Genomic DNA, 72089 nt, shown 5'->3' with positions numbered 1-72089 from the left:
CCCCACACGCCGGAGATGAAGGTCCTGTTTTGCCCCCTTCCATAGCCGTGATGGACTTCAAGCGTGCACGTCGCGGGTTTTTCCCGCCAACTCCCTCAGGCCACCGAAGGGGACAGACTGCGACAAGGCATCCATACGAGGCGGTGAGGAACGCAGATTGTCTACCCAGAGCCCACCTGCGAGAGAGCTGCGTCCGAGGTATACAGAGGCCCACCAGGTTTTCAAAGTTCCGATGTCCAGAGGGTCCGATGTCCGCAGTCGTCGAGTCCAGTCCATTCTCTGAGGCCTTCCGTTTCAAGGAGCTACTCGGTGAGTACCATCGCCGGGGAGGCGTGTTGACGCGCACATAGGTTGTGCCGGTCAAGACGGATTTGGGTACACAAATCCGGTCTGCACTGTTTAGCAGTGTATATGTACTGTTTAGCAGTATATCAAGTATTCCGAAGTATTCAGTTATTGTCAAGAATTCAGCGTGGTGATTAGTTAGGCAGACTGTCATCATTGTCGGTCGTTGTTAAAATGTTTAATGTTTAATGTTTAAAGTGTTCAAATATTGTGGTATGAATGATTGTTCATTGTTCACTGTTCATTATTGTGTTTTTTTCGTATTAAGTGAGTTCAAGAGTAAGTATCAGATCAGTTGTCAATATGCCGCTCTTCTCGAAGTTAAGACAGATTACTACCAGAAAAGGGGTGCTTGAAGAAGCAGTTCCTATTCCTCCTAGGGACACTACAGGACATTTTATTTTTCACAAGCATGGCTTAGACGCCATATTATTCCTTGATCTATGGGTGGACTACACCAAAGAGTTACCAGAAAGTCAGAGATGGCCCGTAGCTGGGACCTGGGATGCCGAATGTATCATGAAAGTCGAAGAAGAGTTGTGGAAGAGGAAAGCTAGACAGTCACAGAAAGACGCTGTTGAATTATGGCGTAAAGAATAGCATAGACGCACAGAGTAAGCGCTCAGAAAAGAAGAGAAAAGTATAGAGGATTCAGACAAAGCCCGAGAAAACGTGTTAGTTGAGGAAGGTATCTGAGTAAAAGCAGAACAAGTAGATGGACAACGAAACACTCTTATGAAAGAGAAAATGTAGACCAGCTTGGAAGGATGCCATTGAGTTTTTGGCGCAAGGCGTCACATAGAAGGTCAGAGTAAGTGTTTCACGAAGCAGAGAGGAGTGGACTGGAGTCTGGAAAAGCCAAGGATGAGATGTTACAGGAGGAATTTGAGCTGGTAAAATGAGCGCAGGCTGACAGAAAAAGAAATACTGACGTTGCTGGTATTTATCCCGTCCTTTCAGAGGACCTAGCAAGAGTGGCCCCAGTAAAAAGACCAGTTATAATACATATATTAATTACATAGTAGCCCAAAGGTTCTTGAGCCCCCCACCAAATGAACAGCGCATAGCTGGTGTTTGCATGGTCCAACATTTGACTACATTGTCAATAGGAAATTGAGAGGGGTGCAGCTAGAGAAGGAGCAACTCCTGTGATTTGATGACACCCCTAATGTACAAAGTGTTAACGAAAAATAATTAGTGACAAGTTTAGCTTGGAAAAAGAATTGTGGGTATTTCGAATTTGCAAATTTTTCATGAATACAGGTTTGTGTTCTTGATGGTCCAGTGAGCCAATGTGCTGGGTCAAGTCGGTAAGATTATGACCCCCTGAGTGCAAATTGTATGTAAAAATAATTTTTCAATTGAGCGAATTATTGCAGTTTTTATGGAATTGAGTAGTCTTTTTGTCTTTGACAGCTTCAGAGTGAGGAGAAGGTGGGGGCCGTGTAGAGCAGAATGTGATACAGAAATCGGAGACAGATTCTGACCTTGTAGCCAGTGTAGGTGGGGGCCGATGAGAGGAGCAGAACAGGGCACTGCTTAGAAGGCTTCTCTGACATCGCATCTGTGTAATGCCTGCAGCTGGAGAGCCTTGGGGCCAGGAGTAGGAAAAACAAACAAAAGATGGCTGGCAGCCCAGGCTCAGGCCGCGCTGAGGGGCTATTTTTAACTTCTCTGATAAGACAGGGCAGCTGAGAAATGTAAGTCGAGAAAGATTCCCTTGTTCTATTCTGTGCAAAACAAGTGCCCCGAGGAAATGTCTATGGAGAAGATTTGTTTTATTTTTTAGCAATTGTTATATTGCTTCTGGTCAGAAAGTAAAATGTTGCTCTTGTTTGGAATTTTAAGGGCTATGTGCCTATATAAAAACGATTTTCAAATTCAGACATTTTTGAATTGTGGCCACAAGCTGCCACCAGTTGCATTGGATAAATGATCCAGTGGTTACGGGTCTGTGAGGAAAGATGTGAGATGCATCTTCGACTAGGACATGAGGGTACATTGTGTACAAAGAAGCATAGCACATTTTTATGAAAAAAAAAAAAAAAATAAAAAAAAAAAAAAAGAGACAGGTTCGTGTGTTCGTCATTTTTTGATTATTGTTGCTGATCCTGTGTGTCAGACTTGACGCGGTCATCATTGGGATGACCCACTGCCAGATGGGGTTGTATAGGGCAGGTAAATAAGTTATTGATTATAAGCCTGACAAATTAAGCAGGCCAGAATGTTCGCATCTGAGCTGTAGGTACTGTAATTACGCATCGCTGCTCATTTATATATGTTAGTGTAATTATCTATGCTTTCTGTGCCCGGTATACTGATGGCTTGGCACAATTACTAAATTTCACAGACATGATATTACCATTATCATGCTGTCAAAATAGCAGACAACACGTTATCAGTGTATGTCTAATTGGTGTTGGAGATGAATGAAACAAAAGAAAAAGGCTATGCAAGACTAAAATATTTTTCACATAACTGCCTTTCTCTTATAGACAGGCAGCCTCGGTCATATGTTTCCAGATTGGACATTAAGGAACAATTATGATCTGTGCACTCGCATTTTAACTCTTGAAAGGCCTGTTTTAAATAGGGACTGCCACCACAGAGGGACATATGAGGCCCGGTATTTAGGGTAATGAGAAAATATCTGACAGGATTTCCTTTTTAAAGTTTGCTTTAGTAAGCTCATTCTTGTGAGTGGTGGCCCCAAAAGTTGACTTGTTTTTGAATTAGGCTATTTATTGTATAGGTGGAAATTATTGCACATTGACTGATTTCTTTAGCAGGCCCCTGAGGAGGTTCGCTTCCCGCTAGCCCCTTAAGAAATTAAGCCCCTTAGAAATTAGCCCCCTTAGAAATTAAGCCAAGGAAATAGGTATGGTGTTTTCCCCTTTTTCTCATGTTTTATTGTGATCTTTCAGGGGAATTAGTCCAAGCCCCTAATACAGCTTCTACTAAAGTCCTCCCTTGGACACAAGAACACACTGTGGCATTTGAAGAATTAAAGAGAGCTTTATGTCAAGCACCAGTTTTAGCAAACCCTGATTACAACAAATCGTTTATGTTTTTGTGACAGAGCGGGATGGAACAGCACTATCTGTCCTAACACAAGATCATGCAGGAAAACACGAGCCCTGTGCTTATTTTTCTAGTACATTAGACCCAGTAGCACAGGCTGTGCCTGCGTGCCAAAAATCAGTTGCAGCAATGGCCTTAGCCATAAGACAAAGTGACTCGATAGTGCTGGGCCACCCTCTGACAGTACAAGTACCACACGCAGTAGAGGTTCTCTTGAACCGGACACAAACACAACACCTGACTGTAGCTAGACTGACGGATTATGAGCTGACGTTATTTCAACCACACATAGAGATCAGACGATGCAACATACTGAATCCTGCTACCCTTTTGCCCTCCAGTACAGAAAGCGTTTCACCACACAACTGTGTTGAAGTAATACATACCGTGACTAAACCAAGACAAGACTTGACAGATGTTGCACTCCCAGACCCCGAGCTAACACTATATGTTGACGGCTCATGCATGAGGACAGGGGCGGGAGAATTAGTGGCAGCATATGCAGTGACTGCTGATACTGTAATAATAGAGACTAAAAGAATAGACATATTGTCAGCACAAGCAGCAGAGCTCATCGCCCTGACACAAGCGTGCATAAGAGCTAAGCACCTGAGAGTAAACATTTACACCGATTTTCTGGCGAGAAAGAGGTTTCTTGACCTCTCATGGGGCCAAGATACAGCATGGCCCCCTTATTCAAGCCCTACTGGAAGCAATACATTTACCAACAGCCATAGCTATCCTAAAATGTAAAGCACATACTAGAGCCACAGATACCATTTCCCAAGGCAATGATCTGGCAGACCGAACTGCTAAACAGACAGCTCAGACCCCACTAGACATGACAAAATCACAGATACTATCACTGTCCAAAGCCATGACAGTTAGGGATCCTTCCAGGGATGTACAAGACATTCAGACACATGCTACTGTGGACGAATTAAAGAAATGGTCGGAACAAGGAGGGGTACTGACTGATCAGGGTTGGATGAATAAGGGCAAATTCGATGGTACAAGTGATTATAAATACCGCACATAGTCCTGCACACTTAGGAGAGAAAGCAATGATAGATAGCTTACAGAATATATGGTTCAACAAGCACCTGCGTGCAGCAGCGAAACAAAAGGTCAGAACATGTATGATCTGTTGCCAATTCAATGCAGGTAAAGGCATTCCGATGGAACAAGGTGGATTCCATCCACCTGACCACCCTTTTGAAGTGCTCCAAATGGATGATATCCAAATAAACAGATGTAGAGGTTACAAATATGTCCTGGTACTAATGAAGCAGGTGTCCCTTCTGTTAGGGTATACCTGGAAATTCCATTGTGTGCGACATCCTGAAGCAGCAGGCCTTGTAGAAAGACATAATCAGACATTAAAAATTTGCGCAGACAAAGGTATAGACTGGATGGTAACCCTGCCGGTTGCCCTCTTTTACATGCGAATTGTAGCTCATTCTAGAACAGGCTTATCTCCCTATGAAGTGGTCTTTGGTAGACCACCAAAATATGTGGGCACTACAATGCCTAAAAGATTACTTATGTTGACAGTAACATGCTGACAGATTACCTGGCTTCCTTGATGTCTGCACTACTCTCTTGTTGTTCGCAGGTTGCTGCCGCCTTCCCTGACAACACCCAGGTCAAAGAATACTCCATCGCTCCTGGATGACAGGCGCCGAAGTCAGTGCTCTGGACCACGGGGACAGCCGTTAAAGTCAAAGTGCACCTTCACCACTCTTTTACAAAGGAAAAAAAACTTTGAACTTGGATTTTGAACAACATTTTCTAGAGGAGAATGCCCAGAAGTTTCCACAAAGCTAAACCTTGATTCAAAAAGTCAGAACCCGTTTGATCAATTAAGTCCACTAGGTGGTGAAGCGGTTGAACATGTATTCTGGCTCGCATAAGATCTTGGACAATAACATAAAGCAGAAATAAGAGAGTTAGATAAGAAGCAAATAGATGTATAGTGACTGTAATTTTTCAATATCTTAAGAGCATCACGATAATATGTATCAGCTTAATACTACATGCTATTTTTCCTCCTATTGCCTCACTCTTATACTCCTCCACTAATGATACCATAAAGCACACATTTAGTGATCTGCCATCCTATGAGCTATCATATCGACTTGCCTTACGCAACAATACCTTTATTCAGATGCTGCACCATTCACATCAGACTAGCAATGCTACAGACTGCTGGGTCTGTGGCCGACTCCCCCCCTATCAGAACTATAAGGGAGTTTTGCCCCTTTATTCTCTATCCGTTCACACACAATGGCTCCTGTGGAGCATGGTTTAGTTTGATTAATTCCCTAGATTCGAATTCCGCAGTTTATCAAGACAACTGGGTATGGGGAAACCTGAACTTAGTTTTGCTTAAAGTCTGCTACCCTAACAAGGAGGGACTTCCCAAAAGAACAGGAACTGATCTAAGAAATGAAGTATATGGATTAGGTAATTTTACACTTAACCTCATGATCCTGAACGTTGAATCTGAAACTACACCAATCTTGCCCGCCATGTCCGTATTCCCAGTAAAAGAGGAATTATGTATAAGAAAGAATGGCTCCATACACATGGGCCATAGTAAATGCACCACTGTAATAAAATTCAGTGATCAAGGCAAGTCTACATTTAGAGCTTCTCGTCATTCCTACTTTATATGTGGCCAGACCGCATATATACGCTTACCTCTAGATTGGGACGGTACCTGTTACATAGCATTCCTCCTACCACCTGTTTTCCTAGCTCCTCCTGATTCTCATAGAAATACTCATTTAGTACACAATAGACAGCAGAGAGATCTCCCAATTGTCAATTACACTGAAACAGCATGGGAAAAATACACAGATTTCAATAAAGGTTTCTTTCCCTATATAGGTACAGTTACCAATAGTAAGCTGATACGTAGATTAACCAGAACCCTTGAAGCAGTAGTGAACGAAACTATTTCCGCCTTAGGCAATTTAACAGAAGAGCAGTCTGCTATGCGGATTGTTGTGCTTCAAAATATTCTTGTCCTTGACGTTATCCTGGCCGATAGGGGCGGAGCTTGTAGGGTCATCGGATCAAGCCATTGCATTTTTCATACCAGAAAATTCGCCATCTGTATATAAAGCCATAACTCGCCTTCATAAGATTGTAAGCCAGATACACCAGAATCCAGGCACCTGGACTTGGTCCGGTTGGTTTTGGAGTGTATTATCTACCTTTGGATGGAGGGTCCTATCCTTCCTAGGTATTGGCCTTCTCATACTATTCAGTTGCTGTCTATGCCTGCAATGTGGACCAGCGATTTGTGGTCTGTGTGCCACATCGTGTATTCCACATCAAGGTTTTCGCTCAAGATCCCGGAAGAAGAAAGAAGAAGAAATGATGCTCCATGAGCAAATCGATGGATTAATGAAGATTGATGTTTCTTGACGGGCAAGTAGGGGACAAGGAGGGAATGTGGAAATGTGGATTTCCCTGATCAGTTATGTCCCCTATCTTGGACCCCAACGGTTCTATGTGCATGTTACAAATACATGTATGTTCCCTTCAGTTCCAGTTTCGAAGACGCAAACACATGTGCGTCCACCGTTAACATGTCCTCTGTCAGATCCGCCATGAATGGGCTGGATATTCGATTCCTAAGTATGAAAGGCCACCGACTTTATATGGCTAAGTTACTCCATTTTTACAGTCCAGGCAAGTAGGCCCTGATTCTGCCATCGAAACTCCTCTTGCCTTCTGCCTCTGAAAGCTCCAGTCTGAGCCTGCATCTGTGACCATGAACTTTGTCTCATTCTCTGCGCGGCCCACGAAGCCTGACATCAGCCTATTCTCTGCCAAGAGCTGTATTTCACCTTCGAATTATCTGCTTCCCCCTCAGCCGATGCATTCCTGCCTAGTAGCTTAAGTAAACATTCCTCCAGTTACCAAGCAAAAGGCCCGGTTTCTCTGCCCTCATGCAAGTAATTCATAGCCCTGTCATCATGGAATATTCCCATCCCCTCGCATTCAGTGTAGACACTTAGACGCTTGTACACACACACACAGTCAGTATAGAATAGATTCTGTCCGAGAGCCCTTCCCTTGTGGATAACATAGTTCTTTAAACATAGGATATTAGATATGATTTGGGATTAGGTTGACATAACCCCAGACTTTTGTCTCCACATGTAGAGCTAAATGTCAAGTCCCCTTCACCCCCTAGTTGCACGTCAATTACACGTCATGCTGCTGAGCGCGCATCTCTGCCAAGTATTTCTGCTGACATTGCGAAATCATCTCCAGGTATCCACCCACACATGACAATTTACCCCTTATCATCAAGTGGACGCCCACATGGACGCCCACCTTCACGCCTACTTACACGCCCACATGCTCTTATCTCATTCTCTCTTGCTCTCTTGCTTACGTACAATTGAGAAATGTATATATACTGTACTCTGTGAATAATGTTTTGAGAATATTGAGAATACTTTTCAGCCCCGTCCAGATCCTTTTTGGTGATGGAGATATTCTCCCTTTGACTCGAGTTATTGGAATAAAGCCCTTTATGAATCTGATACCACAGACTCAGCCTCTTGCTTTATGCATGATCCTATTGTTAATATTTAAAAGTCTGAGAGCGTAATATTTTATTTACCACATCCTCCATCGGCCACACCGGGCCCGCGTGCCCACTTCATGCACCAAGATGGCCGCCCGGCCCCAGCGCAACCCTGGCCCAGAGGCACCACTCCGGCTGGGGGACATCGCGCTCCTATTGGGATGAGAGAGGGAGGTGCAGTTTCCATCGCACCTCTGAGCTCCCCTGGGAAGGTGGGTTTCGATCGGCCCGCCGGCCTCCCCGAGGGCTTGCTCCACGCCTGCTGGGTGTCTGGGACTCCTCCCGACCCGGCCCTGAAAGGATCAAAAGACAATTGCAGGAAACCCCGATAAGCGGCCCCAGGTGACAAGACCCCTGCCTGCACAGACTCCGGACATCAAAGAGGAGTCGTCCTATAACAAGGGGTGCTCTGGGACTGTCCGGCAGATTCGCCTTTGGAACACCTGAGCCCTGCTGAGTGACTCGCGGCTCCCTGAAGATCGTAAGACCCCGAACGTGTCCTTGAGCCCAGCTCGAGGATTGTGAGCTGTGCGCCGGGTACGCTCCTGCATTTGATCCATATCCCCAAAGACTGTCCCGCTACCTCCTACCCCCTCCAAGACTCTGTGAGCCCGCGCTCCACTTGTATATATTTGCCTTGCTGATCATAAAGATCCTACACTACGATCTGATAAAGATTTCTTCTTAAGAACTCCCAGTGTGGTGTCTCTTTGTCGTGTGGTGCCGAGTGTACGATCCTAGATACGAGATTCCTCCCCTGAGGAGTCTCCCGCCAGTGCCCGGCTACGATACCTCGAGGGTTGGTCTCAGGATAGTCAGGTCCCCCTCCGGGCTCCTCTGAGGTCGCCTTCTAACATTGGTGGCAAGCGACGGGATTCGGGCCCATAATCTAGAGATCATACCGTGAACGGCTGACGCACTACCGACAAAGATGGCAGAAGGAAACGCTGTGGTTCTCACAGAAAACGACGCCAGTACCGTGTTCCAGGCGGAACAACTGGAGGAGTACACGCACAGAGAACTGAAGCAATTCTGCAAAGAACTCAAAATCGCTACCACTGGTCTCAACACCAAAGAAGATATGCAGAAGGCACTAAAAGCTTGGGTGGATTCTGGAGCCCCCTGCCCAGAAGGAGCGGTGGAGCCCCACGACGAAGCTGGACCCTCTCAAGGAGAACGCAGCAGCAACCAGGTGCGAGGCTTCGTACCAGACGGGGGCCTATCCCCGGAGGAACTTGCAGACAGAGAAAGAAGTCGCCATCACGAACTCGAATTAGCCAAACTCAAAATCGAGGGCGAGTTGAAATTAGCCGAGGAAAAGCTAGCAGTGGAACAGATGCGGGTGCAAGGAGAACTAGAAGAGAAGAAACTCCAACGGGAACACGAAGGAAGGAGACTGCAACTGGAGCACGAACGCAGCTTGAAGGAAATGGAGCTAAAAGCAAAAAGCAAAGAAGCGCGGCCCACGGGGAACCGAGAGGCGGCCTCCCCGGTGGAACAGAAGGTCCACATCCCCAAGGATGTGGTCAAAGAATATTACAAAAACGATGACATTCAACAGTGGTTCAGGGCCTACGAGGTCGCCATGACCTCCCATCGGGTCCCGCAGAAGGATTGGGGGGCCGGGTTGTGGGGACGATTCCTGAGCGAAGGGAGAGACACCCTGCTCGACCTACCAACCTCCATGCAGACCTCCTACGACCACATGAAAGAGGCCCTCCTCACAAGGTACGGCCTCACCCCGGAGATGTACCGCCAGCGGTTCCGGGACTGCAGGAAGATCCCGGGCACCACCTGGGTGGAGTATGTGAACTTCTTCAGCCGCGCATTCGATGGGTGGATCAAGGGCAGCAAGGTAACCACCCTAGAAGAACTAACAGACCTTATGTTGTGGGAACACCTGGCTGCGAACTGCTTTGTAGAACTGCGCCAGCATCTGCTCGACAGCAAGCTCACGGATCCGAGGAAGCTGGCTGTCGAGGCGGACCGCTGGACCAACACCCGGGTCTCCCGGGGCCCTGTAGGAGAGTACCCCCGAGCCAGTCAGGAACCACCCCGCCAGAGAGGAGGGTGGAACCAGGGAGGGCAGAGAGAGTCCCAGTCCAGTCCCCCGAAGACCCAACCTCCGCCTTTCCTGGCACCCCCACCAGCTGTATCTGGCCCCCCCCTGAGACGGGGGCACCGGGTGACCATCACTTGTTTCCGTTGTCAGAAGCCCGGGCATTACGCCAACGAACCTGAATGCCCCATGGCCCCACACACCACCCAGGCAGCACCCCCCGCTAGACAGATAGCCAATGTAGCCCTGGGGGAGGAGGTTGAGGAGACCGTAGAATGGGAACCCGCAGCCATGGCCCTAGTATCCTTAGGAGATAGAGAAATGGTCCCTGGAAGCCTCCTGCCCTCCAACACGAAGAAATATGGGCAGCTCATAACGATCAATGGCCACCAAGTAGAAGCCCTTCGTGACACCGGGGCCAGCATCACCGGTGTCCTCAGTCATTTGGTCAACGAAGACCAGGTCCTCCCCAACGTCTTTTGCCCGGTCATTTCCGCTGACAACACGGAAAGTCTGTGTAAAGTAGCCCTGGTGCCTTTTGAATGGGGAGGGGTGGTCGGTAAACTGAAAGTCGCAGTGAGAACCTCCCAGCCAGTCGACTGTCTCCTGGGGAACGACCTGGAGAGTTCCCCCTGGAGACAAGTTGAGCGCAAGACCCACCTAGGGATGATGGGTCTCCCGGAGTGGGTGTGCGCCACCACCCGATCCATGGCGGTCCGACTGACCCCCCCTGGGGGAAGTCGACGACGCCCCGACTACTGAAGATAGGATGGTCCCCACTGGGGGTCCCCACATCCCCCCGCAAGAAGGGTCGGTCGCCGGTGACGAACCCCCACCTTCCAATTCTGCACAGGTCACCGAGTTAGACGCTCTACCCGAATTTGCCCAGTGGCGCCACGAGGGGGGCCCCTCCCGAGAGGAGTTCTGCCGAGAGCAGGCTACCTGTCCTTCCCTGGTCGGGCCCCGGCAACAAGCAGAGGCCCAGGCCGCGGGCGACCAAACTGGAACGCACCGGGTGTATTGGGAGAATGACCTTTTGTACAGTGAACAGAAGTCGGTGGAACTAGGATCCGCCCGGGTGCTGGTGGTACCCCTACGTTTCCGAGACCTCCTCCTGGGCTTGGCCCACGACGTTCCCCTCGCAGACCACTTGGGCCAGGACAAAACATACAGTCGCCTCGTGAGTCACTTCTACTGGCCCAGAATGAAAGCAGATGTAGAAGCCTACTGCAAGTCCTGTCCCACGTGCCAGGCCAGTGGGAAGAGCGGAGGAAAGCGCAAGGCTCCCCTCCAACCCTTCCCTGTCATCAGTACCCCTTTTGAGCGGGTCGGGATCGACATCGTGGGGCCTCTGGACCCCCCAACCTCCCAAGGGCACCGCTTTATCCTCGTCCTGGTGGATCATGCCACCCGATACCCTGAAGCCATACCCCTGCGCACCGTCACAGCCCCCGTGGTGGGCCGGGCGTTGATGGGGATCTTCTCCCGCGTGGGCTTTCCCCGCGAGGTCGTGAGCGATCGCGGTACGAACTTCATCTCCAGATACATGACGTCCTTGTGGCAACAATGCGGAGTGTCCTATAAATTTACCACCCCGTACCACCCCCAAGGAAACGGCCTGGTAGAGCGGTTTAACCGGACTCTGAAGGGGATGATCGCGGGCCTGGAGGAGCCCCTCCGGCGTAAGTGGGACGTCCTGCTCCCCTGTCTCCTGTTCGCCTACCGAGAAGTCCCCCAGAAATTCTTAGGGTTCAGCCCCTTTGAGTTACTCTACGGGCACCCCGTCCGGGGACCCCTCAGCCTGGTCAAGGAAGGATGGGAGGCGGCGCCCCGAGGCCACCCCCGAGATGTGTTCCGATACGTCCTGACCCTCCGAAACCAGACTAGGAAGTTCCGAGAGATGGCCGAGGCCAACCTGGAGGCGAGCCAGGAAGAGATGAAGCACTGGTACGACCAGAATGCCACTCTGGTCGAGTTTCAGCCGGGCCAGCAGGTATGGGTCATGGCCCCCGTGAAACCCTGCGCCCTCCAGGATAAATGGACCGGGCCCTTCAAAGTAGTTGAGTGGAAGAGCCAGGTCACGTACTTGGTGGACGTCCAGTCACCACGGAACCCCCTCCGGGTCCTCCACATGAACCGCCGCAAGCCCCACTTTGTGCGGACGGAGCTGAGCCTCCTGCTGGCCACTGATGACGGGTCAGAGGAGGAGTCGGATCCCCTCCCTGATCTCCTGTGCACCAAGGAGACGGACGGCTCCGTAGAAGGAGTGAACCTCTCCCCATCCCTCACTTCCCAGCAGCGTGAGGATTGCCGCCAGCTCCTAGGACAGTTTTCCGACCTCTTCTCCCTGGTCCCCAAAGTCACCGACTGGTGTGTCCATGACGTGGATACCGGAGACAGCCCGCGGGTGAGACACCGAGCCTACCGAGTCCCTGATCGGGTCCGGTCCTGCATTCAAGCCGAGGTCTCGAAGATGTTGACCTTAGGAGTGATCGAACCCTCAGACAGCCCCTGGGCCAGCCCCGTGGTCCTGGTCCCGAAAGCAGCTGCCCCCGGTGTCGCCCCAGAACTCCGCTTCTGCGTGGACTACCGAGGACTCAATGAAGTCACCCGAGCCGATGCCCACCCCATTCCCCGAGCCGACGAGCTCATTGACCGACTCGGGGCTGCTCGGTTCCTCTGCACCTTCGATCTCACCTGCGGCTACTGGCAAATTGCGCTCACAGAAGGAGCCAAGGAGCGGTCCACCTTCTCCACCCCGGATGGGCACTATCGCTTTCGCGTGATGCCCTTCGGGATGAAAAATGCCCCGGCCACCTTCCAGCGACTGGTAAATAGAGTCCTGGCCGGGCTGGAAAAATTCAGCGCTGCCTATCTAGACGATATCGCAGTTTTAGTTCCGAATGGAGTGAGCACCTCCAGCACCTCTGGAGGGTGCTAACCGCCCTGCGCCAGGCAGGCCTTACCGTGAAAGCCAGCAAGTGCCAGATTGGGCAAGGTTCGGTAACCTACCTGGGGCACCAGGTCGGGAGCGGCCAGGTCGCCCCTCTACAACCCGAAATAGACGCCATCCTAGCCTGGGAACCCCCCACCACCCAAACGGAGGTCCGAGCCTTTCTGGGCCTCACGGGCTACTACCGAAGATTCATCCGGGGGTACGGCAGCCTCGTCGGTCCCCTCACGGGACTCACGTCCAAGAAACAGCCCAAGAAAGTGCAGTGGACCCCTGCCTGCCAAGAGGCGTTCGAGGCCCTGAAAGCGGCCATGTGCACTGCCCCATCCTCCAGGCCCCCGACTACTCCAAGGAGTTTGTGGTCCAAACGGACGCCTCCGAGCATGGAATTGGGGCCGTCCTGTCCCAGGTGAATGACCAAGGCCTGGACCAGCCCGTAGCCTTCCTCAGCCGAAGGCTGTTGCCCAGAGAACAGAGATGGAGCACCATCGAGCGCGAGGCGTTCGCCGTAGTCTGGGCCCTCAAGAAGTTACGCCCTTACCTGTTCGGCACCCATTTCAAGGTCCAAACCGACCATCGCCCCTTGCGATGGCTCATGCAGATGCGAGGAGAAAACCCCAAGCTACTGCGGTGGTCAATCTCCCTCCAGGGGATGGATTTCACCATGGAGCATCGCCCTGGTACTGACCACGCCAACGCCGATGGCCTCTCCCGGTTCTTCCGCCTCAGCGAAAAGAACCCCCACGAGGATGGGTAGTTCTCTCCGGCTTTCAGCTGGGGGGGACGCGTGTTAGACCCGGCCCTCGGAACATAGCCATCCCTGTCACCGCACCACACAACCTGACCCCTGCACCTCATGCAGCCCCCGAGCCCACGGCCTAGCCGATCCTTCCCACCAGAACACACACACACCCGACCCGGACTCCCCCGTCCGTGGCCTTCCTCCATCGGCCACACCGGGCCCGCGTGCCCACTTCATGCACCAAGATGGCCGCCCGGCCCCAGCGCAACCCTGGCCCAGAGGCGCCACTCCGGCTGGGGGACATCGCGCTCCCATTGGGATGAGAGAGGGAGGAGCAGTTTCCATCGCACCTCTGAGCTCCCCTAGGAAGGTGGGTTTCGATCGGCCCGCCGGCCTCCCCGAGGGCTGGCTCCACGCCTGCTGGGTGTCTGGGACTCCTCCCGACCCGGCCCTGAAAGGATCAAAAGACAATGGCAGGAAACCCCGACAAGCGGCCTCCAGGTGACAAGACCCCTGCCTGCACAGACTCCGGACATCAAAGAGGAGTCGTCCTATAACAAGGGGTGCTCTGGGACTGTCCGGCAGATTCGCCTTTGGAACACCTGAGCCCTGCTGAGTGACTCGCGGCTCCTTGAAGATCGTAAGACCTCCGAACTTGTGCTTGAGCCCTGCTGAGTGACTCGCGGCTCCCTGAAGATCGTAAGACCTCCGAACTCGTGCTTGAGCCCTGCTGAGTGACTCGCGGCTCCCTGAAGATCGTAAGACCCCGAACGTGTCCTTGAGCCCTGCTGAGTGACTCGCGGCTCCCACCGACTCTCTTGGTCCCGCCGGACCCCAACGACGACAGGCGTATCCCCCAGCTCGAGGATTGTGAGCTGTGCGCCGGGTACGCTCCTGCATTTGATCCATATCCCCAAAGACTGTCCCGCTACCTCCTACCCCCTCCAAGACTCTGTGAGCCTGCGCTCCACTTGTATATATTTGCCTTGCTGATCATAAAGATCCTACACTACGATCTGATAAAGATTTCTCCTTAAGAACTCCCGGTGTGGTGTCTCTTTGTCGTGTGGTGCCGAGTGTACGATCCTAGATACGAGATTCCTCCCCTGAGGAGTCTCCCGCCAGTGCCCGGCTACGATACCTCGAGGGTTGGTCTCTGGATAGTCAGGGCCCCCTCCGGGCTCCTCTGAGGTCGCCTTCTAACACCCGTCATCCCTGCTCCTGTCCATCTCTCCTTCCCCTGCCTCTGCCCCTGCCCCCCCACTTCGGGCTGTGAAGTAATATGTTTTTCTGCTGCACAAAACCTTTTTGGAAGGAACCACCTCCCAAGGAATGAGTGCCTGTTGCCAGAGCCATCAGTGCAGCCTCCTGGTCGGGCTGTTTGCAGCCTCGGGGAGCCGGCGCTTGATGCATGTCTGATCCTTGACATGTGCTAGGTGGGGGCTTCTGGGGCTGGGGCTGTTCCTGGTACTGCCGACACGTTCCCCAGCTCCCTGAAGTTCATTGTAGTGGGCAAGTGGAGGCAGAGAGGGAAGGAGCGGGAAGGTAGAGAGAAGGCAATCAGAGCGGGATGAGAGAGAAGGAGAGACTGGATGGGTGGATTGAACTAAAGAGACGGTCCAAGGAGACGCAGGGAGTCAGGTTGGTTGAATGTTTGCCGGGGCTGCTTCTCGTTCCCCATTCTGTCCGAGCAGCATGGCTAAAGAAATCAAACAAAACAAGCATTTGCAATGCAATTGATCTCGTATTTGCGAGATTTTAAGCTACTGGCATTGTAAATGACAATGCCTTGTATTTATGTTTTAAAAATCAGCACATAAATAAAAGGAATTGTCATTTACAATGCCAATAGCTCAAACTCTCGTAAATGCGAAACCTATTGCATTGCAAATGCTTGTTATATAAAGCGCTCCAATGCCCTTGGGACGAGTTTGTGCTACATAAAAGCGCATAAAAGACACTGTTAGTGAAACATGTAGTACCCCTGGTGAGGCTTGTGTAATCAGCCTGTTTGGCTCGAGCTAACAGCTCACAGGAAAATCAACAAGCATTGGCATAGCCAATAGGTCTCGCATTTGGGACCTTGTAAGTGCTTAGCCATGCAACAGGTAATGTTGTTGCACCAAGGATATTCTGCTGTATAACTAAATACTTATACAGTCCAAAAAGCGAGACCTATTGGCTATGCCAATGCTTGTTTTTTCAAGGCTCGGCTCGTACTTGCGCTGATAGAGCCAAGCCGGGCCCTGGCTCGGTTCTTCTCATGAATTGTCAGGCTCCCCACTTCTATTTTCTCGCCCCCATTTACCCTGCGTTTCTGCTTTTCAGTCCTCCTAGGTGGCAACTCTATGGTATTCTCGTTATGATGGCTGTTTCGGTTGAAGCGTAAAGTGCTCCGAGGCCCCCAAGCCACGTCGGCGCTACATAAGAGCAGAACAATGAATGAATGTGTTTGATGCCTGCAGGGCCCCGGCGCAGGCCCTCTTGAGGCTCCATCTGGACATGTTCTGTGCTCAGCAGCGCATCTTATGAGCATGCGCAGTGGGACCAGGAGGGCCCTTCAGAGGAAGAAACGCAAGAACAGGGGAAGGGCAACACATGACGATCCGGCCCCACAGAGGTAGGGCACATATGAAACCCACGAGACTGAACACTTCTCAGACTCCTCTCACCCCACGCTTGACCCATCAGTAAATGGGAGGGATGCGCAATGTGGCGGAACGGCCAGAGCGGCCGACTTTGGACTTCGGAGCCGGGCTCGAGTCTCTGCGTCGCCGCAGCATCCTGTGATCCTGGGCCAATCACCTAGTGTCCCTGCGCCTACCAAAAATAAACGAGTCCTTGTGTAAGGTGGCCGGTGCTCCTGGGAAGCCTCTAGATCCTTCCGGTCGAGTTCGCGGTATATAAAACTGAAGATATGCTGAAGCCGTCCTGCCACTCCGCACCATGTGACCTTGGGCAGAGAGGGTATCTGGTACCTATGGTTCCACACTACACACGGGGCACCTGGGGTTCCACTAGGCGCCCCAACATTACTAGTACCAATCATCCCGGGTACTGACTCTTGTCTTTTTTAACCCCTTCCCTGCGGGTGATGGACCCTTCGCTCCTGGTCGAATCTCTGGACCTTGCTCTCTGCTCGTGATTGTCATCTGTACCCATCCCTCCTAGATGGGGGTCCCCGTTTTCTTTTCATTTGTGACTTGTTCTCCGTCACTTCGGCTCCTTACCTCTCGTTATACTTTTTTGAATCACTTTTCCTTTTCTTCGTTTAGCTCTTATTTGTCTCTCCCATTTTAGCATTTTGTCTGACTTTTCATCTTTCTTATGCGCATTGTCTGCACATTAGGCCTGGGCGGCAAATTCCGTTCCGCTCGCGGAATTTGCGAAATTTGCGTAATTTCGCGTTCCGCGGAGAACGCGAAATTGCTCAAAAGTCTGCTTTCCGCGATTTCGCGAAATTTTTGCTTGTTCGCGTTCTCAAAATGCGTGTTCGCGAGATATTTCTCCCCGAGCACGCAAACAGCAATTGTGAACAGGAAAAAAGCATCGCGAACAAGCAATTCCGCGTGCTCGCGAAATTTCTGCGTGTTCGCGGAGATTTTTTACCGTTTCGCGGAGATTTGCGTAACGCAATTACGCAAATTCCGCCCACCCCTACTGCACATTCCTGTGACAAACGTATGCTGTGAGCTGACCTCAGTTTGTCTTTCTTTCTTCTTTCCAGGGTCATAGATTGATTGCACAGGGTTCTGAAGACCTGGTGAAACCAAAACCTTCTCAGCCGTGGCAGAAGCAATGTGTGGAACCCGGGACCCCCCAAGACGGCAGGTAATGCCTGAAGCAGCGATCTTTCTCCTTGTCGGTGCCCACCAGGCGCGCAACACCCATTGACTCACAGGGCTTCAGCCCCCCTCCCGTTGTGTGTGCCAGCCCGGCATGAGACACCTTCCCGGGCAAAAAATCAGCCGCACCCGAGTACTTCACAGGTCTTTAATAGACCATTTGCATGTTAATGAGGCCTCACTGTTGTTTCACCCCTTCTAAGAGCCCCTGCAGCTCCACTCTGCCTATTGCTTAAAGTTCAGCCCCCCCGAAATTTTTGCTCAGCCCCCCCCCCGCCCCCGAAATTTGGCTCTAGTTGCGCCTCTGGTGCCCACCATCACAGTGCGGAGAGCTGCAAGTGGGCGGGGTTTGGTTAAAGTTAGCTCCTTCTGTGTCTGAGGTGATAGCAAAGTGTTCTGAGCCTTAACCAGTCCCCACGGCTGGGCAGCTTGCTGTGAGGCAAGGGGGCTGGTAGATGGGCCTACCTGTGTGTTTTTTACGTAAGCCGGTTGGCTGAGCTGGACTGTTCTGCAGGCCAGGCTAATGCTGATGAGGCCAAGCTTATGTCCTCGGTTAAAGCAGAGTCGAAAGGCTAAAATGACCCCCTGTCTGGTGACGCTCTCCTGGGCCCGACTGGCCTAAGGCTGACAAAGGCTGACTGTGAAGTGGTTCGCGCAGTTCAGCTGGGCTAGTTGGCTGCCGGGTGGAGAGACAGGCTGGACAGGTTGGAATGTGGTGATGAGTCCCCGAGCCAAGTTGCTGAGGTCAACGGCAGGGCTATAAGCTAGCGTGGCAGGCTGACTTGACCGGCTGGCTGAGATAAGGGCTTGACGGATACTCCGTGTGATCGAGATACTGTGTCAAATGTTTGGAGGAATCCTGCGGGGATCCGATAAGTAGCTCGCGCGCTGCCTTCTGTTTAAAGCTGGGCCACAGCAATTCGGGAAAAGAGCATGTCATCGCGTGCGCGCAGTTCTCATTCGAGCGCGCGCTCCCCTTTTAATATTGTTGTTTGGAAACGTGAGGTTTGTGGTAGGGTCGCACCACCCGCGAAGAAACAAATGAATGGATATAATGTTCAACAACTGGAGGATTGCGCTTAAAACTATGGAGTGCTCCTGCTCTTTCAATGTGTCCTGGCAAGCTGTGTGGAGCCTGACTATACAGGGACATCTAGTAATCACCTGAGATACTGCACCCTCATATATGTAACGGGGAAATGACGTCTGCAGGAGGCACAATACTCGTGGAAAATTTGCATTCCCACAATGCTTTGCTACAGAGCAGCCACGTATTCGTTCTCGCATGATTACATTCTTCAAGAGCATATCGTGTGATCATTTTGATTTTAGCTTTGTTTATTATTTATACTTGAGAACGTTTGATGTGCATTTACACCCCGTAACATTGGTGTGATTTAAGTTTCTTGTACTATGAAAGACAACTCTTTATCTTCATCCACAGTATTCCTTGTGATAAGAATGGGGAGATACTGTTAAATTTATGGAGTATTTCTGTGGTAATCCGAGCGAGCATGTGTAAAAGCAGCAGCCGTTCGTGTTGAACTATAAAAAAAAAAAGAGATCAACAAAAAATGTATAAACAGTAGTAAAGGGGCCAAAACCCATAGGCGTGCCCAACAGGGAAAAAGGAGGGACATAAAATACACTAACCCAATAGCAATAAGACATTATGAAAGACACACTCAAAAACAAATAGGAAAACTGAGGCGAGGTAGGGTCTAAGAAGCAGCACAGGAGAGCACAGTCTATCGCGCAGGGAGTTCACATTATACAATACATACTAGACATAAGGGGGAGGTTACGTGATAACTATCAGATACACTTTCAAAGCAAAGTGATAAATCGAGCAAGGTATGCAGAGTTGGACAAAATCTATGATGTATTTTAATGACTTGTAGGATCGCTACTATTAATATCTGTGGACTCAACGACCCGGGTAAAAGACTTAGGGTGGCGGCATTACTTAGGACACTTAAGTTGGATTTGGTTTGCCTCCAAGAAACACACGTTGAAGCTTCTAAGGGCTATATTATGGACCACCTAGGGTTTGCCGTGTTAGCAAATACTAAGCAAGGGACGAAGCATAGGGGGGTGGCTGTACTAGGGAGATCCACTGACGTGGAGGTGATAAGGAAAATGGAAGATCAATGGGGAAGGTGGGTAATAGTGGAAATAAATTTTAAGGGGGAAAAATGTACCATAGTTTCTGTGTATGGTTCGACAGAAGACGATCCTGAACTTTTCCAATTTCTAGACACTGAGTTGGCACTATGGCCCGAACCAATTATATGCTGTGGGGACTTTAATATTCATGATCCCAGTAGTTCATTTGTACAGCCGGGGAGGATCTACGCAGGGAGAAAAAAGAGAACCCATAGGGCACTGTCAGATATGGCGTCAAATAATTCTTTAGTGGATCCGTGGATTAAGTTGAACCCAGGTATCGATGGTAGTACCTTCTATTCGGCCCCCCCATAAGGTACTTGTCAGATTGGACTACTTTTTGATTTCAACTCCCCTGATGTCAGAGGTACAAATAGAAAAACAACCTCGAATTGTTTCGGACCATAGCCCTCTGATTTTAACTATTAGAATGGGTCAGACATGGTGAAAGGATATGCAGTGGACATTTGATAGAGCCCTTTTGAAGGATGAAGGATACAGGGTCTACATGACTGATTGGATCAGGGCCTATTGGGAAATTAATAAAGGTACGGCTCCCCTGGGAGTAGTATGGAATGCCTTTAAGGCCGGGGTAAGGGGCGAGACGATGAGCTATGTGTTTTCATCCCAGAAAAAGACAAGACTTAAAATTAAGGAGGTTTACCAAAAGCTGTTAAGGATAGAGGAGGAACTGGTCCGGGATATAAGAGATAAGGCACCAATAGAAGATCATTTATTAAAAATAGTGGCTCTTAGGGCGGAGGCGGCAGAGAGCATCTAAAAAAAAGCAGCAGAGAATTACTTAACTAAGAGGGAAGTTTCTTACGAACTAAGCGAGAAGGTAGGCCACTTATTAGCAGTACGCACCAGACAGAGACTAGCAGCTTCAGATATTGAGGAGATTACGGACGGGAATGGAATTAGGGTCACTGAAACGACTGAAGTAAGGGAAGTGTTCAGGCAGTTTTATGAAGAGTTATATACCAGGGGTAGGGGAGGATCTATAAGTGAGGTTCAAAGCTATCTTAGTGATATCATTCCTCCGGGTATATCTATGGAAGAAAAGGATAGGTTGGATTCCCCCTTTAGTCTGGAGGAATTTCTCACGGCATTAAGTATGTTACCATCAGGTAAAGCAGCCGGTCCAGACCAGCTCCCGGTGGAGTTTTATAAAGTGTTTTATCAAGCCATGGGAATGGACATGTTTTATGTCATGCTGGAAGTGCAGAAGGGGGACAAGATCCCTGAATCATGGGGGGAAGCGGATATTATTGTTATCTAAAAAAAAGGAAAAAATTCGACACTCCCAGGGTCATATAGGCCTATTACACTGATGAACGCAGATACTAAGGTGTACTCCAAGATACTAGCAATAAGACTTGCATAGGTAATAGAGGGATTAGTAAGTCATACTCAGCATGGGTTTATTCCAGGCAAAGGCACCACACAACATATTAGACAGGTGATTACAGCCTTTGATGCGGCGGGTGTCCTGGGGGACCCTATCGCGGCACTCTTCTTGGACACCGAAAAGGCGTTCGATAGAGTCTCCTGGGAATACTTATGGCAAACGCTAAAGTGGAATGGATTGGGGAATAGTTTTATAACCGCAATGCAGACTCTGTATAAGAATCCGTCAGGAAGGATTAGAGTTAATAGGGGTAAATCGGCAGCAGTTAGCATTGGGAGAGGGACTAGACAGGGCTGCCCATCTTCTCCATTACTATTTGCTCTTTACCTGGATCCATTGATAAGGAAAATAGAGGGCAATGTAAGGATTCCTCCAATAAGGTTGAATGGATGTGAGGTAAAGTCCTTAGCCTATGCCGACGACGTGGCCATTTTGACACCCAACCCCAGCATGGCCATAGGAGAAATTGAGTCCGAAGCACAAAGATTTGGGCAAATATCGGGGTACAGCCTAAATAGCTCCAAAACGCAAATAATATGTAACCATCATATTGTTTTCAATGATCAAAGAGTCATCGATTCAGCGGTATATCTGGGGGTTGCAATTACAGCGGATTTAGACTCACTGATACAGAAGAACCTGGCGCCCCTGATGCTAAAAGTTAAGACGGATCTGGATCGAATGAATAATATGCATTTGTCACTAGTGGGCTGCACCAATGTTATAAAAATGCTAATATTGCCAAAATGTTTATATTTCTATAGGACAATACCGCTATGGTTTGAGGTGAAATGGTTTAAAGATCTTGACAATATGTTAAATAGATTTATTTGGGCCCATGGCAAGACCCGCAGGGCATATCGTTTCATGTCTCTGCCTAGAGAGAGAGGAGGCTGGGGAGCCCCGGATTTCAGACTATATTACTGGGCATCTGCACTGCAATATATGCGTGGGCTGCTAGGCGGGGGCGGTTTGGATGTTAGAACACTAAATGATTCGTCTAGGATATACTCCATAGTGTTGGGACCAGAGGTGGAGAATTCTTCTCTTAAATGTATTGACTTTGCATATTACAAAAGAACCAGGTTTAAGACAGTCCAAGCCGCAATTAAGATCTGGAATGCAGTGAGGAAAAAAATTGGTCTGGGCCGATATAACAGATACACCAGGTTGTATAAAAATGTCTCCCTCCCAAAGCAGATTTTCTGGGATACCACAATGGCGGGCTGGATGGAGAAGGGGGTAGTACAGATTGGGGATCTGAGGAATACGGAGGAGGTGTTTCAATTTATGGATTTAGTGAACAGTTTTGGATTAGACAGGAGGGATTTTTTAAAATTTTTGCAGTTAAGAAGTTTTCTGGGGAATAAGCAGGGTGGGAGGATTGGGTTTGGTAAGGTAGAAATATTGGAGAAAATAAGGTTAGGGGGGACTGTTCTATTAGGAGTTTCTACGCGAATCTGTTAGCAGGAAAACCAGATGATATGGATAAGTATAGTGAAAAGTGGGCAGACAAGCTGGCAGGTGAGGCTAGCTGGTTTAAAGAGTCACTGGACCTAGGGCGTACTCTGCTCTGCTCAGCGCCGCTGCAATCACAGCAGTATAAAACCCTCTACTCGCTATATTTCACCCCAGCAAAGATAGCAAAATGGGGGGGTACCGCAGGCACCACATGCCCAAGATGTAGTTCCCCTGATGCAGACCTAATCCATATATTTGCTGTTTGCCCGCAAATACAAACAGTGTTAAAAGATATAGAGAAGTTTCTTGATGCCTCCCTGGATATCCAGATTACCTTAAATCCCCCAGAAATATTGTTAGGGATAGTCACAGATACCAATATTATTCAGAGGGAGTTTATTTTTGTCGCAATGGCAGTCTTTAGGCTCTGCATAGCCAGGGCCTGGCTGGATAAAAAAACCCCCGTAATGCAAGTCTGGCTCGCTAACCTGTTATCTACTTATAATCTGGAAAAAAATATATATGCCCGGAAAGGCAGAACAGGGAGAAAATTGGGGTTAAGGATATGGGACCCCATTATAAAATGGAAAGAGGGCCTGGGTTTGAGAGGTTAATTCAGGAGAGCTGGGATGAATTTGAGGCATCTGGTGTTGAAACTTGTGATGATATTAATCCATTGAAATAAGTAGGATGCTTTGATGAATATTATTTTTTTTCTTTTTTTTTTTGGAAACGTTCTGATATGTAACATCTTATAAGAATCTAAATGTACTATTGGAGATTGTGCGATGACATGTGCTAACTGTGCAATGGTGAAATTAATAAATATATATTAAAAAAAAAAAAAAGGAAAACTGAGGCGTAGACTCCCTAACTAAAGTATATTCTGCATGTCTCAACGAGACAGCGCATGCGCTGCCTAGGCGAGACCTAAAAAGGATGTTGTGAGATGACACATATTATTTCAGTGAAATCGTAATTGACGCGTTTGATAAAGTGTTCCATGATATATTGGTCCCAAACCTGGCAGAGGTGAGTATCAAAGGGAAAGCACAAAAGTGTTGTAAATCTTAGTTGTATGATCAGCACGAGGCGACAGAGCTTCCACCTTTTCAGTCTGCCTTCAAAAAGCTGAGTAGTCCCTATGGGGGAAGTGTAGCCCTTGACTTCCAAGCAGTAGTATTACACCAGGGATAGTTCAAAACCTCTCAAATTAGCGAGTTTCAGTTATGCGTTTGGTGCATTTAGTTATACATATGCCATTTCAGAATATACAAATACATTTTGAAAGTATAATGCAGCATTTATGTTATGTTATGTTATGTTATGTTATGTTAAATGGGACTTTTATAGCGCAACGGCTACTCCAAAGGAGTGTCCCGGCGCTTTTGTGCTCCAGACCAAAGAAAGAGCTGGAAAACATAACAGTAGAAAGAGCAGGGGCCTAAAGAGGGGGCAGATTATCCAGTGAACAGCCAGGTTTTTAAGTCTTTTCTGAAGGCAAGCAGGTTAGCGGTGTTTCGCAAGGACACCGGTAAGGAATTCCATAGCTGCGGAGCAAGAAAGCTAAAGGACGGGCCGCCTAGCCGAGCCCTTTTGATGCGTGGCACCCGAGCCAAAGCCAAAGCTTCTGACCTGAGGGATCGTACAGGTCGATAGAAGTCCAGCCTCCTCTGAAGATATTTGGCACCATTGCCATGCAAGGCCTTATGGGCGAGAGTCATGGCCTTGAAAAGTATCCTCTTCCGCACCGGAAGCCAGTGAAGGGATACGAGGAGATTGGAGGCACTGGTGCGGCGGTGCAGGCCAAAAATTGCACGAGCAGCAGCGTTCTGAGTAACCTGCAAACGCTGGAGGAGGTATTCAGGCAGACCCAGATATAGGACATTTGCATAGTCCAATCTGGACCCTATGAGTGCCTGAACAGTGATCCTCCGATGTTCCTCCGAGAGAAGGGGAAAGAACTTGCGCAACATTCTGAGTATCCCAAAGCATGTTCCCGTAAGAGTGGAAACCTGGGATTTGAGCGAGAGCTCGTTGTCAATTTTAACCCCCAGGTTCTTAGCCCACTTAGAGGACTGAGTGGGAGGGAACATGTCAGCAGGCCACCATCCCTGCCAATCTGGTTCTGATGGGCATCCGAAGAATAGTATTTCGGATTTGTCCGAGTTGCATTTGAGGCTGTTGTGTGAAAACCAGCTAAAGACAGCCTCAAGGCACTCGCAGATCCTTTCTCCATCGAACTCTTCGCTCTTACGACAGGTGAATAGAAGCTGGGTGTCGTCAGCATAAGACTTTATACTTTTCTAGAAACAAGGTGGTCCTAAATGGCGATGGTGCAGTGAAATAAAAAGTCCCATAGTGACCACTTTATTGTTAATAATAGTCCGGCTCAGGTCCCTGGGTTACTGAGTTGCCCCTTTAGTTCTAGTAAACTTTAAAAAGCTGAGGACTTGTGCCCCCCAAGGATCTTTCCTGGGCCCAACGTTGTTCAGTCTATATTTACGCCCACCTAATGCTGTTAAATACATCTCATGGAGTAAATATCACAAACTGTGCGGATGGAAAGTAATTGATCGTATCCTTCGATCGCATTACACCTGATCCAGTGACAATTCTCCTTAGCTGTATGAGGGACGGTTCATCTTGGCTGCTTGCAAATTCCCTGAAATTCAATGGGGATAAAACAAATGTAAGGTTGCTCGAGTGACAGACCTTTAAGAGTGCTTCCATCTGATGTTTGGCCTTTATCAGGGGATCCCTTGCCCACGACATCAGCGGTAATTAGGAATGTATTGTTATTTATTCTTAGAGGGGGTACTCTTGCATCTCAGTTTCCTCCTTTCTCTCCCCCTCAGTAATTTGCTTCTTCTACTGATAGCATTTTCTTATTTTTGCAAATATCATTGACAATTCGTAACATGCAGTCTTTGTGGAAAACAAATCTCTGTCTTCTCCACTTTACCAACAAAGGCCCGTAGTCAGAGGTTTCCCAAAGTAACTTGTGTTAAATATTATTTGCGCAGATGCACATAATCACAGCGCTAGGATGACTGCGACAAGAGTGGACATCGTACAGAGACCTGCAAGGTTAATTATACATGTTGCATTACCTGGGGATATGCAAGATATATACAGACGGAACAATCCCTGATTAGGCAACAAGGATGTGGCTTGTTCCTGACAGACAATCGAACAAACGTAAATAACCATTACAAGTGGGCATTCTTTGTTCCTTTGCATACATTGACAGACAATCGAACAAACTCGTATAAACATTACACGTGGACATTGATTGTCCTTTTTCATACGTTGACAGACAATCGAGCAGTTGGAATATAAACATTACAAGTGAACATTGCTAAGTCCTAGACGGGTAAAGAGCAGGTAGTTCAACATCAAATGTGGCGAAGACACGAACAAAACAAGTCTGTTTGTGCTGACTTGAAACAAATAGAAAGCCACCAAAGTTTGTGATTCATCATCAGAGGGAATACAAAATGGAAGAACTGATGCTCAGGTTAATATATGTTTTCCCCATCTTTTCTGGGAGAATGTATGGGAAGCTCACCCATTCACCACCACTTGTGCCAAGGGTCTCTCACAGAGGAGCCGAAGCCACGCAAGAAACTTGGGGCCAAAACCCATTCGCTATAGTACCGCAAATAGATACGGCCAAACGACTGTGTTGAAGGCCACTTGCATGACACTTCCCCCTTTCTCTCCCCCCCATTAGTTTGGTTCTTCTGCTGATCACATTTTCTTACTTTTGCAAATATCATTAACCATTCATAACATGCAGTCTTTTCATGTCTGTGAAGTCTTAAAAGGGCCTATTTAGCATGGCTGCGCATAGGCGCTGAATAAGACACGGGAGCCGATCTTTAGTTAACACACACGCGGCTCCGACTGCCGCGCCGAGGCCACGCCTCTTTATTTAAACGAGCTAGCGTCTGACGTCGCGCTTCAGCGCTAGCGCACCTCGGCAGCGCGGAAGGCTAGAACGCCTCGCGCGCGCCGAATACTACAATGTCTTTGCCTTACTGGAATGGTAGCTAGAGTGTACGTTGACGATAAGTGGGCCTAAGAAAAGAAACATTCACAGAAAAACAAATAGAGTTGAGTAGACATAGTAAAAACTATTGAATGCCACTCGTCTATTGTCCAGTTACTAAACTGTCCAGTGCGATGAGACAACAGTTGGAAATCATCATTAAACCTGTGTATTCCGTGCCATAGTCTCACCTAACCACCCTCTCTTCTTCCTTCTCTACTGCGCCCCATTCCTCATATCACTGAGGTCACACTCATGTGACACCACTTCCTTGTATCAAGGTACTTATCGGGCACATTGCTTTGGAGGCTGCGATTAGAACAAACAGCAGTGCAACCATGATCACCGTCTCTACCGTACCAGAACACTGCCATGACTAGGTTGCTATTGTCCTGAAAGCCCACTAAAGGCGATCGGAGGAATGCTTGCAGATCGCATAACTGCTGCCTACCGCTCCCAGCCCGTTGTTTTTTGCCCACCATTCTACTCTGGACAGAGGCTTGCCTTATGTAAATCAGTGCTGACCCTGCTCCTCATTGGAACAGTCAATCCCGAGCTGCCTGGCGAGGCACCCTGCACACGGGTCCACAAGCAGCCCCAGAGCGGTTTCAGCTTTATTAGGCCTCGTCAGTGAGGTATAGCTTAGATGCTGTTGCACAGCGATCAGGATTAGCACTGATTGCTGGCTCACGCATGATCAAAATTAAATGCCCCAGCATACATGCAATATACAAATACACTGTCGATGGGACAGCCATTTTTCATCTTGTTTGAGCCAACCCAAATGTGTGAAGCCACAACTGAGGCTTTTCCTTCTCCTACCTCTACCCCAAGTCCTGGAACTGCATTCCCTCCCACCCCCAGCTCTCGACATCACTCTTGCTAGAGGATTTCAGAAAGAGACCCAAGACCTGGCTTCTCGACTGAGCCCTGCTACCGAGCGCCTGGATACCCTCACGTGTGATTAGTCGCGCTATACATATACTGATTGATTGATTGTAACTTTTCTCTGTATTATTTGCTAAACTTTCATGTGATCAATTTCTCTACATTCTGTCGTTTGACACTGAAGATCCTTACGATGCCAGTTTCGTTGTCACTCTGGCACCACAATGAGAAACTATTACAATGTGGCCTGACCCCTCCCATTCTTTTATCTTTTCTTTTCCTTTTTGTAAATTCTCAGTCATGCTTGGCGTTTGTTCCTGTGTCCAGGCTTCCTTTTAAACAAAGGCGGCCCAGATAGTTCATTCTACCTTTCCTTCATCTGTAGTCACTTTAAAACCGTTTTTAATGCTGTTTTCATATTGTGATTTCTATTTTTTTCTGTAAGCGCGTTTGGCGGTCCTCTTTTGTCTAGTGCTACTATTTCTTTTTCAGTAATTACCTCTCTTTTTGTTAATTGATCATTTTATGTTGTCATCAACAATTATTTTAAATACTCTTCTTTTTTGAGCTTTTGTGGATCTGTACTGGGTACTTCTTCACCTGTTGTCAGGAGGACCCTCCATCTTCTGCTCCCTGATCAGGACAGTGACAGTTACATTGCTGGCTTGGTGTGGTTGTATTTACGTGTCCACACTGGTCAATGATTGATGCTTTACCTCCCCACACCGAGTGCCATCCTGGCAATTTTGGGCACATCATTATCTAGTAAAGGCAGATACGTCACAAATGAATTGGGAATGATTATTCAGTGTTTTCGGTGAGTCGACGTAGATTTTTCTGCAACTATGCATTCCTTGGTCACTTGGGGTGTTTTTGTTATGTTTGGAATATCCACCTATCTTTTTCCCACTGCACATGTCATTGTGCCTCTATGTTACCTGATTGCACCCTGAGTACTTTCCTTTTTTTTCTCCTTACTCACTTGCAGGTTCTGTATAAAAATCCTTACCCAGGCCTTAAGAACATAGTTTTCAGGATATTGACTCTAAGACTAGTCCATAAGGCTTCTCTTAATGTTCCAATGGCCCGCAGAGTGCTTTTGATTTATTCTGGACCCAACTTCTATTCTCTAGCTATACCTAATCATTTCTGTCCTGATGATGACCCCTGTTCAAGCAACCGCCACAATCCATGTCAGGGTGAACCAAACAAATTCAATAAATTAACCTGTGCTTAACCCTTTGATAGATACATACAAAAGCAGTCAGGATTGACTCAGAAGCAATGTGTAAGGAATTTATGCAGCACACAAGCAGTAATTGGGTGCAAAGACAACGCAAGAAAAACCCCACACCAATTTAGAAAAGTAGAGTACATTTTAATTAATGATTTGACAACAAAATCCAATAAGTAGAACTGGGATTATTAATATTTCAAGTTAAAGGTAAAAACTATTGCCTAAAAGATCAAAGTGCCAACCGCGTTTGTCTAGTTGCGCAAGACCGGGTCAAAGTCGAAAAATATGTCCAACTATGATGGAGCGCAGGTCGGATACAAATAGTGAAATGGACTCAGTCGGGGCTTCCCTATGGACTTGGAAGAAATTCAGAAGAAAATGTTCTGAGAAGGTAAAGATCAGCAGGGCAAGGCGGCAGGCGGTGTCTGAGGAGGAAGAGTCTTTGTTGGCGAGCAGTTGGACGAAGCTGTGCTGAAGACTTCTACATTCGGACTTAGTCACTGCTTTGGATGTCATAAATATGCAGCATTCTGCAGCACACATGGAAAGAGGAATATGCCTCTCAGGATTATTTTGGAGCAGGAAGGTGCCCCTTCCTGCACAATCCAGTCCTGCATGTAACGGAGACACCCTTGCTGGCTGCCAAAAGGGCGCTAGTGCAGGTGAATTTATTGACTTAAATACGCTGCCTTCCTGCCCTTACCCTGTCACGCTGTGCAGCAGGGTGACTTGCTGCGCGGCAAATTAAAAAATCTACCCCCAAGTATTGTAAGCAGCCTTGAGTTATTAGACAGAATCATCTCACCAGGACAGTTTCTAAATAACATAGAAGTCTGGGTGCAGCAGGTGGTAACATATGTGCATGTGCTTGTGTTACCTCAGAGATGGATTATTTGTAAAGTTTTTAACTCAGTATGAAGGTTGCAGGTAGTACGATCTTTAGCACCTTATTGTAAGTGAATATTCTCTCTTTGGGAAATGTTTTGCACAGAGTGTACACTGTTCTTAGTAGATACTTTTAAAATACTTTGTGGTACATTTTTCATGAAAGTTTCACTGTCTGCAACAAGTGTGGTACAGAATAAACTCCCTCCATAGAGTAAACAGTGTTTATAATACACACTTTTCAGCTAATGTCCACTTCATTTATGAATGTAGGCTCCATGAATGTGAAAAGATTTGATGCAGGTAAGGACTGTCCGTAGGAAGGCATTAATTATGTAACAGGGCTTGAGTATCTGGAGAAACTTTGTTTCCTCCGAACACATAGCTGCCAAGGTTTCAGATTACTATGTGTGACATTTCCATAATTTCAGAGTAATTATGAGTGACATTTCACCGACTATGAGTGACACTTTCTCACGGGAAAAATCAAGCAGATAAGATGAGGGAAACAAATATCTGAAACTACACCCATTTGAGCAACGTGACTGCGTCAGCAAAAATACATTTTCATAGCATAGCAAGTCAGTGCAACAGTAGTTCTTGACTTATACACTCTTCCTGCACGGGACAACGTAGGTCTGAGACTGGCCTGATTCACCATAGCACAGTCACTAACTGTATGTGTTATAATCTGACACACTGTACAACCAGCACCCACTGACTGGAGGCAGCTGCCTGGTCGCATTCTGCCAAAAAGGAATTTGCTAATTAACACACACACACGCCCCCCTCCCCCGCTGGGGCTGAATATACTGAAGCACTATATTTAGGCCTTAACCAGAAATATTTTAATATTTCCTGCCAGGTAACTCCGTGTAACCAGCACTGCTCGACTCACTTTAATTAACTACGTAATGTATTCCAGGAGCTGTATGCAGTGCTGACCGGTCCGGATTAGCTGGTCCAACTGAACAAAGCGACAGTGCTGATTATTAAAAGAAAAGTCCAGGGCAGGCACATGTGTGAGAGAGAGGAAGGATGGAGAAGGCAGCCCGGCAGGGTGCAACTGCAGCATAAGGGAGTCTGGAGGGCTCACAGGCGCTTTCCAAATTAATGTAATTTGAACAACCTGCTGAACTCAAGAGCCATAGAGTTTGCTGGGAACTTTATACTAGGGTGTTTGGACGTTCGTTCCGAGCTTCTCTCCCCTCACCCACATCAGGGGGGTAAAACTGTGAGTTTTCATTAGTGATGGAGAGTCTGGAGCGACAGTCTGCGACTAAGTTTTCATTGCCAGGTACATAACTCATGGAGTAGTTATACCCTTGTAGGCCTAAAATCCATTTGGAGATACGGGGGTGGTGTTTTCAATGCATTTAGTTGAGAACAAAGGAAGCAAAGGTTTATGATCCGTTTTTAGGATGAATGGAATTCCCCATAGAAAGAATATAAAATGGTTTATCGCCCAATAGTAAACGAGAGCCTCCTTTTCAATTGTGAAATAATTACATTCTGGTTCTTTCAAAGTTCTTGACGCAAAAGCTATCACTCTTTCTTGTCCTTTTACATTTTGTGTAAGTGAGGCTCCTAATCCTTTCATGCTGGCGTCGGTTGTCAAGGTGGTTCTAGCATTAGGGTCAAACATACTTAAAATGGGTGCTTCTTCTATGGCTTGTTTAATTTGTGTGAAGTCATTCTGACACTGTGAGTTTCATTCAAACATGGTACCTTTTTGAGTAACTGGTCCTTTTGAGGATGTGCACTTATTCTGCAAACTGTTTTACAAACTTGGACATGTACTCGACCACGCCCAGAAAAGATTTTAGTTCTTCTTTATTTGTAGGTGCAGGAGCTAGTATGACTGAATCCACTAAACTAGATTTACGTTTGATTCCTTCACCTGATATGGTGTGACCTAGATAAACAACATATTCTACACCTATTTTGCATTTGTCTTTTTGTGTAGTGAACCCAGCTTTATTCAGTTTGGTTTGAACTCCCGCTAGAACCTTATTATGTTCTGCCTCTGATTCTCAGTAAATTAAGATGTCGACCTGAAAACACAGTACTTTGTCTGTCCCTTGAAGAACGTGTTGCATTATGCGTTGAAACACTGCTGCAGCAGATGCTAGGCTGAACGACATCCTAGGAAACTGATATTCCGCAAACGGAGTTATGAAGGAGGTGAGAAAGTTGGAGTCAGGACGGAGGGCCACTTGGCGGTAAGCTTAAGAGAGATCGAGAACACTGAAAAACTTTGCCCCTTGACTGACACTGAGCATCTCGTGGATATTTAGGAGGGGATGTCTATCCACCCAAATGTTAGAATTCATGTCTCTGAGGTCGACACATAGACAAATGCTCTTTCCTCCCTCCTTAAATGCTACCACTATGGGAGTCAACCATTCAGAGCTCTCAATACGTTCTCTCACACTGCTGGCTTCCAATCTGTAAAGTTCTTTTTTGAGTTGGTCCCGTATAAGTAAAGGAACAGATCTGGCCTTGTGGACAACCCATTTCCTCTGAACCTTTTTGCTTGATTTTGTGTAGGAATCCTTTCAACAGTCTTAATTTATCGGAAAATACTTTGGGGAATTGCTCGTATATATCTTTACCAACATTAGATCTTTCCACGAGATAAACTGGTTCAGGATCATTTGGGTAAGCTTGATCCCCAAGTCTTTTTGGTGTATCCACCCTAATAAATTTGAGCCATTTTTCATGATATATACCTTCCCTAAAGTGGATCTGTCCTTGAAATCGATGTGCATTAGAAGCATGCCCACAAGAGGTAGGGAATCATGGTTGTATCCTCCCGGTTTGATGTCAAGAGGCAATAGAGTATAGTCTTTGTTCCCTGAGTTTTCTTGAAATGAGGATTCATTGATGAGAGTGTATGGGGAACAAGAGTCAGCAAACACTATATGCGGGACATGATCTAGCATGATCTCACATTTGGGGTAGTTGTTGCAAGAGGGTTCCATATTGTTTGATACTTGAAAAACAATCTCCTCACTGGGAACAGGTTCATTACTGACCATATGGGTAACATTTCTTGTAATTTCTTTGCAGACCGTAGCAAAGTGTCCTCTTTCATTGCATTTTCTACATGTAACACTTCTGGCAGGGCATTTAATGTTATTGGCTAAATGGTGGGGATTACCACATCTGTAGCACTTAAATTTGCTACCTTCAGTTTTTTGTTTCACTACCTCAGTAGAAAATGATCTGTTCTTATCATCTTTTGTAGTTGTTTTTATATACCCCTTGGTCCATCACTTGCTTGACATCAACTGCATCTCTCATCTCACTCATGGAAAATGCAGTATGTGCTATACTTTTCGCAATATCAATAGAATGTTTTAAATCTGGAGCATCAGCTAACAGTTTCTCTTGTATCTTTTTCTCACTGGTGCATCTAACCAGTTGGTCTCTGATAAGAGATTCGGTCAAAGTTTCAAAGTCACAAGTTGATGCTAACCCCCTCAAAATTGCAATATAATTAAACACTTTTAAATTTTTACCTTCCGATCGTTAATAAGAATTTGTGCCGTTCTAAAACAACATTAATCTTCTCCCCAAATTGTGCTTCTAATTTCTTAAGAGTGTTTTCATAAACATCATGCAGTACATCACCATGCGCATTCTCATTAACATCTTTATTTTCAATTATAGATCTGGAAGATCATCAAAAATCTCTCTAGCATGTTTTCCTAAATTATGCAGCAGTATATGTTGTTTACGTACATATGAAAACCTATTATCCCCATGGCAATTAAATAATACTCGAAAAGGTTTACCCATTTTTTCCATGGTAAAAGAGGTTCCCCTGCTTCATTGAGAAATGAAGGAGGTTGGGACACTGTAAATGCTGCGATAGGGAAAGGGGAGAGATGGATGAGAGAAGTAAGGAAGGAAAAGAGAATGTATAAGAATGCAAGGAGTTTTGAAAAAGGACAAATTCAGATGAAAAAACTGAGTTTAAAGAAAAGTGAGGGTAGAGAAGCAGATGTAAACTGCGAGACTAGCTAGCAGGACAAAACATACCTACAGCTTGAAATTCTGATAGCAATACAGTTATATTCATAAATAACAGTGAGAGTACCAAATTACATTAGTATCAAAATGTTCAGGGAGTTGTGCCAGAAGGAATAGTAAAGGCAGCTTACAGGAATAATAGGACCTTAGACAAGAAAAATCCTCAGAACTAATAACTGCGCTCTATCAATGAATCAAAGCACTTTGCAGGAAGGTAGAACATAAATTACGAGTTCAGCAACAGCCTCCTTGGAACGCAATGTTTGACTGGAAACTGTCACATGTGAAGGCAATTGGACAGAAAATTGCACCCTTGTGTACTAATGACAAGCTGTGCCTGTCAGCGATGTAACTGCTGGCAGGCTGTGGAGATTAATGGTAGCCCGAGCTTGGTAAATGTGCCAAACAGCTGTAAAATATTTGTATTGCACGTAGGGTGAACACTTGACATGCACTCTGGTGTACCAATAACGTGCTGTGCCTGTCAGCTATGTAAATGCTGGCAGGCTGTGGAGAATAATGGTAGCACGATCTTGGTAACTTGGCAAACAGCTGTAAAATATTTGTAGTGCATGTAGGGTGAACACTAAGCCAGCTGTGCCTGTCAGTGATGAAAATTGCTGGCAGACTGAGGTGATTGATGGCAGCCCCTTTTTCTGTTGATATGAACGTAGCGCCAAGGCTCTAAGGGAAAGAGCGGAGGAGTGATGTAATGTACAAAGAATAGGCTGTCCCTGTCAGCAATGTAAATTGCTGGCAGGCTGAAGAAATTTACGTTGGCGACTCCCTCTGTGAAATCGAGGCAGCGCCTGAGGCACTGAAGGAGAGAGCAGTACGACAAACTGCGTGACTGAGAGAAAGCTGAGGAAATCGGACTAGCGAACCGATGCTTACCGCCCCTCCCTCGGTGAAATTGACACAGCGCTCGACGCTCTGAGGAAATAGAGTGGAGCGGCATGATGGGCCATCCGAAACAGCTGGTGGAAAGGGGAGGGTACCAGGAAGTAAGCGGTGCCAGGAGCTATAGCAGCAGGGACAGCCGGCGGGCTGAAAAATGAGGCACAAAGTCAGACGATCCTCTCCCGCGGTGAAGTGAACACAGCTCTCAAAGAATCCAAAGAGGTGAGAGCTCCGCTCGCGCTGCCACCAGCCGAGGGGAATAAACGTCGTCTAAGTACAGCTGAGGGGGATTTGAAACTGCGAAATGTAGTGCAGCAGGCTGCCTTGAGAGCGGGTAACCCTCACCACAGCAGTAAAGGCTTGTAGGAAGGCAAACTGCTCACGGAGGAAGAATCCTTCTATAAGTAGGTACACAATACGACAGCTGAAGCTAGCAGGCAAGAAAGCTGCACATGGAGGAAGAATTCTTCTTTCAGCAGGCTCGTAGGAACGGCGCTCTCCGCCTCGCAGAAGACCACACAGAGGAGGATGTGAGGTGGTAGACACGCTGCAGCAGGTGGAAGAAACTGGGGAGAGGATCTAGGGCTGCCCCCAGCACAGCATAAATTGTCGCCAAAATGTTAAATAAACCCCTCACACAAGTTGAGGAAGAGAAAGATGTTGGCTCTAACACTTTCTTGTCTAAGCAATGCTCATTTGATGGCTTCAATTCCTTCAGAGTGAGGAATAGATGTGTACAAAGACACAACATGTATCGTGCATAACGAGATTTCTCCTGTATCAGGAATGTCGATAGATTGAAGAATGTTCAATAAATGTGTCGTGTCCTGCACATATGACGGACTGTTTTGGACAATCGGTTGAAGAAAGACATCTATGTAGTGCCCCAATGAATCATGAATGGACCCACATCCGGAGACAATGGGTCTCAACGGAGGGTCCTTCAGATTTTTGTGTATTTTTGGAAGAATATATAACTCCGGTCTTCTGGGGAAACGAGTAAATAAATACTCCCTTGTTTTAATGCTAATCCATTTCATCTCAACTGCATGTCCAAGAATAGAATCCAATATCAATGAAAACTCATCAGTGGGATCATTTGGTAATGGTAAATAAGTGGAAGAATCTTGTAGCATCTGATTGATTTTACTCTCATAATGTGTACGGTCCATAACCACTAATGCTCCACCCTTATCTGCTTTGGTGAAGTGTAAAGTGTCATTCATTTGCAAAGATTTTAATGCAAATCTCTCTTTTCTAGATAAATTGGGGGTGCCTGCCATTGCAGGTGGTAATTTTGCAATATCTTGTTTAATCAAAGTCTCAAACAAGTCAATGGCCTAATTTGAAATAGGGGATACAAAAGTACTGCGAGGCTTGAATTCAAGATATTCATCTTCAGTGAAAGATTCAGATTCAGTGACAATGGTCGAAAAAAAGTACCGTAATCTTAATTTTCTGGTGAATTTGTACAAGGCAATCAAGGAATCTAAACCTCTAGACTGAAAAGTGGGGACAAATGAACACCCCTTATTCAACACTGCAAGTTGGCTATCCGTGAGTTTCTTGGAAGAAATGTTGACAACTAGTGTTTCTTTGGGCGACGTGATGTCCCTGTTTTTACTGAATCGGTGACCTCTACGAGGTTTAGGTTTATTTTTAACAGTGGCTACATTCTCATTCGCTTTTTTGTTGGTTTTAGGTGCCGTCTACCAACACCTGTTACACTACTCAGGGTGTATTTGTCAGTTAGGCTTGTGGAAAGCGGTGCATGCGCGTTTTTTGTACATTTTTGTACACACACTGGCACTTGGGAGGATTTGTCACTGTCATCTCCTATTTCGTTTTTCAGACGCGACGAATAGTAATCATGTGCAACCTTGATGGTGCACTTGCTTCAAACGCATTTTGGTAAGCGGGTTTTGTGCATTGTTATGAGTTTTTTTACCCTCATACTCCTTGCCACTCTCCAGTAGTAATCATGTCATTTGTCATTTTTTAGATTTCGTTTGTGTTTGATTTTATTTTTACGCAGTTAAGAATGCGTTTTTTCACGTAATACCATAGGTAAGAGCATGACATTACCTTTTGGTCATTCCTGTCGGGTTGGCTGTCAGTGTTGGAATCTTCTGGAACTTCTATGGTGCACAATAATTCGGGATGGTGATGGTTCGATTTTCACTTCAGTAAATTTCTGTTGGTGCACATGTCATTTGGATATCGTTGGTGTTTTTTTTGGTAGTGATGGGTCTTCTCATCATTGTCAACTTTAGTTAATTCCTTTTCTTTCTCTTTCTTTACAATTTTGGATGAGACTGTAAGAGTTTGTTGTTCCTGCCCCCACATGACCCATAATGTTTTAATAGTCGACACCTCGTGATTGACATGTTTATAATTGGAATATTGTCACTTTTTGATTCCCTGATGAAGGGCTTATTTGGAAGGCCCGAAATGCATTGGGAAATGTGAAAAACCCTGATGTTTTTGCTGATCAAAAGCTGTTTCATTTGTCATCCTTTCATCACTTTTATCTGGAATCTTTTTGATTCACAGATTTCAATTTGATTCATGGACAATTTGCTGATTACGGTTGTTTACAATAAGTAGAACTATAAACTGTTGTTGATTTATTGTTTCTAAAAAAGTAGTATACACTTTACAGTGTATAGATTTGTAGTGCACTGGGTATTCCCAGATACATTCCTGGGTTGTTTTCTTAATCTTTTAGGAAGCTGGCATTTTATTGCCCTAAAGTCAAAAGAAGAGAAGTCCCTCTTACGGCAATGATAGACACCGAAACAATAACTCACATCAAATCCATTCACTCACCAGACACCAACACCCTCAATAGGCCAAGTATAACAGTTTAAAAATATTTATTTTCATTAAAACAAGTTCATTTCAGTTCATCATACCATCATCATTTACAATGAAAAGTCCTATGATTAAACAGAAGATAAAAACTATGATCAAATGTTTAAAAAACAACACAAAAGGATTAAGAAACAATTCCACAGTAGATGCACATATTATAAACTGGGGAAAACATGCAAGAAAAATATTTTCTTGTCGATAGAGAAGGCACAGACATTAGATCCAGATCCTTCGTTCTCCTTAAAACAATTATTTAAGATACTTGATTTGTTCGAATGACAAATGTCTCCACAATCTACAGTCTGCCTTCTTAATCATGCGTTGACGCGTTTCGGTGGATATAACTGATTAAAGGCCACCTTCTTCAGGACAAGAATTAACTCCTCTCATACACAATCTTTTTTTTTATCTATATCTGTATCCGAGATACTGTGCAACGTCAGATAGGATGCAGGTAGGGAACCTTGCAAAATCTTGAACAGGGGACTAATGTCACTCCCTGGAGCCGTGCTTAAAAGCTGGCTTCTAAATCTGCCAACCATAAGTCAAGAACTTCTCTGGGACAGGACAGTTCAAAGATGTATATATATCTTAAATGCAATAGAGCACAAATCCTCTGGGGTGCATATTCCTCCTTCCCAATGTTAAAAACTCATTTCTCAAATGGGCAGTTTCTTTAATTCCTCAAATGCGAGCTTTCTGGCCTCACATCAGACACCAGCTCCTTGGTTATTGCCCTAACCATATGTGCCTTTCTGCCTTCACAGGACGGTGACTGACTGCTGGGCAGGGGTTTGTGTATTGCTTCAAGGCAGTAAAGCCCAGAGAACTTGGGTGTGGGTGGGAAGCCTCCTCTTGGTAGGATGATGGGAGATGCTGTAGCCAGCCTTCCCTTGCACTTCAGAGGACTGATACCACCTGTACACAGAGTCCTGACACCAAGCCTGGCCTGGTTGTTGCTGTACCTGACAGGAGGGAGCCAAACCCAGGAAGGAAAGAAGAACTGACTGGTTTAGGTGTCGGCAGAAAGTCCCCTATTTCAAAGGCAAGCATCAGCATGAGGATTGGGCCCTCAGAACACATTTTCAGAACACTCCTGGGCATGCAGAAGACTTCAGAAAGATCACCTTGCTCTCCTGGAAGACTCTCCTACTACTTGAGGCCTGCCTACCTGAAAGGGTAACAAACCTGCCTCCTGGCACCCAGAACTCTCCAGAGTGACTCCAAGGGCCAGTCCGCTGGTCTCCTTTGTGAACTGATAGGGACACAAGAGAGTATTCGGCAAAGTTGACATAGCCCGACGCACCACAACGCCAGACTTCACATCGCAGGGCCTGATTGGCAAATTCTTCGCCAATGCAGTGCAACATATCTCGATGCCAGACTCCGCAATAGTGCATCTCCTGGATGACGAATCCCTTGGCATCAAAGCAGCCCGAAACACTGCGGGGCTGGAGTTTGCATCACAGCACCTGATTGGCCATTCAACACTGCCATAGTGCGATACATCTTGACACCAGATTCCACCTTGCATAGCCTGGTCATTGAACCCTCAGCATCGATGCAGCCCACAACCCGCGACACCAGATGCCACATCGCAGCTTCTGATCGGCAACCAACTAGCACCGATGCAGCAGGGGCATCTTAACTTAAGGCTTTGCATTTCGATCCCCAAAGACACAAAGGTATATTTCTCAACAGACCGGACATGGTTCCGTCCCCGGCCGGCGCTCCATCACGATCGGCTAGAACTTGTGACTTGGTCCTGTGTGACTAGATGGCTGCAGTGCTTTGTGCTTCCTGGTGCTATTTTTACTTAAAACTTTGAACTTTCATAACTGTGGATTTACTGATTGGATATCTGTGCTTGAGTCATTATATTTATTAAAGGATGATATATTAACTCGGTTTGGGATTTTCCTTGTGTTGTGTTTTCACTATATTACTGTGTGCACACTGCATTATTAATTTACACTTTGCCTCTCAGTTAAGTCTGACTGCTTGTACCAAGGTACCAGAGCTGAGCACAGGTTTATTTAGTGACTGTTATGGTTTACCCTGACGAGGATTGTGGCTGTGGTCAAGACTGATTTGCATATGCTCGGGTCCAAAATGAGGTGGCATAGTGTGGAAGCGTGCTCAAAACCAAATAGAATGTGTGCTTTCCTAGTTTGAATTTTTCTTGAAACGTGAGGCCTTGTGCAGTTACTTCCAAGCGTGGGCCCTTTCCAAGCTTTGAGAGGGGCGGGGCTCTGGAGGTAGTTCAGCTCTGGTCTTGGTAATCTTGTGTTCTTCTACCACTAACGTTCTACCACAGGCACAGAGTAAGCACCAGAGGTCTCCCCCAGCAGCTCTTCCCTTAACTCTCATGAATGCATGCACCCCGTATTGAGCTCCTCGTGTTCCATCACTGTCTCCATTACTCCTGGATGTAGAATGTCTTTGCGCCGAAGGTCTCTGGATGAACAGGGTATCTCTGCCTCCAGATAGGATTCACTTTGTGCAGTATCATCCTTGCTGGATTACAAACCATCTTTGTGAGAATTGACAGCAGCATGGCAAGCGTAGACAGATTACATCTCAAGGTGCTGTATGGGGGTGTTTTGCCTTTTAAAAGCAGGTAAATGAAGATTTGCCTCTGGACTTGGTGGTGCCACCCCAGCCCCTCTATCTGCAGGTACTAAGACCTGAACAATGTTTAATTAACAACAATAAATGCTCAAGCCGATTACCTGAAAAGTCCGAACTTACTGTGAAACCCGTAAAAAATATTTTAACAAGCATTACTTAGGGGCTCACAATTTCTCTGAATTCGTTTTATCCATTTGAAAAAAGGTTTACAGTATCAACACACAGTGCACTGTTTTGCCAGTAAGAGGTGCTGTATGCCGACCACTCCATTAATTTGAAGTTCTATATACAATTGTTTTGAAAGGCAAAACAGTTTGCATGAAAGTAAAAGGATTTTCACAGTACTGACTTTGAAGGACACTACAGTAGTTTCTGACGTATGATTATATAAGTATAAAATACATATTCTGGGGATAGGGTATGTGTAGGAAAGTGCCCCTTTTTGCATGGTTACCCCCCACTTTTTACCTGACACTTAATGCACTTTGACTTGATGTGCCCTGGGTCCCTGCCAATCAGGTTCCCAGGGCCTTTGTTCTTTCCCAAAAACTGTACCTTTGTATCCACAATTGGCATCTCTGGCCACAGGTAAGTGCCTTGTAAAAGGTACCATGGGTACCAAGAGCACTGTGACCAGAGGAGGCCTCTAAGGGCTGCAGCACCTGTTGTGCTACCCTTAGAGACCCTGCACCAGTGCAGGCTGCATGTTTTGGTGCAGAGAAAAGAGAAGAGTCTACATGGCACACTGTCCTGTGTACCATGCCAGCAATCCACTGCCTGTGGCCTAGTAAGTCACCCCTCTATCACGGTGCACTAGCCTCCACTCTTTGGGTCCAGAAACAAAGCCCATCCTGGGCAGAGGTGTCATGCCTCCTCCCCCAGGATGGGCCGGGACCACGAAGGGGAAGCTTTAAAGGTCTGCTGCCTTTGTTAGCTGACCCTGCCTTTTACTACCCCCAGCAACTGGCTGCCACTGGTTCTAACCCCCACTTTGTGTGGGAGAAATGGAAGAAAAACCAAATTAGGAAGAGAGGTGTGCCCACCATTTCCAACCCCACTTCTCAGGTGGGTGAGGCGAGTGAAGCACAAATTTCAGTCCCCTCAGCCAATCAGAAAAAGGCTCATGCCCTCTTTTCACTGGAGGTTGGCATATTAGGAGATGTACTCACCCCAAGGAGAGACCCATTGATCCCAACCTGCACACCCCTGAAACCACCCTAAATTTAGCATTAAGGGTCTAACCCGAACCTTGCCTCCTGAGATTCGCTGAAGAAAGAAGGACTGAAGAGTTGTGCCAAACCAGGAAGAAGAGGACACCACCTGCTTTGGCACCAGCCCTAGGGGCCGCTCCCAACTCCGACCTACTCACAGCGAAACCCCGGCATGTCCAGCAGCCATCCAGAACCCAGAGGACCTGCCCTGCCTTCACATAAAGTCTCTGTCTCCCGTGAGTACCGGATTTGCTCAAAACCAAAGACTCCAACACAGACCCCGAATCCAGAGAAATCCTCGGTTCTGCACCACTCTACACCCGATGCCCACGTTCTGAGTTTGAGTGGCCCAATACTAGGAGGAGGTCTCCCCAGCGCTCCTGATCTGGGATCCGGTGATCCGCAACCTGCCTCAAACTCCAACCCCAAGCCTGCAGCCTCAACCTGAAATGTCCCCCGACCGCGATCAGAGTTGGTAAGAAAACCCGACACCTAAAGACACCCCTGCTCCCGATGCACCACAGCATTTGGTGGCCCAACTGACTGTGTTGAGGCATCCCTCAACAATCCAACTTACCTCTCCTGCTCATCCTCAGGAAACCTCCTTTACCGAGCCTGCAGCATTTCTTCTGAACCAGAGCTCACCATTGGAATCCACAGGGCTCCCAATGTCTGCTTGGCACTCTGCAACTGACTGCCCTGTGCCCCTGGTAATGCAACTTCTCTGCTGATGGTTGGCCCCTGCAGGGCTGATCTTAACCCCAGGAGCTTGGCACCCACAACCGAGTGGGCTGCTCATAAGCAGTCCTTGACTGATGGCCCCCATAGCCCCACTGGCTAACGTTAGGCCCTTGCACTCTGCACCTGGCCGCCCTAGTGCCACTGGTGTTGCAACTCATGTGCCCCCTTGAACTTTGGGGAACTTTGGTTCTAATCCCCACTCACTATTCTTGCAGGTCATTTACTTACCTAAAAACTGATAACACTATTTTTCCCATAGGAATCTATGTTGTGGTTTTTCCTCACCAAACATGTTGTGTCAACCTATTTTTGTATGAAAGAAAAATAACTGTGCTTAAAACGTAAAACAGTCTTACTTATTTTTGTACTGTAGGATCTATGGTGTAATATCTAAGCATATCACCCTGAGTAGTCGATGTAGCTGAAAAGCAATGCAAAAGTAATCAAAACTAATTTCACAGTTAATAGAACTGTCTTTAAAGCAAATACAAACCTGTAACAATGTTTTTCAACCTCCAATTGCATTGCCTTTTAAAGTTTTGCATTTGAAAGCATTCTCTACTTGCCTGTGCCAAGTCCTGCTTGGTTCTAGAAATAAACTACAAGTATTCCTTTTTTTATACTTACCTAACTGGTCTGGATTCTGTCTCTCTGCTATCATTCCTTGTCTGAGTGAATACAATAAAGGCTCAAGACACCCTCTGATAAACCTAACTCCTCGACCACACGACCACAAAGAGAGCTGTTAGCGATGTTCTAAATTAGTAGGCACTCCCACTGATATACCCTCAAGTCACGCACTGACTCTTCCCCTGAATTCAATGACTCAGCCTTCCATATAACCCCTCAAAAACAAATATAAAGGCTTCAGTCAGTTAATAGTCACTTTCACTATTAAAAAGCTAGGCCTATCAGCTTTGCCTGTACTGTTGTTTTCCTTTTTGCAGCAATAAGCATTATTAAAGCCAAAATATCAGCTAATGCCTTACAATGGGGCGATATCTTGATGAGACCAGTGTTTGTTCCTTCTGCTATCTACGCTTGTTTTGGGGAGATAGTACTCAGCCTTGTGTTCTATGTCCATTGGTTGGCTACAGAGATTAGCTGTCCTTAACTCAAGATCAAGGAGCAAACTACCCAAGAACATCGGTGGTGCTCATTCCTTTGAGAACAATTCCTGAAGCAATTCCTCCAGATCATTGTTTTCCTCTCTGACTTAAGAAGTGTTCTCTGGAAGGGAGGAGTTTGGGTTTAATCATTCAGTGACCTGATGTTGTGAGATTGCTGTGCTATCTGTGTGGTGTTGGTAAGCACCAAGGGGGACTTCAGGCATGGGTGGCAAATCACACTCATGTCTCCTGTCTCTTATTCTGTGCAGCACAATGACTGGGTGCTACTGGGGTGCACATTGTATCCATGCATTCTGAATCCATAGAAATTCAGAGCCCTGGTCTTCACAACATGAAAAAATAGATATATCTCTGTAATGCCAGTGAGAAGTACCCTGTTTCATGTAGATAATGCTGTTTTAACATGAATAAAGCTAATACTATCCACTCTATTTAATTTTTAGGTGACTGATATGTGAGCTGAAAAGCAACAATTAACATCCTGTTGAGTGCTTTGAAGATTCACACTTCTGGCAGCCTAATTCTAAAACAAAAGTGACATTGCTAATTCAATGTGCCACAAGTCAAAGGAAGGTAACATCTTACACATCAGACACACAAAGGAAATCTGTTGATCAGAATAATAACGTATTTTTTCACGATGAAACACAGGGATTAACAATCATATCTAAGACAAGTATAGTTAAAAAATGTTGAGCATTTGCAGAAAAAATGTGCAATAATTAATATCAAAGCAGTGAATTTTGGAAAAGCTTCAGTAACCTGCGGAAAGCACACTTTTAATGTACTAAATATGAAACAAACTTCAATGAAGTGAAAGTGTAACAGTGAATCAGAGAACCCTTACCAATGAGTTACCTGATCTACATGTTAGCCTCTACCAGAGACTGGATGTAGACAAATCGTAAAAAACAGAAAGTGACAAATGCACACTTGGAAAGATGGCTGAGCACCAGAGAACTCATTTGGGTGTGAAAACTTATTAGAGCACTAAATATGAGGCAACTTTGAATGAAAGAAATGCTCTTACTGTTCACCAAAGAGTGCATAAAAAAGGAAAACCATACCAATGTATTGAATATATGAAAAAGCATCTTCGGAAAATACGTTTAACTTCACATCAAAGAGTGCACAGAGACAAGAAGCCTCATCAGTCCAATGAATGTGATCAAAGCTCCAGCCACCAAGGAAATCTTACTAGACGTGAGAGAACACATACTGGTGAGAACCCTTATGACTGCAGAGAATGTAGCAAAAGCTTCACTCAGAAACAAAGTTTTAGTACGCATGAGAGAAAATATACAGGGGTAAAACATATCCGTGCGCTAAATGTGGGAAAAACTTTAGTCAAAAAATAAATTTTTCTGTACACCAGAGAACACGCGCAGACATGAACCCCTATCAATGCACTGAATGTGGAAAATGCTTCAGGTACAAGAAAGCATTAGTTAGGCACCACAGGGCACATACAGGAGTAACTCTTTATCAGTGCTTAGAATGCGGAGAAGGGTTCAGTTTGAAAAAATGCCTTACTATTCACCAGAAAGCACACCAAAACGCAAAATCATATCAGTGTTCAGAATGTGGAAAAGGATTCATTTTGAAAAAATGCCTTACTATTCACCAGAAAGCCCATAGAGATGCAAAATCATATCAGTGCTCAGAAAATGGCAAAGAGTTAAAAAGGAAAGAAAGTCGTACTCATCACCACAGATTCCCCTCAGATGAGAAACCTGCTGATTGCTCAGAATATGAACAAGGGTTCAGAAGACAGGATCACTCTACAGCTCATGAAAGGGCACACATAGGCAGGAAGCCTTATCAATGCTCAGAATGTGGAAACGAGTTTATAACAAAAGAAAATTGTACTGTTAACCAGAGAACACACACAGGTAAGAAACCATATCCGTGCTCCAAATGTGGAAAATGGTCCAGTCTTCTTTTTCATTATAAAACACACATAAATGAGAAGCCTTATGAATGCCTGGAATGTTGGAAAGGCTTCCGCACAAAAGCAGCTCTTACAATTCATCAGAGGAGCCACACAGAAGAGGAACCACATCAATGCAGTGAATGTGGGAAAAGGTTCAGTGTAAAAAGAAAACTCACTGCTCACCAGAGTATACATACAGGTAAAAAACCACATCAATGCTCTGAATGTGGTAAAAGATTCTATTGGAAACAACGTCTTACGACTCACCAGAGGACTCACACAGGTGAAAAACCATATCCATGTTCAGAATGTGGGAAACGATTTATTTCAAAGACACGTCTTACAACACACCAGAGGATACACACAGGTGAAAAACCATATCCATGCTCAGAATGTGGGAAAATATTCATCTCAAAGACATGCCTTACAACTCACCAGCTGATACACACAGGTGAGAAACCATATCCATGCTCAGAATGTGGGAAAATATTCATTTCAAAAGCAGGTCTTACAACTCACCAGAGGATACACACTGGTGAGAAACCATATCAGTGCTCTGAATGCGAGAAATGGTTTGCACAGAAAACAGATCTTATAATGCACCAAAGAATACACACAGGTGAGAAACCACATCAATGCAGCGAATGTGGGAAAAGGTTCAGAACGAAAGGAACCCTTACTGTACATGAGAGGGCGCATACAGGGGTGAAACCGCATCAGTGTTCAGAATGTGGGAAATGTTTTAGTAGGAAAGGAATTCTCGTTGAGCACCAGAGGACACATACAGGTGAGAAACCATATCAATGCTCTGAATGTGGGGAAAGGTTCAGTTTGAAAAGAAGTCTCACTGATCACCAGAGGATACACACTGGTGAGAAACCATATAATTGCTCCGAATGCGAGAAATGCTTCGCACAGAAAACCGATCTTAAAATGCACCAAAGAATACACACAGGCGAGAAACCACATCAATGCAGTGAATGTGGGAAAAGGTTCAGAGCGAAAGGAACCCTTACTATACATGAGAGGACACATACGGGGGTGAAACCTCATCAGTGTTCAGAATGTGGGAAACGTTTTAGTAGGAAAGGAATTCTCATTTATCACCAGAGGACACACACGGGTGAGAAACCTTATCAATGCATTAAATGTGGGAAGTGTTTTAGTGGTAAAGGACATCTCACTTGTCACGAGAAAACACACACAGGCGAGCAACCTCATCAATGCCGTGTATGTGGGAAAAGGTTTAATAAAAAAGGAAATCTTACTGTACATGAGAGGAGACACATAGGTAAGAAACCTTATCAGTGCTAAGAATGTGTGAGAAACTCTTATGTTAAAGAAGTCTTAAAATAAACATTAGGGTAAGTTGAGAAGTCATATCAATGCTGAGAATAATGGTAAAAAGTATAGAATTTAATGAAGCCTCACTACTCACCAGGCAGCAAATCTGGACTGAAGATATGACTACTTCCTGGTCTTTTAAGGTTGAGCTGAGTATCTTTACAAAATGGAAACAGTTGTAGTAGATATTTAACAAATTTCATCAAGACAACACCACTCTCACTATATCATTCATATGTAGGGACCCGCCACCAGCACTGTCCATGTGCTTTGTTGAGTCATTTTTCAAACCTTCAGTTGCAATAACCAGCCTATTGAGGTTAGTCCAATGTAAATCTAGATATTTGCACCGCAGCAGTCTGAGATTAAAGTTCAAAAACATAAATCATGACTGTGTACTGCACATGAAGTTAGCAGATCTGTACACTTCAACCTTTTCTCCAGAATATCCCCAGGCAAAGCCCACCCATTTGAAATAAGTTACTCTAAGTGTAAGCAAAGCCACTGCAGAAGAGACAGGAATACTATCCAACTGTTATTAAATATGCACATAAAAAAATTAAAATTGGTATGAAACAAATACCTATAAACGAAACATTAAACAGTGAGCCCCAGAAACAATAGTAAGCACTAGACTTACTTTGAGACTGCATTCAAATAATTTTCATCCTCAATTTACATAAACAGAAAATAGAATAAAATTAAATACAAGTGGGTGAATACTTGAAGCATATCTTGGACTGTGACCGCTAATGAGGAAAGCTAAGGTCCTCCTGTGCTCTCGCCCTTAAACATTCTCGAGCTGTGGATGCAGCAGCAGCTGTTGAGACTGGGAACTGCTTCTGCTCTTGAGGCCGGAAACACCTACTGGCTCTTTGGGATGGGTGAGCAACAGTTTATCATCCTCAAACCTGCTCCCTGCTTGAAGCAATGCTTAGCGTATCTGAACATGGAACTATGCTGGCACCGGTTGAGCATGAGAATTTCTAGCCATCCAATCTTACTACTTGGTGTTAGCTATTCTCTTTGTTTTCTGTCTAGGCAGCGGGCCACAGGTTTTTTAGCACCACGATTTTTATGATCGCATGGCGCTTTACAAATTAATACATAGATTTGCACACTTTCAAGTCATACTACTTCACGCTAGTAAAGCCCCTTAAAACTCAACCGACTCCAATTCCTTCCTACAGAGAAGGAAGCTTTGTTCACTAGTAGCAACCTCTGAATTCCTTGCAAGTTGGGTAAGGAGGCCATCCACAAATCAAACTGGCTAGTTTGAAAACTCTATATACAAACTTGGAGTACTCAAAGATAACCTCATCTTCATAAATGTGTAAGGAGAGCGAGGTTAGCACACCGGTATGTCTAAGAAAACACAAATCCTGCCAGTATGGTCCTTCAGTGGCAAACTCTATAGGAGAGGATTGAAGACCTAAAGTCAAGATGGATCTGAGGTAGCTACTGAGTCACCTAAATGCAAGGTCTAATGGTAATAGCATGTCATAGTTATGTCATGGTCATGCTGATAATTGTTGTCATTGGTATGTTGATAGTTGCCCTTCAGATTGCTAGAAACAGCACCTTCATCTAAGAATCCATAATGATGGTCATTAATGCTGCATGAAGATAATCTATGTAACAGCAGCTTAAGATATGAGAACAGTTGGACTGAGCTTAAGAAACTATATGGGGTAGAAAGAAATCCTGGTGACCTAATGTAAAGCTTCAGCATAAGTAACTAAACCTACTGCTTCTCAGGTTATAGCTAGATCGATGGTCTTGTCTTATGAAAAGGAGAACTCAAAAAATATTTGCAAATTATAGCAGCAAGTAATTGTAAACATTTGTAGGCCTAATATAGAACCATAACCTCTTAAATGTGGAAGAAATGGCCTCCATGTCCTCTATACTACTGTCTTAATTCAAATGAAGTAAAGGAAAACATCCTCTCCATGATGTAAAACCCCTGAGGTCTTATTCATCTGACTTGATTTTAGGTAAGCCCCGTCACCATTTTAGATCATAGAGATCGCCATCTTTTACCCAGAATGTAAAATCATTGTCATGTCTGCCATTTTATGCAGATGTCATCTGTCCTTATTTTTTTAAGAACTATGAAAGTGTTAGGTGGTCCGACTGATGACATATATATATATTTTATTCATCCATTCTATATCTCCATGTTCCTAGGTCAAAGCCCTGTACACATTGCATTATGGGAAAATGAGTGTGAAGACATGTTCTCTGGAACTGAGTATGAAAACATTGATAAAATAGTAAAAATTGTTATAAAAATATTTTTTAAATGATTGTGTATTATACCAACATGATTTTGTATTACAAAATGAATTATAATACATTGAAGACAAAAGAGAGAAAAAAAGAAAAATGAAAAAGAAAATTGAGATATGTCTTCCAGATCTATAGTATTTTGTACCTTTAAAAAGATGTGGGCCAACGGCCAGTGTAACTTTGAAAAAGGCTGGGATCTGCCGAAACGAGTCAGGGAACGTATACACTGCTAATGAATAAATGAATGAATTCTTACCTTGCCTGGAGTGCTTACTTATTGTGTACCGAGATTTGCCATGGATATATATATATATATATATATATAGACATAGAAATAGGTCTCAGGGCTTCATATATATATATATATATATATATATATATATATATATCCACCACAACACTCCCAGAAAGGAAGAATAGGTCGCACTCCAGCCAGCTTTCAAACTGTGTTTTATTCCTTCAAGGTCGCAGAACCAACAATTAACCAACGCGTTTCGTTATACCAGATAACTTGTTCACGGTTGTTGTTTGCTCAAATGCATTCAAAGAAATGTTCATTTAAATAAAGTAAATTGAAGGAAGTTCGATGACATCATTTCCGACATCTTTCACCATTCACCCTGTGACTTCTGGGTCATGTAGTCATTACTAAACAAGTCAGTTATTTACGAATTACCCATGTTCTCAGTAACGTATTTACATTTAACAGTTTTATTTATATCTTTGTCCAAGTTTTGCAGTCTTTTCCTTCAGTGGAGTGTATTTATAATATTTCGCCATTCAGCCCTCCAGTGGGCATACTCTTTATATTTTTCATGCAATTTGTTTGAACTCATTCAAAAACTGTAATTATCATCTTAGATTAATTTTCTTATCAGCCCTCTGGTGGGCATATACCTTAAGATTTGAAGGCAGTGCGCTATAGTCCCTTTGAGTTACAATTGCAATCTGGACCTGATTCTATATGTACTCGAGAACTTTCTGTTATTCAGAGATGTATATACAGTTCTTCTGACTGATTTAACCCAAACGGCATCATGGATCTCAAGTTCAAAATATGTCTGGATTCTTTCTGGCGTAGGATTTTCTCCCTGTTTCCACCACGCACATTTTGAGGCACTGATTCGATGCCATAAAATTTCAAGAGTTTCCAATTGGCATTATGATTGATTTCCATGTGCCTTGCTACTGCATTGTTTTTATCTTTATTTTTTGTTGCTCGTACGTGTTCCAAAATTCGCTTCTTGAGCTCACAGATGGTAGAGCCCACGTATTTGAGTGGGCAAGGACATTCAATGACATACACTGTGTATTGGCTTTTACACGTTATTAAATTTTTTATTTGCCACGTTTTTTTGTTAGCCATTGTGACTTCCATTGTGGGTTTGGCAATCTCACAAACTTTGCAATTGTGACACTTTACAAAGCCAGTTGTATGTAGCCATGATTCTTTCAATTTCTTTGTCTTGTAGAAACTGTGTACTAAGCGATCTTTTAAATTCTTTGCTCTTCTGTAAGTGATCACCGGGTGACTCCCCATTTTGTCACCGATTGTTCCATCTAGTTGTAGAATTTTCCAATTTTTCTTCAAAATATTTGCAATGTCTTTAGATTCTTGGCTGTAATCCATAATGCATCTTATAGGTTCCTCTGCAGTGGTGTCACTTTTATCCTTTGGCATTAGACATTCCGCTCTGGTTTTAAGATTAGCTCTGCTCCAACATGTGTTGACTGTATTCCTGGCATATTTTCTCTGTATAAATCTTTTCCTCGTGGTTGCACTGTGTTTTAGCCATTCTTGTTCTTCGCTGCAAATTCTTCGCAGGCGCAGAAATTCGCCGTATGGAATGCTGGATATTAATGAACGGGGGTTACGGCTCCATTTCGAACGAGCAGTTAAATTAAGTACAATTGTTCTCAACGGAGATTAGTACTTAGCAACATCATTGCAATTTCAGTTCGAATTTTGGAGGGAACCCCTCACAGCAAACACAGCAAGACAAAAAAGAACAGCAGAATCATTATTGAGTATAACTAATAATCAGTTCTTCACAATGGAAAAACGTGAAGCGAAAAGAAGGGAGCAGCTGACAACTATGTTCGACAAAGAACACCCTCAAACTGATGCTGATAAACAAAACCCAGATGGCAAAACAGATATCAAGAACAAAATCAGGCAATGGGAAAAACTAAGTAGAAAAGAAATCAACAAATCATGGGAATTAATCACCCTTCAAAAGTATTTAGAAGTTCAACGAGTTCCCCGTGGTTTAAGAATTATGCTAATGCCAAGTCAACAAGATGCATCCAACGATTTATTACAAGAATGGGGTGAACATACTTTGAATTCTTCATTGGGTTTAATCAAAATACTAGTTAAACATATTGAAATTGCATTGGATAAAATCAAAGAACAACTACAAGCAATTGAAAAAGATTTAGAATCAGTTAAATTGAATCCAGAATTATCAAAATTCAAAGAGGATTTGGAAAAACAAATAGACAAACATGAGGATATTGTAAGACAACGGAAACACAGCAAATTCATAAGAGATGCGGAGGACTATGCAGAAGGCAGAATCTTCACCTTCGCACGGAAATACGATCCTTTCAAACAAATACCTACCAGCAAGTATTCAACCACCTCTAGCAGCTTCTCATCGCTGGCTTCAACCGGCCAAAGTGAAGGGGAGAATGAAGCAACCCCTGAGGGAGCAAGGAATGTTTTTTTAGGCGACATGCGCCTTGTCTTACAACAACGACAGTGGGAGCAAAATCAAACATCACAATGCCAGACACGAGGAAGAGGCAGAGGGAAACGGTGGCAGCAAAGAAAACGCGACGGACAAAACGAAGGGGAAGAAGAAGCAAGTTCCTCAACAGAAAAAAGTGGGATAAGAACGAGGAGCATGAGGCAGAGGAAGGATCTGTAGTAGATGAACTCCAAATCATAAATCTAACTGAAAAAGAATTATCGTTGGAGGAAATATCATTACTAAAACGTGGGATTAATTATTGCCCCACACAAAGAATGGATTTGGCGCAAACACGCATTGATTTATACCTCTATGTTCGGAAAATTAAACTTGCTAAACATTTCCTGGAAAATCAACATAAACCTAAGTTGGCTAGAACATTGGAGAAACCAACATTAACACTTCTGGCTAAGGAAGCGGATGACTTTTTAACTCTATTAAATCTCAATGCAGAAGTAGGAAAAGAAGTCACCCTCAACACGGCTTGTCCACAATTAGGAGCCGGAGTGAGTGAAAAAAGACCACGATCAAAATTTTATCCACAACTTACCCCAGGCAACAAAGTTGATCTTTTCCATGAGGCGGTCATACATGACCTATACAGATTAAAACACAAAAAATTTCATGACAACCTAAGGAAAACAGAAAGAGAGGCTCTCTCTAAATTATCCAAAACAGATGATTTCGAAATTAAATCAGCGGATAAAGGGGGCAACATTGTGTTATGGGACAAAAACATGTACATAGAAGAAGCCCACTCACAATTAAATAACATGGATTACTATGAAAAATTGCAAAACAACCCTACATCAACAATAAAAAAAGATCTGGATAATAAATTAGCAACATGGGTGGCCAACAACATGATTGATGATGATGAACGTAAATATCTAACAGTGGATTTCCCGATACTGGCAACCATATATTTTCTCCCGAAAATACATAAAGATTCCAAAAAACCACCGGGCAGACCTATTCTGTCAGCTAAGGGCTCGCTCATGGAACCAGTGGCAAACTTTATTGACTACTTCTTAATGCCATATGTGGCCAAATTGAAATCCTACATAAAGGACACTTCAGATTGTCTCAGGATTCTGAAAGATTTATCTTGGCAAAACTCCTATTGTCTCATTACAATGGATGTGGTGTCGCTGTATACCACAATAGACAACACGCAAGGTTTAAAAGCTTGTGAATATTTTCTACAAGAAAGGAATATTCACTACAAAGAACATAACGAGATGTTGCTCGATATGATGAAACTCTGCTTAACAAACAACATCTTCTCGTTTGGGGAAAGTATATATCGCCAAAAGAACGGAGCGGCGATGGGGTTTTCTTTCAGCCCCAGTTATGCATGCCTGGTAATGGGCTGGTGGGAACAAGAGGTGGCATGGAATCAGACAAATCTTCAATACACAAACCACATTGTAAAGTGGATCCGCTTCATAGACGATCTCCTTATTATATGGAATGGACAGGCGGATTTATTTGAAGAGTACTTCACAATTTTGAACAACAGTACACCCAACCTCAGATTCACATACAACCTAAGTAAAGATCGAGTCGTCTTCCTGGATGCGGAAATTTACACACAAAACAATGGCTTAGAAACCACGTTACACCGCAAAAATACAGCGACCAATGCAACTTTGGAAGCCACCAGTTTCCACCAACCTTCATTAATATCCAGCATTCCATACGGCGAATTTCTGCGCCTGCGAAGAATTTGCAGCGAAGAACAAGAATGGCTAAAACACAGTGCAACCACGAGGAAAAGATTTATACAGAGAAAATATGCCAGGAATACAGTCAACACATGTTGGAGCAGAGCTAATCTTAAAACCAGAGCGGAATGTCTAATGCCAAAGGATAAAAGTGACACCACTGCAGAGGAACCTATAAGATGCATTATGGATTACAGCCAAGAATCTAAAGACATTGCAAATATTTTGAAGAAAAATTGGAAAATTCTACAACTAGATGGAACAATCGGTGACAAAATGGGGAGTCACCCGGTGATCACTTACAGAAGAGCAAAGAATTTAAAAGATCGCTTAGTACACAGTTTCTACAAGACAAAGAAATTGAAAGAATCATGGCTACATACAACTGGCTTTGTAAAGTGTCACAATTGCAAAGTTTGTGAGATTGCCAAACCCACAATGGAAGTCACAATGGCTAACAAAAAAACGTGGCAAATCAAAAATTTAATAACGTGTAAAAGCCAATACACAGTGTATGTCATTGAATGTCCTTGCCCACTCAAATACGTGGGCTCTACCATCTGTGAGCTCAAGAAGCGAATTTTGGAACACGTACGAGCAACAAAAAATAAAGATAAAAACAATGCAGTAGCAAGGCACATGGAAATCAATCATAATGCCAATTGGAAACTCTTGAAATTTTATGGCATCGAATCAGTGCCTCAAAATGTGCGTGGTGGAAACAGGGAGAAAATCCTACGCCAGAAAGAATCCAGACATATTTTGAACTTGAGATCCATGATGCCGTTTGGGTTAAATCAGTCAGAAGAACTGTATATACATCTCTGAATAACAGAAAGTTCTCGAGTACATATAGAATCAGGTCCAGATTGCAATTGTAACTCAAAGGGACTATAGCGCACTGCCTTCAAATCTTAAGGTATATGCCCACCAGAGGGCTGATAAGAAAATGAATCTAAGATGATAATTACAGTTTTTGAATGAGTTCAAACAAATTGCATGAAAAATATAAAGAGTATGCCCACTGGAGGGCTGAATGGCGAAATATTATAAATACACTCCACTGAAGGAAAAGACTGCAAAACTTGGACAAAGATATAAATAAAACTGTTAAATGTAAATACGTTACTGAGAACATGGGTAATTCGTAAATAACTGACTTGTTTAGTAATGACTACATGACACAGAAGTCACAGGGTGAATGGTGAAAGATGTCGGAAATGATGTCATCGAACTTCCTTCAATTTACTTTATTTAAATGAACATTTCTTTGAATGCATTTGAGCAAACAACAACCGTGAACAAGTTATCTGGTATAACGAAACGCGTTGGTTAATTGTTGGTTCTGCGACCTTGAAGGAATAAAACACAGTTTGAAAGCTGGCTGGAGTGCGACCTATTCTTCCTTTCTGGGAGTGTTGTGGTGGATATTGGCGGTTTGCTCAACCGCGAGGTAACGCACCCGTCGAGCAGCGCCTGAAGTCAGGTACACCTGAGCAAAATTTGGATTCATATATATATATATATATATATATACAGGAACGTCCATCAAAAGAAAGACCAGAAGACACAGCGGGATACTGATTGGCAACCATTTATTCACCGTGGCAGGCATTATGCATTTCGGCGTAAGCCTTCCTCAGATGCCTGAATACACTGGGTGTTGCTCGCTCCCCTCTTTAAAGATGCCACGGCATTCCCATTGGCTGGAATGTGACGTGCTCTGTCGGTAACTGCTTGCAGCTGTGGTCCGTTACTGAGGGACTTCAAATCCCAGCTGCCATCGCTCTGGTAGGTGTTCTTTACGGAGCTGTAAAATGCTGCTGTAAGCGCTGGTATGCCTGGCAAGGAAGGGAGGGGGCTGATGTTTGCCGAGTGAATCTCATATTTGGGGTGTTTATGGCCGCCTTGAGTCCCCAACGTCACCACCAACAGAGCAAAGACCAAACCGGGCCGTGACGTGCAGGTACAATGATCCCGCGCCCCCGTACAGTGACGGTCTGCTAATCGCAGCAGCTTGTCTGGCCAAGTCCTGCGGTGGGCCTGTGAATTTCCAATACCTCTGAACAAAAAGGAAACACTTTGCCAATATGTCCACAGGCCGCTTAATATCTATATACACACACACATACATATATATATGCACATACCTATATATATATATATATATGTACAGGTCACCAAACTTGAACAAGACATCGCCGAAACGCGTTGTTGTGGGCACAATAAAGTATAATTGTGCTATCCTTTGGAGTGTCGCTGTTATCTTTTTGGAGTTCCAGAAGTATAACTATTTTTGGGTAATAATTAATGCGGTTGTCGTCACCGCTGCTGGCACCGGCGTCGCTTTGGAGGAGGATCGGCGAAGTACAACGCAGAGTGTTGTACATATATATATGCACATGCATTTATATTGAGATGATGTATGTACATTGTGGAGGCAATTGGCTCAACTCCTTATTCAAATAAGAACCATCCTGGAGCATGAATTTAATGGCACTAGGATACTTGTTAAAATTCAAAATTTAAAAATTTAAATCTAAATTTAAATTTACCCTAAATCAGCATGATGAGGGGGATTTTTGAAAACATATACAAATTTATGATGTTTGTGAACACATATATGTGATTATTGTGGTTTAACATGCAATTGTGAAATGATTCCTTTACGAACTACATCTCCCATAATGCTTGTATCCCCACATGACAGGAAGTGGGATGTGTTCCTTGAATTCCGGTACTTATGCGAGTTCCATTGTAAGAGACAGTGTCGTGATCAAGGTCTTGTGGCAAGACCGAAACGCGTTGATTCTACTGTGGATTTCTCTGCTGAGGGCGAATTTGAAATAAAAGCATTATATTGGATCTACGGAGTGCGACCCTGATTCTCCCCTTGTGGGAGTTGTGGACATATATATATTCACTGAAAAAACCATAGGTTTCACACACGTTATAGTTAGGAATTAGCATTTAAAAAACCTTGCAAATTCACTGAAAAAACCATAGGTTTCACACATGTTATAGTTAGCGGAAATTTTACTGATAAAAAACCAATGAAATTCCCCCGTTATAGTTAGTGCAGGCAACTATAACTCACGCGACCGCAATCCTCTGCTGATGCTAATACTGTATTTAGACACTTATTTGCCCATGTCTTCTTCCATACATTTTTAGCTATACATATATTACAAATATTTTTTTTTCATAAAGACACATATGTCATCAGCAGAAGATTGCGGTCGCGTGAGTTATAGTTGCCTGCACTAACTATAACGGGGGAATTTCATTGGTTTTTTATCAGTAAAATTTCCGCTAACTATAACATGTGTGAAACCTATGGTTTTTTCAGTGAATTTGCAAGGTTTTTTAAATGCTAATTCCTAACTATAACGTGTGTGAAACCTATGGTTTTTTCAGTGAATATGTCCGTTTTTTTAAATGCTAAGTTTCTTTACGCCATTCGTGGCGTGCGCGCCCACTTAACGCAGTTCGTTCCGTGCGCGCACGGTGCGCTTCGCGCACCGTGCGCGCACAGGGAGCACGCGGTGCGCTTCGCGCACCGCGCGCCCACTTTACGCAGTTAGTGCCGTGCACGCACGGTGGGCACGCGGTGCGCTACGCGCACCGCGTGCCCACGTTACGCTAGATGGGCCATGTACGCACGATGCGCTTCGCGCACCGTGCGCACATGGAGGACATATGATGCACTTCGTTTTGAAAGGTAATATTTTAATTTTTCGTATGGTTTATAAGCCATGCACAAATGGTGCCCTTCGGGCACCATTTGCACACGGGGTGGAGAAAGTGTGGATAATTTTTTTTTTTTTTTTTTTTTTTACCGTACGCGTATGGTAAGCGTAATCGGCAAAATTGCCGAAAAAATAAAAATTCCGTTTTTGGCCTTGGGGGATCTTTGGGGACTCCCTCAACATGGCTATGTGTGTGGGAGCTGTCTAAACAGCCCCTTTACATGTTTTTGGGCTTTATATTTTAAAAATCACTCTCAGTGCGAGAGAGAAAATGGCGGCCGCCGCTTCCTGGTTTCGGCCGATTCGAATGTTTACTAAGATCTAAGAGCCAATCAGAATCGCGCTCGCGCACGCCACCATACGCGTACGGTAAGCGTACCGTAAGCGCACCGTAAGCTGGCTCAGATATATATATTGATTTAAAGGCTATTTTCTCAGAATCTACTGAACAGATTTACACCAAACCTACAAAAGGCACTTCCTTGACCTGAGGACTACCTCTCTGCCAAATTTCTAGTAATTCTGTTCAGCCGTTCGGGCTGTAGCCCTGTCTAAAGGTCCTATGGAAAAATGCATGGGAAAAACGCGTTTTGGGACCCCCCTTTTATCTCAGCCCCCGCTTGACGAATCCCCCCGAGACTTTCAGGGTAGGAGCGGAGCGTAGCGCCCCACCTATTTTGAAAAATTCGCAAGGATTCGTCGACCGGCGCCAAAGTTATTCAAAATAGAATGTTGCGGATTTCCTATGGAAACGTGGTCCTAACTATAACTACCTACTGGCGACCGCCAGTAGATAATATATGTACACATATTTATATATATACACCATTATGTGCGTAACGCGGTCATGTGAGCAAGGGCCGAGTGGCCCGAAACGCGTCATGAGCTGTGCACTTATCTTGATTGAATAAATTCTAATTTCAAGCACTGGCAATCCATCCAAGTTGTCCGTTCCTGTCTTTGTGCGCGACTGCACATTTGGAGAGTTTTTGAAGATTATCGTAGGCAGTTGGCTTGCTTCCTAGTTATGGACCTCTCACCCGGAAGTTGGCTGGTCGAATCCACAAGCTACAAGCTACGAAGCACTTCGCTCCAGTGAGAGCTCTACAGACAAGCCCCCTGCTCAACCGTTATACCGTGCATGCTGTGTTTGAGGGAGTGTCGGAAAGTCGGAGGAGCGGTCGAGACACCATCGCACATGCAGTAAGTCCACTGGGTATTTACCAGCAGGAGGGGAGGTGCCATTAGTGCCAACACGGTGTCGGAGGAAGGAATCCACCATACTAACGAACATTATTTTTTATAAAGATATAACTCAAGTGCCATGTCTGAAGACGCGTTAAGCGAGTGAGAAAAAGCAGCAGAGGAATTATTTACCAATCTACCTAAAGTTTCTGATAAAGCTGATTCCAATACAAACAAAGACAAAAATCAAAGCAATGATGATGTGAAAAGTCTACTTAGAGCGCTAGAAAAAAAATAGCAGAAGTGAATTAACAAAATGGTGGGAAGTAAAGTTATTGTATATCATGAAGCAGGCAGGATTCAACGTGGGTTACGAATAATGCTTGCCCCAAGTTTCGATAGCCCTAACCCACTACTACTAAAGGAATGAACAGAGAGTAATTTGGAGGCTTCCATGCGTTTGGTGTGTTTACTCCTGAATAGATCGGGACGCTAATTTGAAAGAAATGGAACTTCTTAAAATTGAACTGACCAAAATTCAAAATACATCTAACAAAGACATCATTGACAAAGGTATTGAAGAAATGAAAAGTCACCTCACTATGCAAGAAGAAGTAATTAAGAACAGAAAGGCATTCAAATTTGCGTGCGACAAGAGAGATTATGAGCTTGGCCAAGTGTTCACGTTCGCGCGCAAGTTCGATTATCTGAGAAAATCCAAACCCAGCGGCAAGGAGCCTAATAATAAAATGCTCCAGGCCTCAGTAGGAGACACCAATGCCTCTACATCTGACCTCAGTACTATATTGAGTGATTCCGACTCCAATCTCAGTGGCGATTATACGACAACCAACAGAGACGACTTAGGTAATTTAACATATGCCGAAGAGATTGATTTTTTAGCGGAAAAAATCACTATGATCACGGAATGCCAATATACAAACAAACAGAAAAGAAATTACTGCAGGAGAAAGAGGCGCAAATGCAACAATAGGCAGAGGAAGGGGGCAGCAGAAAAAGAGATGGCAACAACGCTAGCATCAGCTGAACAAACCATTGTCAACTTAACAGATGTAGAGCTTAGTCTTGCGGAAAAACAACTACTAGCTCTTGGTCTTAGTTTTTGTCTCGAAAGTAACTTCAATTACAGTGAAACTAGAATTGATGTTTTTAAATTTATTAGGGAGCTGAAACTGACCAAATACTATACCATCAAAAAACAATCCAATAAAAATGATGACAAAAAAGAAAACAAAGAAAAAAATGTTAAGAACACAAAAGCCCTAGCGACAAGCCAAAGAGAAGCCAATGAACCAGACCCATCGACGAACCTTGGACAATCAAATCTATCTAACAGCAACACTATGAATCTCATGGAAGGTGATGTGCAAGTTATGAAAACTCTTCATTTATTAAGTACAAACGAAGACGACCACAATAATGTGCATACCAATACACAAGAACTAGCAGAGGCAGAAGCTATCAATATTTCTTCTTCAGGCCAAAGTCGATTTAAACCTACTTCTACCTTTGTTCCCATTATGCCCCGCGACGCGGTTGATATTTTTCATGACCGAATTTCGGATGAACTTAAGAAACTTCACAAAACAAGAAATAGACATATGACGAACAGAGTTAATTCTAAATATCAACAAGGCTCCTATTTTCAACTCATGAAAAAACTCAAAAATAACCACGAGGTTATAATAAACAAATCCGATAAAGGGGGTAATATAGTCTTGTGGGGCAAAAAGGAATACAAACTGGAAGCCTAACGTCATCTGAATGATGAAGACTGTTATCGAAAAATCAGTGCTACTGAGTTTATGAAAATCAATAAAAACTACAACGACGACCTCACTATGTGGAGAAGAGACAATATGATCAGTAAAGATGAATTTAATTTCCTCTACAATGCTTACCCTGTTCTTCCAACTATTTACTTTATACCCAAAGTGCATAAAGGCCTAAATCCTGTTCAGGGTAGACCGATCATCTCGGTTATGGAAGTACGTTTGAAAAACCTTCTTGTTACATTGATTATTATTTACAGGATTTTGTCATCAGCTTGCCCACCTATTTACGTGACAGTAAAGACTTTTTGCACAAACTAAGTACCCAAGCATGGTCATCAGAATATCGGTTCATAACATTGGACATTGCTGCTTTGTTTACCAGTATCAGGCACACAGATGGAATTCAAGCAATCAATCAATCAATCAATCAATCAATCAGTGACACTTATAAAGCGCGCTACTTACCCGTAGGGTCTCAAGGCGCTGGGGGGGGGGGGGGGGGGGGGTGCCGCTACTGCTCGAACAGCCAGGTTTTCAGCTTCTTCCTGAAGGAGAGGTGGTCTTGGGTCAGGCGCAGGTCGGTCGGGAGGGAGTTCCAGGTCTTGGCGGCCAGGTAGGAGAAGGACCTTCCTCCTGTAGTCGCTCTTCGGATGCGGGGGACGGCGGCGAGGGCGTGGTTGGCTGATCGGAGGTGGCGTTTGGGAGCGTAGAAGTTGACTCGGCTGTTGAGGTAGCTCGGGCCTTGGTCGTGTAGGGCTTTGTGTGCGTGGGTGAGGAGGCGGAAGGTGATTCTTTTGTTGATGGGGAGCCAGTGAAGGTCTCTCAGATGTCCGGAGATGTGGCTGGTTCGTGGGATGTCGAGGATGAGTCTGGCTGAGGCGTTCTGGATCCGCTGGAGTCTCTTCTGGAGCTTGGCGGTGGTACCGGCATAGAGGGCGTTGCCGTAGTCCAGTCGGCTGGTGACGAGGGCCTGGGTGACGGTCTTCCTGGTCTCGGTGGGGATCCACCAGAAGATCTTCCGTAGCATGCGTAGGATGTTGAAGCACGCCGAGGAGACGTTGTTGACTTGCCTGGTCATGGAGAGGGAGGAGTCCAGGATGAAGCCCAGGTTTCGTGCATGGTCTGTCGGTTTGGGTGCGGTGCCCAGGGCGGGAGGCCACCAGGAGTCGTCCCAGGCGGAGGGTGAGGAGCCCAGGATGAGGACCTCCGTCTTGTCCGAGTTCAGTTTCAGGCGGCTGGTCGTCATCCACTCGGCTACCTCTTTCATCCCTTCGTGCAGGTTGGCTCTGGCGGCGGCGGGGTCGTTGGTCAGGGAGAGGATCAGCTGGGTGTCGTCGGCGTAGGAGATTATGCTGAGGTTGTGTTTGCGTACGATGGCCGCAAGGGGGCTCATGTAGACGTTGAAGAGGGTGGGGCTCAGAGATGATCCTTGGGGGACGCCGCAGATGACTTCGGAGGCCTCTGACTTGTACGGTGGTAGGCGGACTCTCTGTGTTCTTCCGTCGAGGAAGGAGATGATCCATTCCAGCGCCTTGTCCTGGATTCCGATGTTGCTGAGGCGCCGTACTAGGGTGCGGTGGCAGACCGTGTCGAATGCCGCGGAGAGGTCTAGGAGGATGAGGGCAGCTGTTTCTCCATTGTCCATCAGGGCTCGGATGTCATCGGTGGCGGCGATGAGGGCGGTCTCGGTGCTGTGGTTGGCTCGGAAGCCGGACTGTGAGGGGTCGAGGGATCCGTTCGTCTCGAGGAAGGCGGCCATCTGCTTGTTGACGGTCTTCTCGATGACTTTGGCTGGAAACGGGAGGAGCGAGATGGGGCGGTAGTTCTTGAGTTCGGTGGGGTCCGCTGTGGGTTTCTTGAGTAGAGCGCTGAGTTCGGCGTGCTTCCAGCTCTCAGGGAAGGTGGCGGTGTCGAAGGATGTGTTGATGATGTCTCGCAGGTGGGGTGCGATGACGGCGTCGGCCTTGTTGAAGACGTGGTGGGGGCAGGGGTCGGTCGGTGATCCGGAGTGGATGGAGTTCATCGTGCGGATGGTGTCTTCGGTGCTGATCGGGGTCCAGGCGTGGAGGGTGGTGGTGGGGGGTGGTTGTTCGGTCATGGTGTGCGTTGGTTGGTTGTTGAAGCTGTTGTGTATGTCCGCGATCTTGTTGTGGAAGTATGAAGCGAGGGAGTTGCAGAGGTCTTGCGATGGGGTGATGTCGTTGTTTCCTGCGCTGGGGTTGGAAAGCTCTTTCACGATGTTGAAGAGTTCCTTGCAGTTGTGTGCGTTGTTGTCCAGCCGGTCCTTGAATGCTGTTTTCTTGGTGGCGCGGATCAGCTGGTGGTGTTTCCGGGTGGCAAGTTTGAAGGAGGTCCTGTTGTCCGGTGTCGGTTCCCTTCTCCAGACTTTCTCGAGGGCTCGGCAGTTCTTCTTGGAGCTCTTGAGTTCATCGGTGAACCATGGGGCCTTCTTGCTGCCGGGTCTGCTAGGCGGGGTCCTCAGTGGGGCGAGTTCGTCCGCGCAGTTGCTGATCCATTTCGTGAGGTTGACGGCGGCCTGGCTGGGGTTCACTGAGCTGGCAGGAGGGTGCTGGCTCAGGGAGGTGGCGAGCTGGTCTGCTGTGATCTTGTTCCAGCTTCTGCGGGCGGCCTGTTGCTGGTGGTGGTGGGTCGTCGTTCTCTTGAAGGTGAAGTGGACGCAGCTGTGGTCCGTCCATTGAAGCTCAGTGGCGTGGCTGAAGTCGATGTCTGTGCTGGAAGAGAAGACTGCGTCGAGTGTGTGTCCGGCAATAGAACATTATCTTAACAAAAGACCTGTTGAATTCTATTCACATAACAAGATGCTAATATCTATGATACGTTGGTGCCTTTTTAATAATGTTTTTACATTTGATGGCAGATTGTTCCAACAACTACAAGGAGTAGCTATGGGGGCATGTTTCTCCCCCAGTTACGCGTGTCTTCACGTGGGCTGGTGGGAGGAGCATGTCCTACAGAAAGAACATGGGGACATTTGGAGCAGACACATCATTCGATGGTGGCGCTACATCGATGATATTTTTGTCATCTGGCATGGTACCCAAGAGGAGGCTGAGGATTTTGTCAGTAAAATTAATGTCAATACTAGAAATTTACAATTTACTGCCAATATTGACAATTCAGATTGCAATTTTTTGGATATCAAAGTTTATATCAATCTAAAATGTATTGAAACATGTTTATATCGTAAGCCCTCAGCTGGCAATAGTATTTTGCATGCCAATAGTTTCCATCCTGCTCACACCATCACTAGTCTCCCATATGGTGAATATCTACGTATACGCCGAGCCTGTAGCAACCCTTTGGATCTAGTTCACCATCAAGATGAAGCAACACTAAGGTTCTTAGAAAGAGGATATAATCCAAGAAAATTAAAGGCAGCAAGCCACAAGGCTAATAGTAAAGAGAGACTATCCCTATTAAGTAACATTGAACACACAATCAGCACATCTCTTGAAACATTGCCAGATGATATTGAACCTAATGGGGTCAAATGCAGGCTAATTACTACATACAGCAAACAGGCCAATGACATAAAGACCATCATTAACAAGCAATGGCCTATTTTCTTGACTGATGCAGCATTGAAGCAGGTACTTCCAACCAGGCCCACTATTACTTTCCACAGAGCTTATTCCATGTATAATGACTTAGTCAGAACTAGTCCTGAATCAGAATCCAAAAGCAGTTGGTTATCTCAAAAAATGGGATTTTACAGGTGCAGCTCCTGCCGCGCCTGTAAATTTGTCAAAAACACTACTAGCTATACCACTGCTTTCTCTATGGAGACATTTCCAATAAAAGGGCACTTTACCTGCTGAACCGAGTATGCAGTCTACATGTTGCAATGCACCTGTGGACTTAAATATATTGGCAGCACCAAGTTGCCAGTGCATGCTCGAATTCTTCAGCACCTGCGAGCCATAGTAAATTCTGATCCCTCATACCCAGTCGCCAGACACTTCAAAATTGAGCATGCCAACAATCTCAACTGTCTACAATACTGTGTCCTTGACTCTGTACCCAATAATAAGAGAGGAGTCAATCGAGAGAAACGATTGCGACAACTTGAATCACGGTACATTAGCGAACTTGATACTAAATATCCTCAAGGTTTGAACACAGGTGAGGACATGCACAATTTTCTATGACAACTTTCTGGCCATTTTCCATCTCTAGGGTACGAGTCATGTCATTGCTGTTACTAGCTGTTCCTATAATCAACATCTGCACCAAATATCCTAGACCCTTTACCTGGGCTCTATTTACGAAAGAGATTATGTCGCACGTCGCAGATGATCCTATATGTTAGACTTCCTGAGACCTATCACAAAGTCCTTTTATTTATAGTTTCATCCTGGCAAATCTTTTCCAAGTCGCTCTTTTTGCACATTTTTTCAAAAAATTTAATGAATTTTGTATAGAGTAGTTAATATTCAATTTTCTTCAGTATCAGTCTTTGTTTTACATCTTCACTACTAATGCTCTATAGTATGTATCTCCTCTCATGAACTAGTGGTATAATAGGCTGTTTAACGCTACATACATTTAAATTTGCACCTTATTTTTTGCACCCTAGCACATAGCACTTTCATTGTACGGCACTTTAGTAGTGTGACTCATTCCAACGAAGGTCGAGTCACTTTGAGACTAATAAGTATATCTTTCTATACATCACATTGGTATCCCTTTATACATTGCAATCGCTATTTTTATCTTTGTGACAGATATTTAGGTGACTTTACCAGTATATCAATCTCTGAAGTCAAGATTGAAGCTTCGAATAGGTATTTGTACCAAGTAGTAGGTGTGACCATTAGAGTCATCATAGCTCTTCACATGACTCCCTTTTCTAATTTCATGTTAAGTGTACTAACGGAACGTAATGTTTTACTGGTTTTAAGTCCAACTTCTGTTCTGTCCTAGATTGCACCTTATATACATTTTGTTTGTCACATGTCAAACCATATTGGATACCTTAAATAACATTTTATGTTGGCAGGCTGTATTTTCACTTGTCTCGACAAACGCAAATTAGGTTCATACGACTAGTTACAGTTGGCTTGACACTGAGTATTTTAATCATTGCATTGATTACGTGATTGAATTAGTAAATGACAAAATATTGATGCTTTTATTCTGTATTAATATCAGTCTTCCTCAGGTACCAATAGAGTTTCACATGTTACCAATATCAATGTAAATTCAATCTTTCATGTATTTTCCCAAATGTAATTGGTGATTCTCTATGTTTTGGTTTCTATTTTCTGTCTTTGGTTATATGAACTAGTATTGGGCTATTTATCTGGCAGTTTTTAAAAGGCGTGTGTATTAACTATATGAATTAGAAACTTGAGTATTTCTTCAGTTTCTATTGTAGTGCCGTCCTTTTCCAGTCAGATGATGGTTGGTGTATTCCTTTAAATTCACCATTATGTGCGTAACGCGATCATGTGAGCAAGGGCCGAGTGGCCCGAAACGCGTCATGAGCTGTGCACTTATCTTGATTGAATAAATTCTAATTTCGAGCACTGGCAATCCAAGTTGTCCGTTCCTGTCTTTGTGCGCGGCTGCACATTTGGAGAGTTTTTGAAGATATATATATATTCACTGAAAAAACCATAGGTTTCAGGCCTGAGATAGTTAGGAATTAGCATTTAAAAAACCTTAGAAATTCACTGAAAAAACAATAGGTTTTAGTGGTGTTATAGTTAGCTGGACACTCAAACAAAACCATTGGAATTCCTCCGATATAGTTAGTTGTACTAACTACATCTCACGCGCCCGCAATCCACTGCTGATGATGTCACATATTACATCCTTCATGACATGGTCAGTGACATCACTGATGACATCTCAAATGACATCACTGATGACATCATCCAGTGAATGTGGTTTGGTCCGTTATTTAAATATGTAATATATATATATAGCAATTTGCATTGAAGAATGAGTGGATATATAAATATAAATATCTGGATAGAGGATTTAGTAGCAGTGGGATTGACTGTTTACTTGACTAATTTATAGTATCTAACTAAATATATTGGATAGTGACTAAATTGTGTGAATATCTGTATCACTTTGTCAGTTGTGTAAACTGCTGCACCAGTTGGTTACTAGCTACGTGAAAGTCTATATTAGTTATTGATTAGTTAACTGAGTATTTGTATGGGAGAGTGAATGTGTGTGTGGTTCGGTGGGGGGGGGTGTGACTGCCCAAAGATGTGTGAATAGTTGATTCAGTAGGTATCTGAATTTAAAACTACATGTTATAACAGTTGTTTGGGTGAGTGAATATCTTTATGGGTGTGGCGATGAGCCAATATATGTCTCAATGGTACATGTCCAACAAACTAGACAAATAAAAGCCAGTGTATGTGTCAGTTGTTGTATAGAAATAAGTATACATAAGAGTCAGTGATTGTATGAGTGACAGTATGGATAACTGTATACTTGTAATAGTGTTTTTATAACACACTAAGTATGAGTTATTATCTATATGAATAGATGAAGTGGTGTTTTTATAAGTGTATAGCTAAGTAAAAGTAAGTATGATCCATTGTTTGCATAAGTGAGTAGCATGACTTCATAAGTGATTAGGATGTGTGCTGGTGTGTAATGTCGATATAGGTGTATAAGTTTATTTGATACTGTTCTTTTGATCATTGACAGCATGTATAAGTGAATCTATAGGTAAGTGATTACATGTGTGTATAGATCTAGGAATCACTGAGTGAGTGTTTAGAAACTTGTATTGGTGTGTCAATGGTTTTAAATCTGACACTCTGTATTTTACAGTGAGTGATGAAAGGTTATACTATTGTATGATGAGGTGTATCTGATTGTCATGTGGATGATGTTATCAGTGATGTCATCAGTGATGTCATTTGAGATGTCATCAGTGATGTCACTGACCATGTCATGAATGATGTAATATGTGACATCATCAGCAGTGGATTGCGGGCGCATGAGATGTAGTTAGTACAACTAACTATATCGGAGGAATTTCAATGGTTTTGTTCGAGTGAAATGTCCAGCTACCTATAACACCCCTAAAACCTATTGTTTTTTCAGTGAATTTCTAAGGTTTTTAAAATGCTAATTCCTAACTATAACAGGCCTGAAACCTATGTTTTTTTCAGTGAATTTCAAAGTTTTTTTAAATGCTAATTCCTAACTATATCAGGCCTAAAACCTATGTTTTTTTCAGTGTATTTCAAAGGTTTTGTAAATGACAATTTTTAATGTATTAATTGTTATACTGATTTTTTTTATACTGATTTACTACATTATTAAAACTATTTATTTTTAGATATTTTTTTTAATTACATTATACATTACAATACAAAATATACTTTCTCAGAATGAATTACTTTAGTTTAAATACTTTGCAAATAGGCAATAGACTTTTAAGTACAGTAGTTACAGTTGTTGCAATGGGCAACACAATTTCGAACACAATGCAACTTTGAGCTCAATGTGAATTTCTATTCAAATGCAATTAGTTACTTTATGGATTACTTTTCTAACCACAGGACTACATCCTAGATTCAGTCCTTGGACATCTCCTGTGAACAGTTGAGTAAAAGCGTTTTGGTTACAGTAGTAATTTTTAAGGAATATTATTGTATTTTAAAATTTGACACTTAGCACTGGTGAATCTCCTGTAAACAGTTGAAATAATGTGTTTAAGTCATACAGGTGATTTTTTAGGAATATTTTTAGTTTGTGAAAATAGACACTTAGAAACTTTTCTGCTGAAAACCACACAATGGATTCCTATGGAAAGAAATACAAGTTACTGGTAAGTACGCTTAGAATTACTTTTCAGGGTCAGTGCTGGGCTAAAAGATGCAGCCCTGGGTTCTCTCCTGATAACAGGTGAGTAAATCGGAATTCGTAGTTCGGCTGATTTTAGAGGAATATTTGCACGTTTCAAAATTGGACACTTAAAAACTTTTCTGCTGAAAACCACACAATGGATTCCTATGTAAGGAAATACAAGTTACTGGTAAGTATGCTTAGAATTACTTTCTAGGGTCAGTGCTGGGTTAAAAGATGCAGCACTGGGTTCTCTCCTGATAACAGGTGAGTAAATCGGAATTTGTAGTTCGGCTGATTTTAGAGGAATATTTGTACGTTTCAAAAATGGACACTTAAAAACTTTTCCGGTGAAAACCACACAATGGATTCCTATGGAAGGAAATATAAGTTACTGGTAAGTACGCTTAGAATAACTTTTCAGGGTCAGTGCTTGGCTAAAAGATGCAGCCCTGGGTTATCTCCTGATAACAGGTGAGTAAATCGGAATTCATAGTTCGGCTGATTTTAGAGGAATATTTGCACAATGGTGAAGGAAGGGGGCGTGGCCTGAGGTGATATGTGTGTAAACACGCCCTGTGGTGCGTTTTAAGTTGGGAAATTAATTCCTCCTCAATCCTGAGGTCCCCTGGGGGCCAACTAGTCCATCAGGTACCTCCAGTATGCGCCAGGGAGCTGGGTTGCAGAGAGGTGTTCAGAGGCCACGCCCCTTTTTACAACACTCTGCAACGCAGCTCTGTGGATCCGGCATTGGATCCGGCATTGCTTTTCCACATGGGGAGCACCTAACATGCTGCTCCCCATGTGGAAAAGCAATCTGCCAAGAGGCTCCCGCCCTGCCATTGCAAACAGCAGTGTCCCGGGGGTGGGCACCCCGGAACACTGCAGGAGCCGGCCCTGGGGTGTGGCGGTCCCCAGGGCCTATACAAGGCTCCAGGAGGGGGGCCACGTGGCCCCCCTCCCTTATTTTAAAGTTGCCCCGGGGGTGGCGATCCCCGGGGCTGGGGGGGCCTGAGAGCCCCCCTACCCATTTTAAAGTTGCCCCGGGGGTGGCGGTCCCCGGGGCTGGGGGTGCCTGAGAGCCCCCTGCCTATTTTAAAGTTGCCCAGGGGTGGCGGTCCCCGGGGCTGGGGGGGCCTGAGAGCCCCCCACCCATTTTAAACAAGCCCCGGGGGTGGCGGTCCCCGGGGCTGGGGGGGCCTGAGAGCTCCCCACCTATTTTAAAATTGCCCCAGGGGTGGCGGTCCCCGGGGCTTGGGGGGCCTGAGAGCCCCCCACCCATTTTTACGAAGCCCCGGGAGGTGCCAGTCCCCGGGGCTGTGGGGGGGCCATGAGTCCCCCACCTATTTTATGTTAGTGCCCCGGAGGGTGGCCGTCCCCGAGGCAGTGTGGGGGGATTGGGACACCCCACACTTAATTTTTAAATATGCCCCTGGGATTTGGCCCCCTGGGGGCAAATTACCATAAGTAGCACGGGAGCACGCGCTTATTTTTTTTTTGTATTGGCAGGATGCGTGCATCCAGCGTGCATCCTCCCGTTTAAAAAATATGTATATATATATTTTTTTGGCCTTGGGGGTCCTTGTGGGACCCCCTGAGCAGGCCTATGGGGTCAAGGTGTTTCTACCCTGCCCCCTTTTCGCGTTTTGCGCCTTTTTTGTTTGTGTTTCTTGTGCCTCGGTTCTACCGAGGCACAAGATGGCTGCCAACACTTCCTGATTCAGAGTGTTGGCAGCCAATTAAAATTCAGCTCGTGATCGGGAGGGTGCGCAGATCCTCCGAGGCCATAGATATGTATGTACTTTTAACTCTAATTTTCTCAGGAACTACTGAACGGATTTAAACCATTTAAGCAAAAGGCACGATTCTGAACTGAGGACTATCTCTTTCCCAAATTTGGTGTAATTCCGTTCAGCAGTTCGGGCTGTAGCTGCGGCTAAAGGTCCTATAGGACAATGCATGGGGAAAATGCGTTTTGGGACACCCTTTTTTCTCGGCCCCCGCTTGTTGAATCACCGTGAAACTTTCAGGATTGGAGCGGACCGGAGCTGACCAAAAGTTTGGAAATTGTTGCGAAGAATCGTCAATCGGCGCCAAATTTATTCCGAATAGAATGTTGCGGATTTCCTATGGAAAATAGGTCCTAACTATATCTACCTACTGGTGACTGCCAGTAGGTAATATATATATATATATATATATATATATATATATATATATATATATATATATATAGAGAGTTTGTGTGGCCTAATTAAACTCTGCCTTAAAAGCACCGGGTGCCGTGAAGCGTTGTTTTTTCCTGGATGGATTTCTAGCAATGCAGATTTGGAATATATATATATATATATATATATATATATCACCAAAACGACCACTTCACTCCGAAAGCAATCCAAGACCAAGCGGGGAATTTTGAGGGAAGTCCTTTATTCACAGGTTGCAGCGTAGCATAATGCATTTCGGCCAAAGCCTTCCTCAGATGCCGCTGTCAACTCGTTATCACCATCTCCCACCTTTGAATCTCCCATGGCACTCCCATTGGTGGGAGATCAGCTGACCCTGTTGCAATCAGGAAAAAGGTAGTTCAATGTCCGACTACAATTCCCAGCATGCCCTAGATTTGGTAAGTACCGCAGCAGGATTTGATATTGTCCTTGTGAACGCTGATATTGCCTTGCAAAGGGGGGGGCCGTGTAGCAGCTGGTGATCGCGCAATAACTGTGTTCAGGTCCCCCTCAAGTCCCCTACGTCCAGCCTCAAATTATGTGTATATATATATATATATATATGCATGTATATATATACATATATATGATTGCTCCCGTTTTGCCCATAGATTGAGTCGCACTCAGACACATGCTTGCGGTGGCAAACCTTTATTTAAGGGGTGCAGACGGGCCTCTCTCCGTAGCTTCAATCAGGCAGTCCCAATGCGATGAGCCTGACGCGTTTCAAGAGTTCATCTCCCTTCCTCAGAGGCACTCGCAATTACGAATGCGTGCTCCAGTCTCCTTTTCACAATGCAAGATCACGCCCCCAGATGGGGCGGTCGGATGACCGCACAGCATTGTGGATAGTGAAGTCCTGGTCATAAATCCACAGATGGTGCACTAATTTCTGCCAACATTTCAAACCCCTGGATGGGTCACCACAGAGAGCGCACGTCTCAAATCCCCAGCACGTGTTCCGTAGAAAGGCCCAACCAATTTGAGCCATACGGCCCCCTCACTTCGCGCGGTGGTGCAGACTCGACGGCTGGACAGCCGTCTTAAATGATTGCGTAAAGAAGAACTCAAGGGGCTGCGAAAAATACCAATAGCGCTGGAATGGGATGTAATGTTGGAAGCGATAAAATCGGTAGGCGAAGTCTAAGACCCTACACAGAGTGCATTATTGTCCATACGGAAGGGTACCTAAGTTTTGCTGACAGTACATGGGAAGGGTGATGTACAATAAGTATACACAGATTTGATGTGAATGTACAGTGGAAGATGCAAAATGCGCAGGACACAGACATATAAGTGAGACGGGGGAGGAGTGGGTGGGGGGGAGTTGGGGACTGTTTAAATGTATAAATATGATAAAGATATTATCAACAATAGGGATTGGTAACCCGACAGGACTCTGTTTTGGGGACACGTATTCCAAGGAACAAAATAATGAAACTATGTAGCAACGGGATTGTATTATGTATAAGCCACTGTGAGATATGTAAGGACTTAGGTTGCTGCAAATGTGTAACATGATGATATCTGTATTACGAGACCTTGAAAACCAATAAAATAAGTTAAAAAAAAAATATTTTTACACCACATTTTTTCTTCTGGCCCATTCAATATTATCACTGTTATGTTTTGATCGCCAACATGCCTCTTCAGAAATACTTTAGATTCACTGAACTGTCATGAATTTATCAAAACAAAGCAAGGCTTAAAAATATCTTCATGCTTTGCGTAGCTCACTATATTTGTTCATGATATTGTCTATGTTTCATGCTATAAGTGTGCTATATATATATTATGTACTGGCGGTCGATAGTTATAGTTAGGACCGTGTTTCCATAGGAAATCTGCAACATTCTATTTGGAATAACTTTGGCGCCGGTTGACGAATCCTCGCGAAATTTTCAAAATAGGTGGGGCGCTCTGCTCCGCTCCTACCCTGAAAGTCTCGGGGGGATTCGTCAAAGCGGGGGCTGAGA

The 72089-nt window shown here is 44.8% G+C and overlaps 1 protein-coding gene across 1 annotated transcript; it reads left to right on the top strand.

Moving 5' to 3' along the window:
• The first annotated feature begins 16337 nt into the window (after positions 1–16337).
• On the top strand, positions 16338–48929 carry LOC146813503 (uncharacterized). The gene is made up of 3 exons (XM_085620252.1): positions 16338–16409; positions 17517–17620; positions 43705–48929. The coding sequence occupies exon 3, from the start codon at positions 44652–44654 to the stop codon at positions 46506–46508; it is 1857 nt and encodes a 618-aa protein (XP_085476378.1). The 5' UTR covers positions 16338–16409; positions 17517–17620; positions 43705–44651; the 3' UTR covers positions 46509–48929.
• The last annotated feature ends 23160 nt before the right edge of the window (positions 48930–72089 follow it).

This window comes from Triturus cristatus, chromosome 7, assembly GCF_964204655.1.
Source record: "Triturus cristatus chromosome 7, aTriCri1.1, whole genome shotgun sequence".
NCBI lineage: Eukaryota > Metazoa > Chordata > Amphibia > Caudata > Salamandridae > Triturus > Triturus cristatus.
Note: the sequence above shows the minus strand (reverse complement) of the source record. Positions and strands in the feature narration are given on the sequence as shown.

What these genes read in the sequence shown, in the direction of transcription:
- LOC146813503 (XM_085620252.1), top strand. Translation starts at nt 44,652, where the DNA reads ATGAACCCCTATCAATGCACTGAATGTGGAAAATGCTTCAGGTACAAG.